A 71586-nucleotide genomic window follows, 5' to 3' on the forward strand; every position below is an offset into this window, starting at 1 on the left:
TGAGACAGAATACCTGGGCCATGTCATCGGCAAGGGGGTTATCAGGCCACAGGTCAGCAAAATCGAGGCCATGGAATCATCCCCCCTGCCCCAAACAAGGAAGCAGCTGAGATCCTTTTTGGGCATGGCAGGTTTCTATCGTCGTTTCATCCCTCAGTTCTCCAACAGGGCAGCTCTGCTCACAGACCTGACGGGATCACGCTCTCCCAATTACATCCAGTGGACAGAGGAGGCAGTGGCAGCATTTCATGACATCCAACAGTCACTAAGTAAGCAACCGGTTTTGTACAGTCCCAACTTTGATGAACCGTTCATATTACAGACTGATGCTTCAGATCGGGGCCTGGGAGCTGTCCTCCTTCAGGAAACCATGGAAGGCCGCCATCCAGTGGCTTACATCAGCCGGAAACTGTTTCCACGGGAAGTTCGGTATTCCACAGTAGAGAAGGAGACCTTAGCGATCAAGTGGGCCCTGGACTCCTTCCGCTACTATCTACTGGGAAGAGACTTCACCTTGGAAACTGATCACAAAGCACTCCAGTGGCTTGAGCAGATGAAGGACACAAATGGGCGAATTACCCGCTGGTACCTGGCCTTACAGCCATTCCGATTCACTGTCCACCACGTATCAGGCAAGGAGAACCTTACTGCTGACTATCTCTCTCGCTGTTCCAGCGAGAGCTCTGAAGAGGGGAGGTGTGTGATGGCATGCCACACATGGTAAGCTCCACACCTCACCACCAGTTGATTCACCTTAGTTTAATTTACAGTCACTACTTTAAAATATTCTATTTATTGTTCAATATCGTTTCTTTATTAAATGTATTTATTTTTCCATCACACCTTCCAATGTTTATATGGCGTGCACACATATTAACCTTGCAAGGTCAAAGTTCTGTTTTATGTTATATTAATACATCTATCTTTGTTTGAGTTACCTGGGGGTTGGCTTCTCCTGTCTGGCAAAAGGTGTGGCAAAGGGCTGCGAGACCTGAAGTACCACTGACAGCCTAATTGGATTGCACCACATGCTTCATTGCCTGGGGGGTGTTTCATGTTTGTTTCATTGTTTTGTATTAGTTGGTTATATGGCAGCCATCTTGTTTTCCCCCGTGTGTGTCATTTGGTTTAGCTAAACCAGTATTTAAGTTTCCCCCGTGTGTCATTTCAGCAGGTCAGTTTGTTATATGTTTGTTTGAGGTTTTGTTAATTATTATCTTGAGTTTAGTCTATTGAGTTGACCTCTTTTATTGGTCTGCCTGTTTAAGTTTTGGCTTTGTTAAATATATTTTTGGGTCAATAAAACTCCTTTTTTGAATTAAAACCACCTGTGTCCTTTATGCTTTACTGCTTGGTCCCTGACAGTTACAAATGATCTTCTTATGGCCTCTGACAGTGGACTCATCTCTGTGCTTGTCCTGCTAGACCTCAGTGCAGCATTCGATACTGTTGACCATAATATCCTATTAGAGCAATTAGAACATGCTGTAGGTATTACAGGTACTGCACTGCAGTGGTTTCTATCATATCTATCTAACAGACTCCAGTTTGTTCATGGAAATGGAGAGTCCTCTTCACACACTGAGGTTAATTATGGAGTTCCACAGGGTTCAGTGCTAGGACCAATTCTGTTTACATTATACATGCTTCCCTTAGGCAGCATCATTAGAAGACATAGCATACATTTACACTGCTATGCTGATGACACCCAGCTCTATCTGTCCATGAAGCCAGATAACACACACCAATGAGTTAAACTGCAGGAATGTCTTAAAGACATAATGTCACGGTCCTGGGTCTCCTGACCCAGCGTTTTTAGTTCTTTGTGATTTTCGTATTATTGTACTTGTGTGATTTATTCTATGGCTTCTAGTTTTGATCCCTTGCCCTTCATGTCTCCCTGTGTGCCCCTCTATGTATTTATGAGCCCTCGTCCCCTTTCGTGTTTATTCCATGTCTCCCCTGCCTGTTACGTTGGTGTTCTACTCGTGCTCTCTCTCCTCCTGTACTTCCTGTTTCTCCTCTCCCGTCAGTGTTCAGTTCACCCCGCCCTGTCTCGTTATGATTATCAGTGTCACCTGTGTTCCCCGTGTGTTCCCACTTCCCTCGTTAACCCTCTGTGTATTTCTGTCTGCGTCTCCCTCTGTTCAGCGTGACGTCGTCCCTCATGTTGTGTGGATCTCCCTGTGTCTCTTCGCGTATGTTAGTTTACTTTTCCCAGTTTAGTTTTGTATTTCTTATGTTCTGCCATTCCAGCATTAAAGCTGTGATTTTGAGTTCATCCCCGTGTCTGTGAGTTTTGCGTTTGGGTCCTCCTCCTGCCTGCCACACAGCCGAGCCTTGACAGTACGACGTCACCACAACATGGACCCAGCAGACTTACCCGGGGAGAGCGATCTGATACGTGTCCAACGCCTAGTCGAGTGGATAACCCACACTTCCAATACAAGGGCCAAGATTGTGGGGATAAATGCTATCGAAGCAATCCTCAAAGGAAATTCTCATCTCCGCCAGGTCAGTGGATGTTTGGACTTATTGGCCAATTTGAATGACGCCCGGGAGGCGGCGCGAACTCGGGAAATATCAGACTTGGCCCAGCAGCAACAGACAACAGCCACCCTGGAGCAGCCGCGTCAGTTTCACCGGCCGGATGTGGTTTTTCCCGGCCCTTTGGAGCCATCTGCGGGGAAAAAGAAACGGCATTCACGCCGCCGACGCGCCACCCCACAGCCGGACATTCAGCCTTCTAATTCACCTGTTGTGCTACCAGAAGCTCAGTCGGCTCCCTCGCAGCCCGTCCCAGCTCAGTTAGCTCCCTCGCAGCCCGTCCCAGCTCAGCCAGCTCCCTCGCAGCCCATCCCAGCTCAGCCAGCTCCCTCGCAGCCCATCCCAGCTCAGCCAGCTCCCTCGCAGCCCGTCCCAGCTCAGCCAGCTCCCTCGCAGCCCGTCCCAGCTCAGCCAGCTCCCTCGCAGCCCGTCCCAGCTCCGTTAGCTCCCTCGCAGCCCTTCACAGCTCCGTTAGCTCCCTCGCAGCCCTTCACAGCTCCGTTAGCTCCCTCGCAGCCCTTCACAGCTCCGTTAGCTCCCTCGCAGTCCTTCACAGCTCCGTTAGCTCCCTCGCAGTCCTTCACAGCTCCGTTAGCTCCCTCGCAGCCACCCTCAGTTCAGTCTCCTGTGTCCCCGTTAGCTCAGCCATTAACTCCACCACAAGCTCCATTTTCACCTCTACCATCGCTTCAGTCATCAGTTCGGTCTGCCACTCAGTCGCCCTTAGCTCCATCATCCACACTGCCACCTGTTTCTCTTCCACCACAACCGTCACTACACCCAGCCACTCAGGCTGCTACTCAGCCAGTCATTCAACCCATAGCCCTGCCGTTGCCATACCCTGTAGCTGAGCCACTAGCCGTCCGACCCACAGCCACTTCAGCCACTCCTTCACCCGTTACACCTCCACTACAACCATCAGTGCAGTCTCCAGTGTCCCCAGTGCAGTCTCCAGTGTCCCCAGTGCAGTCTCCAGTGTCCCCAGTGCAGTCTCCGGTGTCCCCAGTGCAGTCTCCGGTGTCCCCAGTGCAGCCTCCTTTAGCACAGTCACCCACTCAACCACCAGCACCACAACCGTCACTACCTCTAGTTCATTCCCCTGTGAAGTCATTAACTCCACCACCTACTCCACCCTCACCACCACCGTTACTACAGACATCAGTTCAGTCCCCTGTGCAGTCATTTACTTCTCCACCGTTAGCAGCTCAGGTCCCCGTGTGTCCAGTAGCTCAGGTCCCCGTGTGTCCAGCAGCTCAGGTCCCCGTGTGTCCAGCAGCTCAGGTCCCCGTGTGTCCAGCAGCTCAGCTCGCACCTGAACCTTTGGCCCAGTTCCCCGTAGCAGTGCGGTTTTCTAGCCAGCTTAACATTGAGCCCGGGGTCCCAATCCTCTCTGGCTCTACTTCAGCTCCTGCTGGAAGCTCGGATGAGCTCATCCAGGACTCCGTGGCTCCCACGCCGCCATCTACCTCGTCCGCTGGGGGTTCCAGTGAGCCCGGCCAGCACCTCCCTGTCTCCGCTGGAGGGTCCGAGAGGCCCGTTCAGCCTCCTGTCTCCGCTGGAGGGTCCGAGAGGCCCGTTCAGCCTCCTGTCTCCGCTGGAGGGTCCGAGAGGCCCGTTCAGCCTCCTGTCTCCGCTGGAGGGTCCGAGGGGCCCGTTCAGCCTCCTGTCTCCGCTGGAGGGTCCGAGGGGCCCGTTCAGCCTCCTGTCTCCGCTGGAGGGTCCGAGGGGCCCGTTCAGCCTCCTGTCTCCGCTGGAGGGTCCGAGGGGCCCGTTCAGCCTCACGCCGCATCAGCTGGAGGGCCCGAGGAGCCTGTCCAGCCGCCATCTGCGACCGCCTCGTCATCACCTGGCCCGGCTACATCCGCCTGTGCTTCTGCTACGCCTGGCCCGGCCTCAGCCTCTGCAACCTCGCCTGGCCCGGCCTCAGCCTCTGCAACCTCGCCTGGCCCGGCCTCCGAGTCTTCGTCTGCCGCAGCCTCCTCTTCAGAGTCTTCGTCTGCCGCAGCCTCCTCTTCAGAGCCTTCGTCTGCCGCAGCCTCCTCTTCAGAGCCTTCGTCTGCCGCAGCCTCCTCTTCAGAGCCTTCGTCTGCCGCAGCCTCCTCTTCAGAGCCTTCGTCTGCCGCAGCCTCCTCTTCAGCTGCTTCGTCTGGTCCAGCATCCTCATCAGCTGCTTCGTCTGGTCCAGCATCCTCATCAGCTGCTTCGTCTGGTCCAGCATCCTCATCAGCTGCCTCGTCTGGTCCAGCATCCTCATCAGCTGCCTCGTCTGGTCCAGCATCCTCATCAGCTGCCTCGTCTGGTCCAGCATCCTCATCAGCTGCCTCGTCTGGTCCAGCATCCTCATCAGCTGCCTCGTCTGGCCCTGCGCCCACCGGGCCATGGCCGGCACGCCTGGGACTGGAGGGCCGCCGCTGCCTTCCGCGCGGTCGGCCTCCTGAACTGCTCTGTCGTCTCCTTCGCCGCCGCCGCTGCCTTCCGCGCGGTCGGCCTCCTGAACTGCTCCGTCGTCTCCTTCGCCGCCGCCGCTGCCTTCCGCGCGGTCGGCCTCCTGAACTGCTCCGTCGTCTCCTTCGCCGCCGCCGTTGCCTTGCGCGCGGCCGGCCTCCTGAACTGTTTCCGCGTCGCCGCCGCCGTTGCCTTGCGCGCGGCCGGCCTCCTGAACTGTTTCCGCGTCGCCGCCGTTGCCTTGCGCGCGGCCGGCCTCCTGAACTGTTTCCGCGTCGCCGCCGTTGCCTTGCGCGCGGTCGGCCTCCTGAACTGTTTCCGCGTCTCCGCCGTTGCCTTCCGCACGGTCGGCCCCCTGAACTGCTCTGTGTTTTGGGTTGTTTTCTTGGGCTCCGGTGTTTTCTGTGCTCTTTGTTTTCTGTTCCGAGCCCTCCGTCCTGGGCCCCCGCCGCCCGCCCTGGGTTGTTTTCTGTTTGGTTTTGTTTTTCTGTGTTTGGGCTGTCTGGAGCCAGCCCTTGAGGGGGGGGGTACTGTCACGGTCCTGGGTCTCCTGACCCAGCGTTTTTAGTTCTTTGTGATTTTCGTATTATTGTACTTGTGTGATTTATTCTATGGCTTCTAGTTTTGATCCCTTGCCCTTCATGTCTCCCTGTGTGCCCCTCTATGTATTTATGAGCCCTCGTCCCCTTTCGTGTTTATTCCATGTCTCCCCTGCCTGTTACGTTGGTGTTCTACTCGTGCTCTCTCTCCTCCTGTACTTCCTGTTTCTCCTCTCCCGTCAGTGTTCAGTTCACCCCGCCCTGTCTCGTTATGATTATCAGTGTCACCTGTGTTCCCCGTGTGTTCCCACTTCCCTCGTTAACCCTCTGTGTATTTCTGTCTGCGTCTCCCTCTGTTCAGCGTGACGTCGTCCCTCATGTTGTGTGGATCTCCCTGTGTCTCTTCGCGTATGTTAGTTTACTTTTCCCAGTTTAGTTTTGTATTTCTTATGTTCTGCCATTCCAGCATTAAAGCTGTGATTTTGAGTTCATCCCCGTGTCTGTGAGTTTTGCGTTTGGGTCCTCCTCCTGCCTGCCACACAGCCGAGCCTTGACAGTACGACGTCACCACAACATGGACCCAGCAGACTTACCCGGGGAGAGCGATCTGATACGTGTCCAACGCCTAGTCGAGTGGATAACCCACACTTCCAATACAAGGGCCAAGATTGTGGGGATAAATGCTATCGAAGCAATCCTCAAAGGAAATTCTCATCTCCGCCAGGTCAGTGGATGTTTGGACTTATTGGCCAATTTGAATGACGCCCGGGAGGCGGCGCGAACTCGGGAAATATCAGACTTGGCCCAGCAGCAACAGACAACAGCCACCCTGGAGCAGCCGCGTCAGTTTCACCGGCCGGATGTGGTTTTTCCCGGCCCTTTGGAGCCATCTGCGGGGAAAAAGAAACGGCATTCACGCCGCCGACGCGCCACCCCACAGCCGGACATTCAGCCTTCTAATTCACCTGTTGTGCTACCAGAAGCTCAGTCGGCTCCCTCGCAGCCCGTTCCAGCTCAGTTAGCTCCCTCGCAGCCCGTCCCAGCTCAGCCAGCTCCCTCGCAGCCCATCCCAGCTCAGCCAGCTCCCTCGCAGCCCGTCCCAGCTCAGCCAGCTCCCTCGCAGCCCGTCCCAGCTCAGCCAGCTCCCTCGCAGCCCGTCCCAGCTCAGCCAGCTCCCTCGCAGCCCGTCACAGCTCCGTTAGCTCCCTCGCAGCCCTTCACAGCTCCGTTAGCTCCCTCGCAGCCCTTCACAGCTCCGTTAGCTCCCTCGCAGTCCTTCACAGCTCCGTTAGCTCCCTCGCAGCCACCCTCAGTTCAGTCTCCTGTGTCCCCGTTAGCTCAGCCATTAACTCCACCACAAGCTCCATTTTCACCTCTACCATCGCTTCAGTCATCAGTTCGGTCTGCCACTCAGTCGCCCTTAGCTCCATCATCCACACTGCCACCTGTTTCTCTTCCACCACAACCGTCACTACACCCAGCCACTCAGGCTGCTACTCAGCCAGTCATTCAACCCATAGCCCTGCCGTTGCCATACCCTGTAGCTGAGCCACTAGCCGTCCGACCCACAGCCACTTCAGCCACTCCTTCACCCGTTACACCTCCACTACAACCATCAGTGCAGTCTCCAGTGTCCCCAGTGCAGTCTCCAGTGTCCCCAGTGCAGTCTCCGGTGTCCCCAGTGCAGTCTCCGGTGTCCCCAGTGCAGTCTCCGGTGTCCCCAGTGCAGCCTCCTTTAGCACAGTCACCCACTCAACCACCAGCACCACAACCGTCACTACCTCTAGTTCATTCCCCTGTGAAGTCATTAACTCCACCACCTACTCCACCCTCACCACCACCGTTACTACAGACATCAGTTCAGTCCCCTGTGCAGTCATTTACTTCTCCACCGTTAGCAGCTCAGGTCCCCGTGTGTCCAGTAGCTCAGGTCCCCGTGTGTCCAGCAGCTCAGGTCCCCGTGTGTCCAGCAGCTCAGCTCGCACCTGAACCTTTGGCCCAGTTCCCCGTAGCAGTGCGGTTTTCTAGCCAGCTTAACATTGAGCCCGGGGTCCCAATCCTCTCTGGCTCTACTTCAGCTCCTGCTGGAAGCTCGGATGAGCTCATCCAGGACTCCGCGGCTCCCACGCCGCCATCTACCTCGTCCGCTGGGGGTTCCAGTGAGCCCGGCCAGCACCTCCCTGTCTCCGCTGGAGGGTCCGAGAGGCCCGTTCAGCCTCCTGTCTCCGCTGGAGGGTCCGAGAGGCCCGTTCAGCCTCCTGTCTCCGCTGGAGGGTCCGAGAGGCCCGTTCAGCCTCCTGTCTCCGCTGGAGGGTCCGAGGGGCCCGTTCAGCCTCCTGTCTCCGCTGGAGGGTCCGAGGGGCCCGTTCAGCCTCCTGTCTCCGCTGGAGGGTCCGAGGGGCCCGTTCAGCCTCCTGTCTCCGCTGGAGGGTCCGAGGGGCCCGTTCAGCCTCCTGTCTCCGCTGGAGGGTCCGAGGGGCCCGTTCAGCCTCCTGTCTCCGCTGGAGGGTCCGAGGGGCCCGTTCAGCCTCACGCCGCATCAGCTGGAGGGCCCGAGGAGCCTGTCCAGCCGCCATCTGCGACCGCCTCGTCATCACCTGGCCCGGCTACATCCGCCTGTGCTTCTGCTACGCCTGGCCCGGCCTCAGCCTCTGCAACCTCGCCTGGCCCGGCCTCCGAGTCTTCGTCTGCCGCAGCCTCCTCTTCAGAGCCTTCGTCTGCCGCAGCCTCCTCTTCAGAGCCTTCGTCTGCCGCAGCCTCCTCTTCAGAGCCTTCGTCTGCCGCAGCCTCCTCTTCAGCTGCTTCGTCTGGTCCAGCATCCTCATCAGCTGCTTCGTCTGGTCCAGCATCCTCATCAGCTGCTTCGTCTGGTCCAGCATCCTCATCAGCTGCTTCGTCTGGTCCAGCATCCTCATCAGCTGCCTCGTCTGGTCCAGCATCCTCATCAGCTGCCTCGTCTGGTCCAGCATCCTCATCAGCTGCCTCGTCTGGTCCAGCATCCTCATCAGCTGCCTCGTCTGGTCCAGCATCCTCATCAGCTGCCTCGTCTGGCCCTGCGCCCACCGGGCCATGGCCGGCACGCCTGGGACTGGAGGGCCGCCGCTGCCTTCCGCGCGGTCGGCCTCCTGAACTGCTCCGTCGTCTCCTTCGCCGCCGCCGCTGCCTTCCGCGCGGTCGGCCTCCTGAACTGCTCCGTCGTCTCCTTCGCCGCCGCCGCTGCCTTCCGCGCGGTCGGCCTCCTGAACTGCTCCGTCGTCTCCTTCGCCGCCGCCGTTGCCTTGCGCGCGGCCGGCCTCCTGAACTGTTTCCGCGTCGCCGCCGCCGTTGCCTTGCGTGCGGCCGGCCTCCTGAACTGTTTCCGCGTCGCCGCCGTTGCCTTGCGCGCGGCCGGCCTCCTGAACTGTTTCCGCGTCGCCGCCGTTGCCTTGCGCGCGGTCGGCCTCCTGAACTGTTTCCGCGTCTCCGCCGTTGCCTTCCGCACGGTCGGCCCCCTGAACTGCTCTGTGTTTTGGGTTGTTTTCTTGGGCTCCGGTGTTTTCTGTGCTCTTTGTTTTCTGTTCCGAGCCCTCCGTCCTGGGCCCCCGCCGCCCGCCCTGGGTTGTTTTCTGTTTGGTTTTGTTTTTCTGTGTTTGGGCTGTCTGGAGCCAGCCCTTGAGGGGGGGGTACTGTCACGGTCCTGGGTCTCCTGACCCAGCGTTTTTAGTTCTTTGTGATTTTCGTATTATTGTACTTGTGTGATTTATTCTATGGCTTCTAGTTTTGATCCCTTGCCCTTCATGTCTCCCTGTGTGCCCCTCTATGTATTTATGAGCCCTCGTCCCCTTTCGTGTTTATTCCATGTCTCCCCTGCCTGTTACGTTGGTGTTCTACTCGTGCTCTCTCTCCTCCTGTACTTCCTGTTTCTCCTCTCCCGTCAGTGTTCAGTTCACCCCGCCCTGTCTCGTTATGATTATCAGTGTCACCTGTGTTCCCCGTGTGTTCCCACTTCCCTCGTTAACCCTCTGTGTATTTCTGTCTGCGTCTCCCTCTGTTCAGCGTGACGTCGTCCCTCATGTTGTGTGGATCTCCCTGTGTCTCTTCGCGTATGTTAGTTTACTTTTCCCAGTTTAGTTTTGTATTTCTTATGTTCTGCCATTCCAGCATTAAAGCTGTGATTTTGAGTTCATCCCCGTGTCTGTGAGTTTTGCGTTTGGGTCCTCCTCCTGCCTGCCACACAGCCGAGCCTTGACACATAAAGACCTGGATGGCCGCTAACTTTCTGCTTCTTAATTCAGATAAAACTGAGGTTATTGTACTCGGCCCTGAAAATCTTAGAAATATGGTATCTAAGCAGATTCTTACTCTGGATGGCATTACCTTGGCCTCCAGTAACACTGTGAGGAACCTTGGAGTCATTTTTGACCAGGACATGTCCTTCAATGCACATATTAAACAAATATGTAAGACTCCTTTCTTCCATTTGCGCAACATCTCTAAAATTAGAAATATCCTGTCTCAGAGTGACGCTAAAAAACTAGTTCATGCATTTATTACTTCCAGGCTGGACGACTGTAATTCATTATTATCAGGATGTCCAAAAAACTCCCTGAAAAGCCTTCAGCTAATCCAAAATGCTGCAGCAAGAGTCCTGACAGGGACTAGAAAGAGAGAGCAGATTTCTCCTGTTTTGTATTCCCTTCATTGGCTTCCTGTTAAATCCAGAATTGAATTCAAAATCCTGCTCCTCACATACAAGGTCTTAAATAATCAGGCCCCATCTTATCTTAATGACCTTGTAGTACCATATCACCCTATTAGAGCACTTCGCTCTCGCTCTGCAGGCCTACTTGTTGTTCCTAGAGTATTTAAAAGTAGAATGGGAGGCAGAGCCTTCAGTTTTCAGGCCCCTCTTCTGTGGAACCAGCTTCCAGTTTGGATTCAGGAGACAGACACTATCTCTACTTTCAAGATTAGGCTTCAAACTTTCCTTTTTGCTAAAGCATATAGTTAGGGCTGGACCAGGTGATCCTGAATCCTCCCTTAGTTATGCTGCAATAGACGTAGGCTGCCGGGGGATTCCCATGATGCATTGAGTTTTTCCTTTCCAGTCACCTTTCTCACTCACTATGTATTAATAGACCTCTCTGCATTGAATCATATCTGTTATTAATCTCTGTCTCTCTTCCACAGCATGTCTTTATCCTGTCGTCCTTCTCTCACCCCAACCAGTCGCAGCAGATGGCCCCGCCCCTCCCTGAGCCTGGTTCTGCTGGAGGTTTCTTCCTGTTAAAAGGGAGTTTTTACTTCCCACTGTCGCCAAAGTGCTGCTCATAGGGGGTCATATGATTGTTGGGTTTTTCTCTGTATCTATGAAGCGCCTTGAGGCGACTTTTGTTGTGATTTGGCGCTATATAAATAAAATTGAATTGAATTGAATTGAACAAGTGAGGCTGAGGGAGATCACCTTTGAAACTCGGTCCCTCAGTATTGGTGCCCCTCAAGGATGTGTCCTCTCACCACTACTGTTCTCCCTCTACACTAACGACTGCACCTCCAAGAACTCGGCTGTTAAACTCCTAAAGTTTGCAGATGACACCACTGTCATTGGCCTCATTCAGGATGGTGATGAGTCTGCATACCGGCAGGAAGTTGAGCGGCTGGTACTCTGGTGCAGTCAGCACAATCTGGAGCTGAACACTCTTAAAACTGTAGAGATGACAGTGGACTTCAGGAGACATCCCTCAACTCTGCTCCCCCTCACCATATCAGACAGCCCTGTGTCGACTGTGAAGATCTTCAAGTTCCTGGGTACCACCATCTCCCAGGACCTGAAGTGGGAGACCAACATCAACTCCATCCTCACAAAGACCCAGCAGAGGATGTACTTCCTGAGACAACTGGGGAAGTACAGTCTTCCACAGGAGCTGCTGATCCAGTTCTACACTGCGGTCATTGAGTCTGTCCTGTGCTCCTCCATCACAGTCTGGTATGGTGCAGCCACTAAACAGGACGCGCAGACTGCAGTGGACTGTACGGGCAGCAGAAAGGATCATCGGCGCCCCCCTGCCCTCCATCCAGGACCTGTACCTCTCAAGAACCAGGAAACGGGCAGGGAAAATCATCACAGACCCCTCACACCCTGCACACAGACTTTTTGATCTGCTGCCCTCTGGCAGATGGTACAGAAGCCTGCAGACCAGGACCACCCGACACAGGAACAGTTTCTTTCCCCTCGCCATCTCCCTTCTAAACAGTTGACCTGTCACACTGCTCCCACTGCCAGACTGCAGCTGCACCTTATGTACATTCTGTAGTATTCATTCCACCTCATTCATTTCTGTATTTTATGTATATAAGTTTAGATTAGTTATTTATAGTTGGTTTACACAGCTTTGTGTATGTATGTATGTGTACGTATGTGTAATGTGTATATATAGACACGTGTGTGTGTGTGTGAGATTTACATTGCTGTGCTTGAGAGCCACTATCTACCGGTACCAAATTCCTTGTATGTGTCTGCAAATATACTTGGCCAATAAACACGATTCTGATTCTGAAAGGAAATTTCCTGTTATGTTGTGGAGTATATGCGAGAATTCAATAAAAAACACACGAGTGAAAGATGATGCCCTACGTGTGTTTGGGTACTGGTTTTTATTTGGTGGTTTTGCCTTGGGCTTGTTTATGTGTCCCTCGTTTCCATGTTTGTGTGAGTTGGTGGGTGTATTGGTATCCTGCAACTGATCAACCTCACCAGGGGAGCTACTTAGCAGAGTTGCTGAGCTCCCATCAACACTGGATTGTCGTGTGGGACTTCAGTTTCCCAGCACAACTGTGGCTAGAAGTGTGAGTTTATTGCTGTGGTGGATGTACCAATGGCTGCCTCTGTATTTTCCAAAAGGATTGCGGAAATGAGGGGCAGCGAGCACCGGGTACATGAACACTAGGAAGCAGAGATGAAGAGCACGGGAGTCGGGGACGCATGGGGATCAATTGTTGTGTACTATTTACCTCACTGTAATTAAACACACTGCATTCATCAGAGTCCTGTATTTGGGTCATACTTTCCCCGCAACCCCACGCTCTGCCACGGCAGACTGTGACAAAATGACAGATCTGATACTCTATATTGACATTTATTGCTGGTCTACAGTTTATTAGTGAGATACATACCAATGGAGACAAAATGTCACAAGTTCTGACTAAGGGACCATCGACGTTAGAACCTGAAAATGCTAAACCAAATTTGTCAATTGTGTTACACAATGGAAGTGACTGGGACACAATATTACATGTATGCAGGAAGTCAAAGAAATGGGGGCAAAGAGAAGTCTGCCCCACTTGTTGATTAGATGGGGATAGAACTGATGCAACAGGAGAATCTCATTCATTTCAGAGAAAACAAGTTAAAGAGTGTCAAACATTTCATGTATCTTAGGTACATTATTTCAAACTCTGAACTTACCTCATCCCCATGAACTGAAGGAATATTTGAGAAATGGAAGGAATTAAAACATTCAATTTTAGCTAACAGTGTATTAGCTGGAGCTTAAAGCTAGCTAATACACAACTACAGGAGATAACCAACCATTCCCAATTGATGACTTCTGTTATTTACAACATCTGAAATACAGTGGTCACATATGCTGACTGGAAAATAAAGCTATGGAATGCAGTGGAAAAACTGTTGAGCACTGATACGCAGCAGAAATGAAGGAATATGATGAATAGAGTCAAGTTTATGTAACTGCTGGATAATATATTCAATCATGAGCACAAGTACAAGTGAAATGTGTATAGAGTGAAAAGATCAAGATGATGATGCACATTTGTTGAAGGTACGATGATCTAAAGTCACATGAGAGAGTAGCAGCTGATCTTTGACCTGTGAGCTGCAGATTCAGACTCTTTTATAGTTTGTTTGAAGTGTTTAATGTTTAAATTGTTTAAGCTTGCAGACACACCCACATTCAGGCTGTACACTTTTGAAAATTATTAGCGAATTGCTATAAACAGTGTAGGTTATATATCAGAGTGTGGTAGCTGATCTTTGACCTGTGAGCCAGATCATAAGACTCTTTGATGGTGTGAAGTGTTTAATGTGATGCAGCCTGCAGACACAGAGGACTGGTGACGGAGAAGAAGCAGAGGAATTTCTCTGTTTCTACACAGACCTGGTCCAAACAGCTGAAAGTTGCAGATTGAAGAAGTTCATGGGAAAAAGCTGAGTAAGTGCAACTTTGATTCATTCCAGTCTCTGAGGTTTTTTAAGGAGATTGGAAAGAAAAGCGTCTGGACTTCTTTAGGTTGCTTGAAGACGTTTCACCTCTCATCCGAGAAGCTTCTTCAGTTCTAGGGTAAAATGGTGGAGAGTCCCAGATTTAAACCCCGTGGGAGTTTCCCCCCAAAGAGGGACAAAGGACCCCTGATGATCCTCTACCTAATCACATGAGCCAAGGTGTGAAAATGTGTGGGTCAAAATCAGCCAGGGTTTCGGGTGAGCTCATCATCTCTGAGGTTTCCTCTTTGTCACAGAGCAGCTGCTCTTTGTTTGTTAGCGTGTTTCTGCAGAGAACACACAAAGACTTGTTTTTTCTCTGACGTCTGGTGTTTGATAAAGACTCCAAAGCAACAACAAAGTCTCCAACATCCAGCTCAGAGCCTTTCAAACAGAGTGTGCAGGTTTGTTCTCCTCACATCATCACATCAGACTATCAGTCTGTGTGGGCGTCTTCATCAGACTGTGCTGAAGAAAATGTTCCTCACACATCTGCCACTGTTTGATCCTCTTTAACAGAGGAAGTGTGACTGTGCTGTGATGTTTAGTCACAGTCAGTGTTCATGTGGACTCTGAACAGGCTCGCAGTAAAACCATCAAACTGGAGTCCTGATATGAGAACCTGCTTCAAATGCTGGACTCCAGTTTGACTCTGAAGTTTTTTTTTATGAAGGATCAGAGTTCATGTTTGTCTGTTAAATATTCTCCCGAATTCATGGAGAATATTTAACAGGACTCAGCGCCCCCTGCTGGTTCCCTCTGAGTGCTGCTGTCAGTCTCCAATAATCCTGTAGGATGGATTTATGCAGTCCTGTTTTTGCTTGGTTTTTCACTTCCGGCTTCAAGTGTTGTCTGCAGCAACATTTCTTCATCAGATCTATTTGATCTTCTAGTTTCAGATCTTTTCAAATGGAAGACATCAGCAGTAAATATTGAACACAAATAGAATGGGTGGCAATGTTATGTGGTGGAACACATAATGGTTTACATTAAAATAACTTCCTGTTCCCTTAAATAAGCCTCTCACTGAGTCCTGACGGTGTGCAGTGATAACAAATAAAAAGTGCAAATAACAACAGTAGGAAGTTGTCACTGATGTGTTGTGTTAGTCAAAAAGCTGCTGAAATCTGGAACCTCATTGGCTCAAATCCTTCTAAACGGATGTCCAGTAGCATGGCAGACATTGTAGAACTCCTTTGGGTGCTTATTTGGGCATTTTTTATGAAGTATGATTAAACTGAAAGTGTGTATCACTTCCTGACATGATGTCTGACCAGCTGGAAGCTTTTTTTCATCCCACTCTAACTCCTCCCCTGCTGATGATCCTGAAGAGATTGTTACATAAATAAAGCTGCTCTCTGCAGCCATGTTTGACCTGCTGCTTTGTAGGACTACAGTAATGGAGGATTTGGAGGCTGAACGCGGCTCTGTGACACTTTTTGTAGTGAACTGATGAAAGCTGTGTCTCAGATGGATGTTAGTCCAACACATCAGACACGACCTCTGCAGCTCTCAGTTGATGTGCACATGAATGATTTGTGTTTTCTCTGCAGGTGAAGGTAGAAAGTGTGTGTGAGCTGATGTGAATTCAGCAGCATGGATCAGTGTGAGGACAGAGAGGAGGGAGCCCCTCCCTCTAAAACCACTCTGTGTGGGGAACATGAGAGCCAGACCAAAGCTCAGAGGTGAGATGACCATCTCTAACTGTCATCTCTAACTGTCCATGACTCTTCTCCATGTCACAGCTCAGCACTCACATCACTGCTCCATCTTAATTATCAGAAACCCACCTGGACCTCCACCCAGCTCTGTGTCCTTACAGAGTGATGCGTCTAAAGATGAGTTCATTGATTTTAAAGTCCAGCCACTGTCTGCTGCAGAGAGGTGAGCTGTTAGTAACATGAACTCTTTGATGTCAGTTTGGCGTCTGATTTAAATTAACTGTTTGATGTTGTTTCCTGGTCTGCAAATTCTTTTTTCTTCTTCTTTTTTTTGCTTATTCATCACACCTAAATGATTATGTCATTTATTCAGGTCCAAACCTACCAGGCACTGTGTGGAAAAGTAGCAATAACACCACTTCACAAATGACAGACCTTTTTCCATTCTGCCAGAAAAAAAACCCAAAATACTTTTTATCATCAGACCAGAAACATTCATAGACAAATAGAAACTTCTCTCTGACATGTATGGACTTAGAAAAAACTGATTAACAGAGAGGGAGTAGAAGAAACTACAAATTTCATGAACAATAAGAAATTCGTTGTTCTAATAGACAACAGTTAGTGAAGAAGGATGAGCATGAAGCTGAACTGTCTTGTATTATTAACAAGCATATCAGTGATGCAAAATGTAACTCACATCAGCACTAGTAAAATGAAAGGAAAAATGTGCAGCCAGAAACTAACCAGTTTAAAAAAAAAAGTATTTTCTGTAATAGAAAGTTATATTAGTTATATTAACTGTAAAGATCGGACTTTACAGCAGCTGAATTTATTCTGTATCCATGTTTTTAGTAAAATGTGGAATTGTTGAATTAAAACAAGTTCCAAATGAAACTCAGTTTACAAACAAATATAACATTTTTACAGGATTTAGAGGAGTTTAGATCACAGGGTGTATTGTACGATGGTGTCCTTCAATGTATCCTGTCTGCTTATGTGTTACATCGATGAACACTGATTTGTAAGTTAATAAATATCATTAAATTGGGAAGGATTGAATAAGTTTAAGCTTCATGCTGTAATGAGAAGTTGGTACAGTTCTCTCCTTCCTTTCTTCTCCATGGAGAACAAAACCAGAGCTTTAAGATGAGCGGTGTTGCTGAGGAAAATCTGAATCCTCTTCAGAGGAGAAAAGCACGTCTCAGGTTCAGCTGTTTCCTGCCATAGTGACGGGGATCTTAAAGACAGAGAGTCTCTGTCAGAGTGGTCTATAGCTTTGTTTCTGTGCGAGGTAAAAAAAAAAAAAAAAAAAAACGGAACAATTTAAGATTAAAATTCATGAAATTAACATTTTAAATTTACAATTTTAATATGAAGGACACTTTCTTGGTTTCAGCCCTGTTGTACTGCTAAGGAAACATTTTGAGGGACTTAATCAGAGTTTAATGGACACAGAAGTATCTGTTCAAACATTTGAACACAACCGCCGTTAGAGGAAAGCCTTACTACAGCTCTGTTTATTTTGTATGAATTCGTCGTCATCAGAGTGTAAAAAAAAACATCTTTTATTTATAATTTGGGACAACATCATCCAGCTTTGTGTTGGTGCTGATCCTGGTACTGAGTTAAATACCAGTTTTCAGTTATTAATAAGCAGTGTTGGGCAAGTAACTTTGAAAAAGTAATTAATTATAGTTACTAGTTACTTCTTTAAAAAGTATCTGAGTTAGTAACTGAGTTACAACATTCTAAAAGTAATTAATTACTTGAAAAGTAACTATTGCATCTGAAGATGAGTCCTCCAAAATCCCATCTGTTTTCACCTGCAGCTGGAAGGGAGAGGTAACTCACTGACATGTCTACAGTACAGATGATTCCTCAGAGTAACTCATACAGTATCTCTGAGAGCAGGAAAATGAATATTTGCAGTTCTGGCCCAGCTCTTGATCATTGAGGCAGTACGCTTAACCTACCCTGACAGAGCCTCAGTATCAGAGGAAGACCTTTATTCTTCTCTTCTCTGTCTAACAGGATCTTTGGGAGACGTGCTGAACCTGGACCTGAACCCAGCTGTGTGTCCTTAAAGAGTGATGAGTCTAAAGATGCAGACCTTCATTTTAAAGTCAAACAGGCGTCTGCTGCAGAGAGGTGAGCTGTTAAACTCCTTCATGAACTCTTTCAGAGCTGATTTAACTGCTCGATGTTGTTGGATTTAAACTGCAGTGCAAACACGTCATTCCCTCAATCCCATGTCTCTTAAAAACAAGCCTTTGGCTTCTAAACAATATGAACTGGTGGTTGTTCCCATTCTTAATTTACAGTGTTTAATATGATGTCAGCCCTCCTTTTGCATTGTGCTGTTACGGAATAAATAAATATTCTTAGTGCTTATTTTGTCTTTATATTGTTTTAGGTAGGCCAGCAGATTAAAGATGCTACTTTTCAGTTAAAAAGTGTTTGAAAGGTCACAAGTGGTGAGCAAGACTGAAATACTGGGCAAAAATAGGAAACTGTGCAGAGAGAAAAACATAACTAAGTAACACACACACAAATCAAGTCAGGCCAGAAGAAGTTGTTTTGTTCACAAACTATGTGTGACGTTTCAGTACCAAAAACAGCAGACTATATTATATATATCCGGCCTGTAAGGCTTCAGATCTGCAGAGGGTTTAGCCTTGTGCACATCCCTTTCCAGAAAGTAATGATTGAATAAAATAATTATAAATAATTGACCACACTGAGTCGTGTTTTCTCTGTCAAGTAAAAGAATAAAAGATAAAAGAACAGAATTTAATACTTGGTGCTGTGAACCCGGATTCTTTTATGGCTGAGAGGACAAATTTGGCCCAAGGTGGAATCATGAAATAAGGCAAACAGAGGACCAGTCTAATAGAATTTAAAGGTAAGCACCACCTGTCAGGATGCAAGTCTTGGAGTCAGCTAGTTGCCATGGAAACACATTCCATCAAACTCTCCACGCTCTGTTCTTGAGTTAATCTGAAGGCCACTTGACATTCGGAGGTCTGTAGTGATTGGCTCTACAGAAAGTTGCACATCAGCATCCACAGACCACTTCACGGCTAAGCTGTTGTCTTTCACAATCACTTCAGAATCAGAATCAGAATACTTTATTGATCCCTGGGGGAAATAATTTTTTTGTTACAGTGCTCCATTATAGACCAACATAAACCAACATTAACAAGACAGACAATACACTAACTAAGAATAGTACAATATATACATACATACATACATACATACATACATACATACATACATACATACATAAGTCACTCATAAATAAATAGCTGGAAAAGAAACATGTGTAGTTGTAGCAGTAACCAGTGTGTTAAGTGGATGCGTTGTACAGGGAGCCACAGGCAGGAATGATTTCCTGTGTCGTTCAGTGGTGCTTTTCGGTAATCTCAGTCTTTCACTGAACGTGCTCCTGTGACTGACCAGCATGTCATGGAGTGGGTGGGAGGTGTTATCCAACATTGTCTTTATCTTGGACAGCATCTGCCTCTCCGACACCACCTTGAGGGAGTCCAGCTCCATCCCCACAACATTGCTGGCCTTACCGATTCGTTTATTAAGTCTGTTGGCATCTGCGACCCTCAGCCTGCTCCCCCAGCATGCAACAGCATAGAGGATCGCACTGGCCACAACAGACTCGTAGAAAATCCTCAGCATTTTCTGGCAGATGTTGAAGGACCTCAGTCGCCTCAAAAAATAGAGACCACTCTGGCCCTTCCTGTAAAGTGCTGTGGTGTTTTTAGCCCAGTCCAGTTTATTGTCAATGTGTACTCCAAGGTATTTATAGTCCTCCACAATGTCAACACTGACCCCCTGGATTGAAACAGGGGTCAAGTGTTTCCTGGTCTTCCTGAAGTCCACGATCAGTTCCTTGGTCTTTGCCACGTTGAGCTGCAGATGATTCTGCTCACACCACGTGACAAAGGAGTCGACCACAGCCCGGTACTCTGTCTCATCATCCCTGCTGATACATCCAACCACCGCAGAGTCATCAGAAAACTTCTGAAGATGGAGGTCTCTGTGCAGTGGCTGAAGTCTGTGGTGTAGAGGGTGAAGAGGAAGGGGGAGAGGACAGTCCCCTGTGGTGCCCCTATGTTGCTGATTACCTTGTCAGACACACACTGTGGGAGACGTACATATTGTGGTCTTCCTGTCAGGTAATCAACAATCCAGGACACCAGAGGAGCATCCACCTGCATCGCTGCTAACTTATCACCCAGGAGCGTCGGCCTGATGGTGTTGAAAGCACTGGAAAAGTAAAAAAACATGACTCTCACAGTGCTCGCCGGCTGGTCCAGATGGGTGTAGACATGATTGAGCAGGTAGATGATGGCGTTCTCAGTTCCGAGACGAGGTCTGATAAGCGAACTGAAGGGGATCCAGATGTGGTCTTACTATGGGTCGCAGCTGGTCCAGGATGAGCCTTTCCAGGGTCTTCATGATGTGGGAGGTCAGTGCCACGGGCCTGTAATCCTGGGGGCCACTGGGACGTGGCGTCTTTGGTACAGGGACGAGGCATGATGTCTTCCACATCACCGGGACCCTCTGCAGACTCAGACTCAGCATAAACAGTTTATGAAAGACTCCACACAGCTGGGGGGCACAGGTCTTGAGGACGAGGGGACTCACTCCGTCTGGTCCAGCAGACTTGCCTGAGTGAAGTCTCCTCATTTGCATCTCAACCTGGTATTGAGTGAAGGTGATGGGTGGGGGAGGGGTGTCAGGAATCTCACAGGAGGCAACAGCGCCATGTGAAGAGAGAGGCTGGCACAGTGGTGTGGCTCTGGGTTCCAGGCTGACTACAGGTGAGGTTGTGGGGGTGGGAGCAGACACTGTGGTGTCGAATCTATTGAAAAACAGATTCAACTCGTCGGCTCTGTTCTCACCTCCCTCAGCTCCCCTGCTGTTGGTTGGCCTGAATCCAGTGATGGTCTTCATGCCCCTCCACACCTCTCTCACGCTGTTCTGCTGGAGTTTCCACTCCAGCTTCCTCCTGTAATTGTCCTTAGCCTCTCTGATCTTGTCCTTTAGTAACACCTGGATCTTCCTCACCTCCTCTTTGTTGCCCCCTCTGAAAGCCCTCTTCTTGTTGTTGAGGAGGGCTTTGATGTCCTTAGTCACCCACGGCTTGTTATTGGGGTAACAATGAAAAGTCTGAGCTGGAACAATGGAGTCGGTGCAGAAAGTTATGTAGTCTGTGATACACTCAGTAAGCCCATTGATGTCCTCGGCGTGAGGCTCACAGAGTGTTTCCCAGTTGGTCACCTCGAAACAGCCCTGTAGTTCCGCTAAGGCCTCCTCTGACCACCTCCTAACAGTCCTGGTGGTCACAGGTTCCCTCCTCACAATGGGCACATAGCGGGGGGTGAGGTGAATCAGGTTATGATCTGACCTACCAAGTGGGGGGAGGGAGGAGGAGCTGTATGCATCCTTGACGTTAGCATACAGTAAGTAAATGGTAAATGGTAAATGGCCTGTATTTATATAGCGCTTTACTAGTCCCTAAGGACCCCAAAGCGCTTTACATATCCAGTCATCCACCCATTCACGCACACATTCACACACTGGTGATGGCAAGCTACATTGTAGCCACAGCCACCCTGGGGCGCACTGACAGAGGCGAGGCTGCCGGACACTGGCGCCACCGGGCCCTCTGACCACCACCAGTAGGCAACGGGTGAAGTGTCTTGCCCAAGGACACAACGACCGAGACTGTCCAAGCCGGGGCTCGAACCGGCAACCTTCCGATTACAAGGCGACCTCCCAACTCTTGAGCCACGATTGCCCCATAAGTCTAAAATTTTCTCTCCCCTGGTGGGACAGTCCACATATTGTCTGAATGTTGTTAGTGTATTGTCCAGTGATACATGGTTGAAGTCACCCGAGATCACAATAAAGGCACTCGGGTGCTGAGTCTGTAGCCAAGCTATGGCAGAGTGGATAGTGTCACATGCAGCTGTGGGGTTAGCAGAGGGAGGAACATAAACAGCCACCAAGATGACGTGAGAGAATTCCCTGGGTAAATAATATGGCCTGAGTCCAACAGCACACAGTTCAGTGTCCGGGCAACAAATCCTTTCTTTTATTGTTATGTTGGCAGGGTTACACCACCGGTTGTTAACTAAAACAGCAAGCCCACCTCCTTTCCGCTTACCGCTAGCGATGCTGTCCCTGTTGCCCGAAAAGTGTGGAAGCCTTCCACAGAAGCATTCTCATCGGGAATGTCCTGGTGCATCCATGATTCGGTGAAACACATCAGGCTACACTCTCGGTATTCCCTCTGACTCCGTACCAGTGCTGAGAGCTCGTCGATTTTATTCGATAACGATCGCACATTTCCCATCACGATAGACGGCAGACACGGTTTATACCTCCTCCTCCTCCTCGCTTCGAGCCTCCGCTGTCTCACTGTCTCCTTCTTTCTTCTCTTCTGTCCTTGACCTCTGCATCCCCGATGTGTTTTCCTCCAAATTTCAGCTGGTACTTCTGCGGGCCTGGCCAGCGAGCCGGCCGGCATCAGGGCGATCAGCTGATCTCTGGAGTAAACAGTCCGTGAGTGTAGGAGATGTGCCGCGGTCCCGTTCCTTGATAAAAGTAACAGTTCCACGGCCACCAGAAGAACAAAAACTCTCTCAATCCACATGATTGAGTAAAAGATAATAAACGGATGAAAATACAAGTCAGAAAAAAAAGAATACCTAGGAAAAAAGAGCTAAACTAAGAGAAAAAGCAGGAGCGACTATAACAGGCTGCACGCTGGTTGGCGCATGCGCACTCTATTATAATCCCACTAACCCTGACTGTGCAATAGTTAGCAATGTGGACATGTCACACCTGAACTCAATGCGCAGGTAACATCCTGTCACGGCACCACACTGGAGTTCACTGAATGAGCGGCTTGAGAGCAAGCCACTCATTCACAGCTGTTTGAAGAAGCAGTCTGCATGTGATGGCTGTCTACACTTTATGTCATTAGGGCTGCAACTAAGGGTTACTTTGGTTGTTAACTGATTTACCAACTTTTCTCTGATTAGTTAACAATTATTTCAACAACTCTTATCTGTGCTTCCTGTGGGCAAATCTCCTCTTCAGGCTCCAGTACCTCACCTGCTCAAGTCAAAACCAAATCTATTTTTAATATTACTCAGTAGAACTGTCAGAATAAAACTGAAATCAATCAAAAATATTAGTTCATATAAGTGCTAATAGTATTTAAAATATAAATGTTGTCAAGGAAACAAGAATGGTTGTAATGATTTCCTATTGCATTATATCATTAGCTAACAAACTGAAATGGTGTTTGTTTAGCAAGCATCATTCTGAGAAGTTTCCAGCAGGTAAACTAACATAAAGATTACTGTACAAACATTAACAAGTGCATCTATAATTGAGAATTTGTGTGTGTGTGTTTTTGTAAAAAAATATTTATACAAGTTACACATTTTTTTGTTAAGGTCTGGTTACAGATACAAAGAAAAAAAACTGCGTAAAACTCTGCGCTCAAGTTTCCTGGCTGTGTGTGCGTTTCAAATTGCAAGTATGAATTTTGATCCAATTTTTCTTCCTTTGTCAATGTCATGTGTTATGTGCGTGTGTTGGTGGGTTATTTGTTTCTTAATGCGTGTATGCAAATTCACCTGTGCAGTCGCTGTGATTGGTGGCCCTAAGGAACGGCCTGATGTAACTGGTTCCTGCTGTGGACGTGAACTATAAAAGGGCGACTGAAGAGCTGCGGTGCGGGGGGTGTGGCAGACTTCCCTGCACTTGCCTCAGGTCCAGACGGAGTGGCCGTAGCCATAGTATTTAGTTAAAAGGTCGGGCATGTGTGTGAAGTGCGGAGCAAGTAGGGGTGAGCTGCCAATTATTTTGGGAAGCCTTCTTTTCTCCTGTGTTTTTAGACCAGGGAGGTCAGACTGTGTTATTTCTTTCTTTTCTTTTCCTTGAACAGGTCAGAGGGTAACCAAAGCCTAGGTTGAGTTTTGTTTGTTGTGTTGGCCTTAGCTGACCCCGAAATTATACACTCCCACTACCTTGAGTGCCATTGTTGTGAATAAACCATTGTTAAAAGTCCGATGCTGTGGCTGTGTCTGTTTGGGCGTGGGAAGTCACGGGACACCCCGCTCTTGTTACGGTCATTTTGAGCCGGGTTGTAACATGATTTGGGGGCTCATCCGTTTTGTCTCGTTTTTGTGATCTGTGGTTTGTTCGGTCGGCTTTTCTTTTGTGTGTGGGGAGGAGTGAGGTGTGTGGGGGAGGATGGGGTTTTCTTTAGATGACTTTGTTACCTCGCCTTCCTGGGATAAGATAGAGTTGTGTAGAAAGGCGGATTTGCTTATTATAGCAAGTTTTTTGATATTAAAGTGTCCTACAATGCCCGTAAAGCGGAGGTGAAGGTTGCTTTGTGTGCAGGTTTGGTGGAGCGGGGCATTCTCCCTTCCCCGCAGGCAGCTGTAAAGCGGCCTGGTAGGGGCGGCGTGGAGGTGGCTCTGGAGGCTGAGCCGGAGCCAGATGCCAAAGGACCCGTTAGCGTGTCTCCAGCTGAGGTGGAGCCCGATGCGGATGAGGCGGGGTCGGATGTGGCCGAGGTGGGGTCTGGGGCGGCTGAGGAGCCTCAGGCAGTAGGGTCTACGGAGGACCTCCGTTTGACCCTCCGTATTAGGGAGATAGAGGTTTGCGCTAAAGAGCTTGAGGTGCAAGCTATGCACCTCCGGGTCACAGCGTTGGAGTTGGAACGTAAGCCCGCCGCTGTCTCGACACCTGTTTCCGCTGCCTCCACACCTGTCTCGAGTCGCCCTGACACATCCACAGTTACTTCACCAAGTTTTGACATCACCAAACATGTTAAACTAGTACCTCCGTTTCGGGAGGCTGAGGTTGATTCCTATTTTGATGCTTTTGAGCGTATAGCAGCTGCATTGAGTTGGCCTAAGGAGTTTTGGGCACTGCTACTCCAATGTAAGTTAATCGGCAAGGCTCAGGAAGTATGTACTAGCCTTTCCGTTAATGACAGCCTCCAATATGATATTGTAAAAAAATCAATTCTGCACGCGTATGAATTAGTTCCTGAGGCTTACTGTCAGAAATTTCGTAAAAGTGAAAAGACCGCTGAACAAACCTTTGTGGAGTTTGCCCTTGAGAAACATCGCTTGTTTGAACGCTGGATGCAAGCCAGCAAAGTGAAGGATATTGAGGGATTGAAGGAGTTGGTTCTTTTAGAAGAATTTAAAAAGTGTCTCCCGGATCAGTTGGTAGTTTATTTAAATGAGCAGAAGGTGATGTCCCTGGCAAAAGCAGCAGTTTTAGCAGATGAATTCACCCTCACACATAAAGTCATTTTTCCAACCGGGGCAGCACGAGAACAGACCCGAAGGGCGAGACAGGAGGAAACTGAAAGGCGGGAATGTTTTTATTGCCGGGAGTCTGGTCACCTGATTGCCAGTTGTCCTGCGCTGTGGAAGAAAGAGGCGCAGAGGGTCTAAGGGACCCGTGGGGCTCATTAAAGTAGTTTCCCCACCTATCTGTCCTGACCAGATGCAGGGGTGTGACCCAGAAATGGAGGTAGAGTCACATTTTAATCCCTTCCTTTCCCAAGGCTTCGTTTCGGTGGCAGGAGAAGAGAAGGACAGGGTTACTATCACCATTCTCCGAGACACCGGGGCACATCAATCTTTTATGTTAGATGATGTGTTGCCACTGTCGGATAAAACCGCCTGCCACACGGATGTGTTGGTGTGGGGAATTGAAATGAGTGTTCTTCGGGTGCCCCTTCACAGAGTATATCTACACTACCTATCACAACTGGACCTGTGAAGGTTGCCATAAGACGACAGTTGCCGTTTAAAGGTGTGTCGTTTATCTTGGGCAACGATTTGGCCAGGGGGAAAGTGCTTCCACCGCCTGAAGTGATGGATACACCTGTTGCTGCTGATCCAAAAGCGACAGTTTTTCCCGTTTGCGCTGTTACGCGGGCGCAAGCGCGCAAATTTGCTGATGTGGTTAGTATCGCAGATACGTTTGCGGCTGGGGAGCAAAAATCTTCTGTACGGGAGAAAGACAGTGTGGGGGATAAATGCAGTGTGCTAAAATTAATACTGGCATTGAGCGGCGATGTGAATAAAGAAGCTTTGGTAAGCACTCAGGAAAATGACAAGTCTTTGAGTTCCTGTTTTGCAGCCGTTGTCACGGCTGGGGAAAGCACCCTTCCCTGTTTTTTCCTGCAGGATGGCGTGTTAATGAAGCGGTGGTCTTCTGATCAGAGTGGAACATCAAGTGTTGCACAGGTGGTGGTACCATCTCAGCATCGTGATCTGGTGCTAAGCTTAGCACATGATGCCGGCATGGCTGGGCACCTCGGAATAAATAAAACTTATTACAGAGTGCTGGGCAATTTCTTTTGGCCTGGCTTAAAAAAACACGTAGCTGATTACTGTCGGTCTTGTGCCACCTGCCAGTTGGTGGGCAAACCCAATAAGCCCAATCCACCTGCGCAGTTATCTCCTATTCCATTAATGAGTGAACCTTTCGAAAAGGTAATACTAGACTGTGTGGGACCGTTGCCGAGAACAAAAGCCGGTCATCAGTATATTCTTACTGTAATGTGCTCAGCAATGAGATTTCCGGAAGCCATTCCGCTGCGTACGGTGAAAGCCAAAGCAGTAATTAAAGCTTTGATCAAATTCTTTTCTGTGTTTGGGTTGCCGAAAATCATTCAAACGGACCAAGGCGCCAACTTCATGTCCAGAGTCTTTGCACAGGTTGTTAAAGAACTACATGCTAAGCATGTTACATCCAGTCCATATCACCCCGAAAGTCAAGGTGCTTTGGAAAGGTTCCACCAAACTCTCAAAGTTATGTTACGTAAGTTCTGTTTGGAGTCTGGTAAAGAGTGGGATGAGGGGTTGCCCCTATTGTTGTTTGCCATTAGAGAGACTAAACAGGAGTCGCTGGGATTTAGCCCTGCGGAGTTGGTTTTCGGACATGTGGTCCGAGGCCCTCTCCGACTTTTGAGGGAAAAATGGCTGTCGGAGGCCCCGGAGGAGCCATGTAGTGTACCTGACTATGTGAGTCAGCTTCGAGACAGGCTTCGCCTAGCGTGGAAAATAGCCGGGGAAAACCTAAAGCCAGTGCAAACTAAAATGAAGGCTCGTTTTGACAAAAAAGCTGTGGATAGAAGTTTTCAACCAGGGGAGAAGGTGTTGATGTTATTGCCTGTAGTAGGGTCCAGTTTACTAACGCAGTTTGCTGGTCCTTACAGTGTTGAATGTAAACTCGACAATAACCATTATGTGATTCGCACTCCAGATCGGCGGCAAAAAACCAGGGTTTGTCATGTGAATACGTTGAAACTGTTCTATCCCCGTGTGCGCTGTTGCCATCCTCCCCGCCTATAAACTGTCGGATGACGGATTATCTGGGAGGGATGATGCATTAGGTAGTGGGCTGAAAAATTCAGTAATTTTAAATGATCTTGAATCATTTGTTGCCGATTTACCTGAAACTGCTCAAACTGACACCATTACTCTGATAAAAAATAACGTGTCGCTTTTCTCTGATCACCCGCGCCAAACGACTGTCTTAAGTCATGACGTTGATGTGGAGGGCCAAAAGCCAATTAAACAACATGTGTACCGGGTGAATCCAGTAAAAAGGGAAATAATGCAGAGAGAAGTCAATTACCTCCTTGAGCATGGCTTAGCCGTTCCAAGTGCTAGCGCATGGAGCTCCCCATGTGTGTTAGTGCCCAAATCTGACAATACTCCTCGATTCTGCACAGATTATCGAAAGGTGAATGTGGCCACTAAAGCAGACTCTTTCCCATTACCTAGGATGGATGACTGTGTTGATCGGGTGGGATCCGCTACTTATGTGACCAAATTGGATTTATTAAAGGGATATTGGCAGGTTCCTTTAACTGCAAGAGCGTCTGAGATCTCTGCATTCGTTACCCCCGATCACTTCCTTCAGTATACCGTGATGCCCTTTGGCTTGCGTAATGCTCCAGCGACATTTCAGCGCCTGATGGCTAAGGTTTTGGCCGGGGTCCCTAACTGTGATGCCTACTTAGATGATGTGGTCATTTATTCTGCTTCCTGGAGCAGTCATCTCCAAACCCTCTTAACTGTTTTTAAGCGTTTCGAGGAAGCATCGCTAACTGTAAATCTGACCAAATGTGAGTTTGGAAAAGCCACCATCACCTACCTCGGAAAGCAGGTGGGTCACGGGCGAGTGTGCCCTGTAACCGCTAAGGTGGAGGCTATTATTGAGTTTCCGATTCCACAAACAAGGAGGGCGTTATGCCGCTTCTTGGGAATGTGTGGTTACTATCACGGTTTCTGTAAAAACTTTGCCTCCGTAGTCGCTCCCCTGACTGACCTAGTCAGCCCAACCAAACCCTTCACATGGACTGCGGCGTGCCAAACTGCTTTTGAGTCAGTGAAAACTTTACTGTGCAGTGCCTCAGTTTTAGCAGCACCTAACTTTTAATCTCCTTTTAAGTTGGTGGTGGATGCCAGCACAACTGCAGCGGGTGCGGTTCTGCTGCAGGCAGCTCATCACGGAGTGGACCGTCCGATCTGCTATTTCTCGAAGAAGTTCAATAAACACCAAGTGAACTATAGCACCATCAAAAAGGAAGCGCTTGCATTATTGCTAGCCTTACAACACTTTGAGGTCTACGTCGGGTCTAGCTCCGTGCCAGTTCAAGTGTTCACAGACCATAATCTGCTTGTGTTTCTTTTCCGAATGCAAAACTCCAACCAGCGACTCGTGTGCTGGTCCCTCCTTTTACAAGACTTCAACTTACAAATTAGCCATAAAAAGGGCCTCGATAATGTCCTCGCTGATGCCCTATCTAGAGCAGTGTAAACAGGTAGGAATTAAACATGCAGTGGTTGTTTAATTCTTATGGTGGGGGGTGTTACGTGCGTGTGTTGGTGGGTTATTTGTTTCTTAATGTATGTATGCAAATTCACCTGTGCAGTCGCTGTGATTGGTGGACCTAAGGAACGGCCTGATGTAACTGGTTCCTGCTGTGGACGTGAACTATAAAAGGGCGACTGAAGAGCTGCGGTGCGGGGGGTGTGGCAGACTTCCCGTGCACTTGCCTCAGGTCCAGACGGAGCGGCCGTAGCCATAGTATTTAGTTAAAAGGTCGGACATGTGTGTGAAGTGCGGAGCAAGTAGGGGTGAGCTGCCAATTATTTTGGGAAGCCTTCTTTTCTCCTGTGTTTTTAGACCAGGGAGGTCTTTCTTTTCTTTTCTTTTCCTTGAACAGGTCAGAGGGGAACCGAAGCCTAGGTTGAGTTTTGTTTGTTGTGTTGGCCGGTACGCCGGTACCGGGAATGTGTGGAGTCCCGCTTCCACCAGGGCGACACACGGAGTATGTGGCACGGACTACGCACCATTACGGACTACAAAGCCAGGGACACTGCGCCGATCAACGCCGACTCTGCATTCACCAATGAGCTGAAGCAGTTCTACGCCCGTTTCGAGGTTAGCCGGGCGGCTAATGCTATCTACCCCCTGACTACCGAGGACAGTGACGTCATCAGCGAGAGACCGGTGACCAGCATCGCGGAGCATGACGTCCGTGCGGCATTGAGGAGAGTGAACACAAGGAAAGCGGCGGGGCCAGACGGCATCACCGGCCGTCTGCTGCGCTGCTGTGCTGACCAGCTAGCAGGTGTGTTCACTTACATTTTCAACGAGTCCCTGGCGAAGTCTGTGGTCCCCACATGCTTCAAAAGATCCACCATCATCCCTGTGCCCAAGAACAGCAAACCCTCATCCCTGAATGATTACCGGCCAGTTGCACTGACCTCGGTAGTAATGAAGGTGTTTGAGAGGCTGCTGAAGAACATCATCTCCTCCTCCATCCCAGACACCACAGATCCGCTGCAGTTCGCCTACAGATCCAACAGATCCACAGAGGATGCCATCGCCCACGTCCTACACACCACTCTCAGCCACGTGGACAAGAAACAGGGTAACTATGTGTGAATACTGTTTGTTGATTACAGTTCACCGTTTAACACAATAGTGCCCTGCAGACTGTTCACAAAGCTGAGGGACCTGGGACTTAACAGCCGTCTGTGTGCATGGGTGTTGGACTTCCTCACTGGCAGAACTCAGGTGGTGAGGGTGGGCAGGTGCTTCTCCAACAGCATCACCATCAACACAGGAGCACCTCAGGGATGTGTCCTCTCGCCACTGCTCTACTCCCTCTACACTTCAGACTGTGTGGCCACCCATGGCTCCAACACCATTGTGAAGTTTGCTGACGACACAGTGGTGTTGGGTGCCATCTCCAACAACGATGAGGCGGCCTACATGGATGAAGTGAAGAATCTGGCATCGTGGTGCCAGGACAACCACCTCCAGCTGAACGTCAGCAAGACCAAGGAGCTGGTGGTGGACTTCAGAAGGGGTCAGCACAGAGACTACAAGCCCATTATCATCAATGGAGCTCCAGTGGAGAGGGTGCAGTCCTTCAAGTATCTTGGTGTCCACATCTCCTCAGACCTGACATGGGCTGCCCACATTCAGGTCCAGACCAAAAAGGCTAGGCAGCGCCTGTATCACCTACGACAACTGAGGAAGTTCAGGGTCTCTCCAAAGATCCTCAGGATTTTCTATACAGGCGCTGTGGAGAGCATCCTCACACAGAACATGACATCGTGGTTTGGGAACAGCTGTGTGAAGGACCAAAAAGCTCTCCAGAGAGTGATCCGTACAGCAGAACGCTGCTGCAGGATTGCTCTCCCCCCGCTTCAGGACACCTACACCAGGAGATGCCGGACTAGAGCAGCGCAGATACTGAAGGACCCGTCCCATCCTGGCAACAAACTGTTCCAACTTCTGCAATCTGGTAGAAGGTTCCGCATCATCCGGGCAAGGACAGAGAGACTCAAGAGGAGCTTCTATCCCCAAGCCATCCGTGCCCTAAACACACACACCCGCCCTCTCACATCATCTATAATTGACTGAGACAGGACTCTTCCAGACACTCTAAACCAAGGCACAATGTACATTCCAAATTCCTTTAATTTTAAATATGTTTATATTGTCTATCCTGTAAAATAGTCAGATGTCTATTCATATTAATGTACAGAATTCACCTGCTTGCTGCTACTACTGCACATTCACCCAATGCATATACTATATATATATATAATGTAGTGTGTCAGGCTACATTTCACTGTGTGTTATACTTGTATAACTATGCATGTGACAAATAAAGAACCTTGAACCTTGAACCTTGAACTTAGCTCACCCCGAAATTATACACTCCCACTACCTTAAGTGCCATTGTTGTGAATAAACCATTGTTAAAAGTCCGATGCTGTGGCTGTGTCTGTTTGGGCGTGGGAAGTCACGGGACACCCCGCTCTTGTTATGGTCATTTCGAGCCGGGTCGTAACCTGATTATGTTATGAAATCACAAATTTAACAATCCAACCAGAGAACAGATGGGTTTGGCTGTCGGAGGGGTGCTTTACTGAGCTTCAGATCCTGGTTGGGTAAATGCCATTTCACGTGCCACTGTTTTCCTTCATCACCACGAAGGAAAACCTGTTCGTGTCCAAGTTTGGTGAATTTTTTTTGTCACAGGTTTACGTGCTTATACATGGACCTCCAGAGCCTTTTCAACAACTCTGTGGATCTCGGGGGGAAAGCAGTGTTGTGGAAATGACAAGCGCTTTACTAGTCGGGATAGTTATAAAGCTTTCTTCGTTGTGAATGAGCGATACATGTTTTTATTGAAGATTTGAATATAATACAACACAAACTTTTGTAGAGGATATAAAGTCAGAGAGATACATGCTTTATAATGACAAGGAGCAGGTGCATCTAGTAAACGTAGAGCTGGTGCAAAAAACGAGAGAGCTCAGCGACTAACACCACAAATTTTTGGATCCTTTGCTCTTAGTTAGCGGTCAGCACAGTGGATGCCACCTCCATTGTGAAAAGACCTATATACTGCAAAGTGTGACTCACAGTAATGGTCCTGGGTCAGCCCTGACTTTGTGTGAAGGTAATACTAAAGTAATGGTATTTCTGACCACAGGGTCAAGATGGCGCCTGTGTTTGGCTGTGCTGCTGCCTTCGTCCGTGTGTTTGTTTATTTTATATGCTATGCAAGTGTTTTTGTTGCAGTTTTTTCTGGTGTCACCTCCCTTCGGATTTATGATCGTCATGCGTTGCTAGTGATCAAATCTGCAATGGATAGCTTTCAGAGTCAACGAAATGAGGCTGTTTTCCTACCGCCGTTAGAGTGCAACGCAGCACCCGGTTTACCTCCACTCTTGCCGGTTAGCTCATTTTTGCTTTAGAGGCCTTGTTGGAGAAAGCAGAGTAAGCGAGCTGGCCTTCATGTCCTACTCCGTCGTCTTCGGAAAGAGATGGACCTTCGGGGACTCTATTCCTGGGTTGCTACCGGTGAGATTCGCCTGAGACTTGTCGGAACTTGATTAATCCCCACAACCCACTATGTTTACCACCCAGGCTGCCATCTGAAAGCATGGAAAGCCAAGCCTGATCGCGGCAGGAACCCTGTTTTGCTGCGCGGCTTACCGCATAGCGCGGACTCTGTCTACCCTTGTCCCAGTGAGTCGCAGCCTTAAATGGATGTTAATTAATGCCTGCTCAATCGCCAATAAGTCTTATATTTTAAGAATGAAGTCTCACATCTGTGAGCTTTGTCCTGCTGACTGTTCATTTATCTGTGCACCTCGGCTATCTGGACGAGGAGGTGGAACAGCTGTAATTTTTAAAAAGACATTTTTATGCCAGATGGTTTCTTCAAGCTGCTACAACTCTTTTGAGATGCTTAAATAATAAAAATAAAATAAATAAAATAAAAATAAAAATTGGAAGAGAAAAGCCCATATACGGCACTTTAATTTATCGTCCACCTGGGTCTGCTGCGTCTTTTTTGTCAGACCTACAAGAATTTTTAACTTCCACTATTAAAATGGGCATGGTTATCATTGTTGGAGATTTCAACATTCATGTGGATGACTCAACAAACAGTAACACTAAGGAGTTCCTGACCATTATGGACTCTTTCAACTTTGTTCAGCATGTAGCAGGGGCTACTCATACGGCTGGGCACACTCTGGTCTTCACCTATGGTGTTTTCCTTGACCACTTGAATTTAAATGAAGTTGTCTCTTTTACTGTATCTGTTAATTCAGAGTACCATCCTCAAGGTTCTATTAGGCACAGGTGCTTTATTGACGACTCTATAATTTCTGAGTTTTCCTCTTTTTAATTTTAAAAGTTCTTCTAACGAGGTTGAGCTTTTAACTAATTCTTTTAATGAACACTGTCTTGCCATTCTAAATCAGGTTACTCCTTTTAAAACCAGTTATTGCTCTGTTAGTTCCCGCAAACCACGGTTAAATAATCAGACTCGTGGTCTTCGACGCTCCTATCGATAAGCAGAGCGTCTGTGGAAGTCCACTGGTCTGATTGTCCATCGTGAGGACTTTAAAGAACTACTTTACCTATATAATGAGTCAGTCAAAGAGGCCAGATCCTCTTACTTCAATAATATTATAAATCGTCATAAAAATAATTCCAGAGTTCTATTTGATACCATCAACAGTATTGTTTCTCCTCCAACCCAGCATGCTCTGTTGCTTTCTGATGAAGATTGTAATACTTTCCTTAATTACTTCTGTGTTACACATTTCGATGTTTTTTTCCTCGCTACCTAGCCTGACCTGTCTCCACAATGTGATGTTTGTGTATTGTATGTACGGTCGGCAAGGTCTGTCATCTCGGTTGTGGGCAAAAGACCTGCAAGTGACAAATAAAGGCTATCTCATCTCATCATCTCACCATGATCATAGCTCCTCCTGAGCTACATTCTAAAATTAGTCAGGTTCTTGCCTCTTTCTGTCCATCTGTCAAGTCAAATATTTGAAATCTTGGCAATACAAAACGCAGCAGCCAGACTACTAACTTGTTCTACCAAATGTGTTCACATTACTCCCATCTTATATTCTTTACATTGGCTCCCAATAGAGTTTAGAATTCGCTTTAAAATTCTTGTTTTAACATACAGAGCACTAAATGGCCAGGCTCCAGATTATTTATCCAAGCTTCTTATAAAATACACTGCTGCTCGTCATCTCCGCTCACAGACTCAGAGTCTGTTGTAATACTGTTGTACGTACGTAACATAAAAATAAAGCCCTGTACACGACTGAAGACAAAAGGGGACAGAGCCTTGTAGTCTGTGGCACCAAGGCTGTGGAACAGTTTACCACTACAATTACGTTTGCTTGACTCTGTGGATTCTTTTTCAAAGCAGTTAAAAACTTTTCTGTTCAAACAAGCCTTTTGTTGATCTACATATTTTATATTTTTTACATTATTTACATTTGATCTTTTACATTGTGTATAATGTCTATTGATTGTATTGTTTATTTTAATATTTGTGCACAGCGCTTTGTGACTGTCTGTGAAAAGTGCTTAATAAATAAATTTTACTTACTTACTTACTTACTTACACTGATACACCACAACTTTATCCTTTCAACAGCTACTGAAAGTTAGGGGACCTAGCTTGTAAGAGTCTTATGGGATATTCACATAGAGATCCTCCAGCTTCAAACTGTATTACCCTTTTAGGACCTGAAGCTCAGTACAGCGCCACTCTGACAGCCAAACCCATATGTTCTCTGATTGGATTGTTAAATATGTGATTGACATGACATTGACCAATCGGATGAAAGGAAGAAAAATTTGGTCAAAATTCGTACTCGAAAGTTGAAACGTCCGCGAATCGCTACCTTATCGTGGTGGAGGGGTTTGTGTGTCCCTGGGATCCCAGAGGCTATGTTGTCCAGGGGCTTTTGCCCCCTGGTAGGGTCTCCCATGGCAAATTGGTCCTGGGTGAGGAACCAGATAAAGAGCGATTCAGAAGACCCTTATGAAGAAAACATCGAGGGAACAGTTTACCCTGCCCGGGGTAGGGTTACCGGGACCCCACCCTGGAGCCAGGCCCAGGGAGGGTGCCCAAGGGCGAGCGTGTGGTGGCCAGGCCTTAGTCCATGGGGCCCTGCCGGGCACAGCCTGAAAAGGGGACATGGGCCCATCCTCCCGCAGGCCCACCACCCGCAGGAGGTACCATAGGGGTCGGGTGCATTGTGTGCCGGGCAGCGGCCAGGAGCGGAGGCCCTGGCAGACTGATCCCCGGCTACCAAGACTGGCAATCGGCATTATAAAGTTGATAAGTTGAAACTCACACACAGCCAGGGAAGTTGAGCTGAGAGTTTACGTAGTTTTTTGCTTTGTATCCGTAACTAGACCTTAACAAAAAAAATGTGTAACTTGTATAATTTTTTTTACACGCACAATTTCTCATCTATGCAAAAACATAACACTTTCAGATATTTTGGTTTACATGGTCAAAAAACTCAAAACTACGCAATCTGATTTACAAAATATTTATGACCACATTTTGAGCCCATACAATTCATACCCTAGAATAAATGATTATCATGTAAGCTCAACAAGAGTGCCATTCATTACAATGATTAGTTTTTCTGGTCATACAATATTCATGCATTTTGAAACATACATTTTGAATGAATGTATGTTTCATGATAGTGATGCTAAGATTTGATCACAGAGAAAACTGAAAAGAAAGAGATATTGCCTTTCAATTCGATTCAATTTTATTTATATAGCGCCAAATCACAACAAAAGTTGCCTCAAGGTGCTTTATATTGTACAGTAGATACAGAGAAAACCCCAACAGTCATATGACCTCCTATGAGCAAGCACTTTGGCAACAGTGGGAAGGAAAAACTCCCTTTTAACAGGAAGAAACCTCTGGCAAAACCAGGCTCAGGGATGGGCGGTCATCTGCGAGTTTTTTGGACTTCCTGATAATAATGAATTACAGTCGTCCAGCCTGGAAGTAATAAATGCATGAACTAGTTTTTCAGCGTCACTCTGAGACAGGATATTTCTAACTTTAGAGATGTTGCGCAAATGGAAGAAAGCAGTCTTACATATTTGTTTAATATGTGCGTTGAAGGACATGTCCTGGTCAAAAATGACTCCAAGGTTCCTCACAGTGTTACTGGAGGCCAAGGTAATGCCATCCAAAGTAAGAATCTGGTTAGATACCATATTTCTAAGCTTTTCAGGGCCGAGTACAATAACCTCAGTTTTATCTGAATTAAGAAGCAGAAAGTTAGCGGCCATCCAGGTCTTTATGTCTTTAAGACATTCCTGCAGTTTAACTAATTGGTGTGTGTTATCTGGCTTCATGGACAGATAGAGCTGCGTGTCATCTGCATAGCAGTGAAAATGTATGCTATGTCTTCTAATGATGCTGCCTAAGGGAAGCATGTATAATGTAAACAGAATTGGTCCTAGCACTGAACCCTGTGGAACTCCATAATTAACCTCAGTGTGTGAAGAGGACTCTCCATTTATATGCACAAACTGGAGTCTATTAGATAGATATGATACAAACCACTGCACCGCAGTACCTGTAATACCTACAGCATGTTCTAATCGCTCTAATAGGATATTATGGTCAACAGTATCGAACGCTGCACTGAGGTCTAGCAGGACAAGCACAGAGATGAGTCCACTGTCAGAGGCCATAAGAAGATCATTTGTAACCTTCACTAAAGCTGTTTCTGTGCTGTGATGAGCTCTGAAACCTGACTGAAGCTCTTCAAATAAGCCATTCCTCTGCAGATGATCTGTTAGCTGTTTGACAACTACTCTTTCAAGGATGTTTGATATGAAAGGAAGGTTGGAGATTGGCCTATAATTAGCTAAGACTGCTGGGTCTAGAGATGCTTTTTGAGTAAAGGCTTAAGTACAGCCAGCTTGAAGGCCTGTGGTACATAGCTGATTATTAGAGATAGGTTGATCATATTTAAGATTGATTGATTGTGTCATGGTCCTGGGTCGTTGACCCAGCGTTTTGTGTTTTGTGATTATTTCCCTCTGTTCTAGTTATTCTGTGTCCTCCCCCCTTGTGTCCGGTTTGGGTTCTAGATTTCCTGTTTTGTTCTGAAAGTCTGTGTCTGTTGTCATTGTGTTCAGCTTGTGTCCTCCAGTCATCATGTGTATTCAGATCAGCTGTTCTTCCCTCCTGTGTGCGATTACCCGATTACCTTGTGTGTGTGTGTATATATAGTGGGTGTCGGTCTGTGTTCGTTGTCGGCTCGTCTGTGTTTCTTGGTATCCTGGTCCTTGGTCTGCGTCTCTCTGCTCCGCTCTCCGTTTTGTAAGATTTCAGGTTTGCTCTTTAGTTTCTCCCAGTTTAGGTTTCCGTTTGTAATTACTCGTGCTTCATTGCCTGTTTTTGCCACTACCACCCTGTAAATAAAACGTCATTCGTATCATCAGTTTGCTGCATTTTGGGTCCTCCTTTTCCTCCACACCACACGGCTCCCTCCCCCAGCCGTGACAGTACGAGCCGACCAAACATGGACCCAGCGGCATCCGCACCTCCCGAGGAGCTTCGGGAGGAACTAATTGACTCTGTTTCCAGGTTGGTTAACCTATGGCTCGAGCATGAGGGGGAAGAGTGTCTCCGTGCTGTAGAAGCCAGGCTACAGCAGCTCATCTCTGCTCACTCCTGGCTGCTGGACTCTCTTCACCCGCTCGCACAGGACTTCATACTCAACGAACTGCACCTTCACCCACCAGCCGCTACCGCTTCCCAACTCAGCCCGGCGGCGAAGATTTTGCCCGGCCCGCCGGAGGTTTTGCCCGGCCCGCCGGAGGTTTTGCCCGGCCCGCCGGAGGTTTTGCCCGGGAGGAAGCGACGATCACGCCGTCGGCGCATCACCCCACAGCCGAAGACTAGGACTTTGGAACTGCCAGCTGTGGTGAGTGAAAAGGACCCTTTTTCTGTTTTGGACTGTGTGTCTGTTTATTCCGGGGCTGTGTTTTTTGAGTCGGCTGCCCTGCCGGTAGCTCAGTTAGCTGCCCAGCAGCCACTAGCTCAGTTAGCCACTCAACCGTCACCCCCATTACAGTCACAGCCAGACCTATTAGACACTTGGTTACAATCCATAGCTCAGTCAATAGCTCAGTTGACAAGAGACTCATCCGCCTTATTATCACCTATTCAGCCATCGTTGTCACCAACTCCTCCTGCACAACAAGTTAAGTCCATCCAACCCGGAAAGAACTATTTTTCACCTGTTCATGTCAAGCAGAGAGACACACCACATAATATTGTAATCAGTCCTCAAAAGCTGGCCAGCCCAGAGACTGTGACACACTCCAGGGCCTCCCCAGAGGCTGGGTCCCAGCCCCCGGCCGACTCTGGACCCCTGGAGATTAAGAAGCCAGCTGAGGACTGTATCCGGCTGTCGCTGCCCGAGCTGGGTCAATGCTCTGTGCAGCTGCAGTCTGCCTTGTGTTTGCCAGAGGCCCGTGTGCCTGCTGGTTCTGACCCGTACCTGCCAGAGGCCCGTGTGCCTGCTGGTTCTGAACTGTGCCTGCCAGAGGCCCGTGTGCCTGCTGGTTCTGACCCGTACCTGCCAGAGGCCCGTGTGCCTGCTGGTTCTGAACTGTGCCTGCCAGAGGCCCGTGCGCCTACTGGTTCTGAACTGTGCCTGCCAGAGGCCCGTGCGCCTACTGGTTCTGACCTGTGTGTTCCAGGGGCCCCGGTGCCCACTGGTCCAGAGACTGTTTTCGCTGGGGGGGCCGAGGAGCCCGTCCAGCCTCCTGCTTCGCCTGCTGGGGGGCCCGAGGAGCCCGTCCAGCCTCAAGACTCGTCAGCTGGGGGGCCCGAGGAGCCCGTCCAGCCTCAAGACTCGTCAGCTGGAGGTTCAGGAGAACCTAGCCAGCCTCCTGCCTCGTCAGCTGGAGGGCCCGAGGAGCCCGTCCAGCTGCCAACTGCAGCCTCATCATCCTCGCCAGCTGCAGCTTCATCCACGCCACGGGCAGCAGCAGCTTCTTCCACGCCTGCAGCGCTACAGTCTCCGGCTTCCACGCCGTCGCCTGCTGCAGCCTCATGATCCTCGCCAGCTGCAGCCTCCGAGCCTTCATCCTCGCCCGGTGCAGCATCGTCATCTGCCTCGCCTGGCCCGGCTGCAGCATCGTCATCTGCCTCGCCTGGCCCGGCTGCAGCCTCGTCATCTGCCTCGCCTGGTCCGGCCTCTGCTTCAGCCTCGTCATCTGCCTCGCCTGGTCCGGCCTCTGCTTCAGCCGCGCCTGGTCCGGCCTCTGCTTCAGCCGCGCCTGGTCCGGCCTCTGCTTCAGCCGCGCCTGGTCCGGCCTCTGCTTCAGCCTCGTCTGGTCCGGCCTCCGCTTCAGCTTCAGCCGCCCCTGGTCCGGCCTCCGCTTCAGCTTCAGCTGCGCCTGGACCAGCCGCTGCTTCGGTCTCGTCTGGTGCTGCGACGGCCACGCCACCTTCGGGTCCCGAACTGCCGCCTCGACATCGGCGGTCATCTACCAGGCCGCTGGTGGAGCGTCATCGTCAATATGGACGACCTCCTAGACGCCGCCGCTGCCTTCCGCGCGGTCGGCCTCCAGACTTGTGTCATCGTCGCCATTGCTGTCCGCACGGTCGGCCGCCTGAACGGTTTCCTCGTCGCCGCCGCTGCCGTGTGCACGGTCGGCCCCCTGAACTGCCTCCACTCCGCCACCGCTGCCTTCTGCTCGGTCGGCTTATGGATCTACGTCGCCGACGTGGCCGGCCTCAGAAGATGAACTGTCCTGGACTTCTGAGTTGTCAGCCTCCGGGCCGGCCTCCTGAACTGTGTTTTGTTCTCGTGCTCCAGCATGTGTGTTTTTGTTTTGGACAATTCTCTCAGTTCGCTGGAGCTTGTGTTGGTCCCTCCGTCCTGGGCCCCCGCCGCCCGCCCTGGGTTGGTCGTCTGTTTTTGTTTTGGGCTGTCTGGAGCCAGCCCTTGGAGGGGGGGTACTGTCATGGTCCTGGGTCGTTGACCCAGCGTTTTGTGTTTTGTGATTATTTCCCTCTGTTCTAGTTATTCTGTGTCCTCCCCCCTTGTGTCCGGTTTGGGTTCTAGATTTCCTGTTTTGTTCTGAAAGTCTGTGTCTGTTGTCATTGTGTTCAGCTTGTGTCCTCCAGTCATCATGTGTATTCAGATCAGCTGTTCTTCCCTCCTGTGTGCGATTACCCGATTACCTTGTGTGTGTGTATATATAGTGGGTGTCGGTCTGTGTTCGTTGTCGGCTCGTCTGTGTTTCTTGGTATCCTGGTCCTTGGTCTGCGTCTCTCTGCTCCGCTCTCCGTTTTGTAAGATTTCAGGTTTGCTCTTTAGTTTCTCCCAGTTTAGGTTTCCGTTTGTAATTACTCGTGCTTCATTGCCTGTTTTTGCCACTACCACCCTGTAAATAAAACGTCATTCGTATCATCAGTTTGCTGCATTTTGGGTCCTCCTTTTCCTCCACACCACACGGCTCCCTCCCCCAGCCGTGACAGATTGATTGATTGGTAATTTATTTCAACATGTTAAAAATATACAATATACAAGTACATTTACATACTATACAAATTACATACAAAAAAAACCGTTCTGATTAATTTAATTTACATGTTGAAAGGATTGAAGATTGAAGAATTAATTAATGGCAGGACTTCTTTGAGCAGTTTTGTAGGAATGGGGTCTAAAAGCAGTGTTGGGAAGGTTACTTTTAAAATGTATTCCACTACAGATTACAGAATACATGCCCCAAAATGTATTTTGTAATGTATTTCATTACGTTACTCAATGAGAGTAAAGTATTCTGAATACTTTGAATTACTTAATATATTATCATGCTTTTTACAACCACATGAATGTACTATTGCTTTGATATTTATTACTATTACTGAAGGTCCGCGGCTCCGAACCGTAGTAAAGGGACCTCTGGCTAATACGTCGGGTTCGTGTCGGGCTCATAGCCGAAAACTAGCTTTACTTTGTTGTCTGGGTCAACTTTGCTTTCAAGAGACAGAGAGAGGCGTTGAAAGGCTGCTCCAACGGAACTTATTGTTTCGGAGGAAAACACGAACACAGGGTACAGTCGAGTCTTAATAGCTTACTTACAGCTGGGCTCGTCAGGCACTCTTCTTGGCTGCAGTGGTTATTATTATATTTACATGCTTCCATCTCCCGTTTCTGCTCGATGACAACTCGTACTTTTCCACTCTCCTTTTTCTCTCTCCTCGTGCAGACACATAAAGGGTATGACAGTCCATTCTCCCTGCAGCACGGACTACACTGCCCATAAGGCTACATTCTTTAGGGCTGTGCCTGTAACACTCTGCCTATTGCCTTCATATTAAATCATTTTTAAAAATATTTCTTCATGTCATTATGAGACGTGAGATTGAGACACGGGTATTAGGGTTTCTTAATGCGTGTTTTCTTTGGGTTTCCACCGGCGTGGAATGACCAAAAATAGAGGGTATAGCCAAACATATTGTGGTGAGCTCAGACAAGGATGAGACAGAGGTGTCGTTTGGTCTTGCTTCCCCGAGTTTCCAGGGAGCACAGCCATTTATTTTCCAACAGAAACACACCGCCGCTAACCCAACTGCTCGGCATAGCTTAGCACAACAACAACAACAAAAAGGCGCTCTCTCACCCAGGAAATACACAGTCGCAGACAGAGCGCGTCGCCTTGTAACCATGGCAACCGTAACACTGCCGCCTGGAACAACAGAACATAGCAGTCAAACAAAACCAGACCTGACCTGCCACAATATGAAACAGGAAAAGACCACCGTGTAATCCATTTATTTCAGCAAAGTAACAGTATTCTAAATTCCACCTTTTTAAACGGTAACTGTAACGGAATACAGTTACTCATATTTTGTATTTTAAATACGTAATGGCGGTAGATGTATTCCGTTACTCCCCAACACTGTCTAAAAGACATGTTGATGGTTTGGAGGAAGTAATTATGGAAGTTAACTCAGAAAGATCAATTGGAGAAAAAGAGTCTAACTTAACGTCAATGGTACTAAAAGTAGCTGTAGATAATATTACATCTGTGGGATGATTATTGGTAATTTTTTATATAATGATAAAAATTTTATTTGTGGAGAAGTTCACGAAGTCATTACTAGTTAACGTTAAAGGGATGGTTTGCTCAATAGAGCCTTTGTGCTGTGATGTTTGGGGAAAAAATAATTTACTGAACTTATGAATTTATGTTGCTGGAAAAAAATGCTAATTTGTCACAAAATATATTTTCAGACGTTCACTAAATATGCTCATTTTTTTTTACAGAAAAGTCAGCGGGATCAGATTGGATGACCAGGAGAGCTCAGAGGTTCCCAGTGGTCAGTCTGCCCAGCAGCATCAAACACACCTCGACTCCGTATTTATGGTCTGTACATGTACAACAGCTACTTTTACATCTATTCTGTTCAAAGACATCTCCATGCTGCTCTTTGTAGACCAGTGGATCGTCAGTGTGTCCAACATGGATCTGATGTTTGGCTCCTTGATTTCAGTCTGATTGGCTCATTCATAAAGTATTCCGTTCCAGCTGCTGGAGGACAACATCATCACTTTTGTGAAGAACAAGCTGAAGAAGATCCAGAAGACTCTGAGTCCAGATTACCCAGAATGCTTAGAGAGTCAGAGGGAGGATGATGAGCAGAGGAGCAGCAGAGAGGCATTTGTGAAGATCACACTTGACTTCATGAGGAGAATGAAGCAGGAGGAGCTGGCTGACTGTCTGCAGAGCAGTAAGAAGATTTTGCTAAAGATGAGCTGCTGGCTGAATAAAATGTTTATATAAGAGATAAATGTTGCTTTCAAGAGATGGGACAACATGGTTATAGTCATTTCTCAGTGGGGCAGAAACTGTCATGAAAACATGAAGTGATTGTTAATGTTGTGTTTTTGCGATTGTTCTTTAGAACATCCAGCTGGAGATTGTTACTGCAAACATAAATCTGTCTTGAAAAAGAAGTTCCAGTGTGTTTTTGAGGGGATCACTAAAGCAGGAAACCCAACCCTTCTGAATCAAATGTACACAGAGCTCTACATCACAGAGAGAGGGACTTCAGAGGTCACTGATGAACATGAGGTCAGACAGATTGAAACAGCATCCAGAAAACCAGACAGACGAGAAACAACAATCAGACAAGAAGAGATCTTTAAAGTCTCACCTGGAAGAGATGAACCAATCAGAACAGTGCTGACAAAGGGAGTGGCTGGCATTGGGAAAACTGTCTTAACACAGAAATATACCCTGGACTGGGCTGAAGACAAAGCCAACCAGGACATCCAGTTCATATTTCCATTCACTTTCAGAGAGCTGAATGTGCTGAAAGAGGAAAAGTTCAGCTTGGTGGAACTTGTTCATCACTTCTTTACTGAAACCAAAGAAGCAGGAATCTGCAGCTTTGAAGACTTCCAGGTTGTGTTCATCTTTGATGGTCTGGATGAATGTCGACTTCCTCTGGACTTCCACAAAACTACAATCCTAACTGACCCTAGAAAGTCCACCTCAGTGGATGTGCTGCTGATAAACCTCATCAGGGGGAAACTGCTTCCCTCTGCTCGCCTCTGGATAACCACACGACCTGCAGCAGCCAATCAGATCCCTCCTGACTGTGTTTCCATGGTGACAGAGGTCAGAGGATTCACTGACCCACAGAAGGAGAAGTACTTCAGGAAGAGATTCAGAGATGAGGAGCAGGCCAGCAGGATCATCTCCCACATCAAGACATCACGAAGCCTCCACATCATGTGCCACATCCCAGTCTTCTGCTGGATCACTGCTACAGTTCTGGAGGATGTGCTGAAAACCAGAGAGGGAGGAGAGCTGCCCAAGACCCTAACTGAGATGTACATCCACTTCCTGGTGGTTCAGGCCAAAGTGAAGAAGGTCAAGTATGATGGAGGAGCTGAGACAGCTCAACATTGGAGTCCAGAGAGCAGGAAGATGATTGAGTCTCTGGGAAAACTGGCTTTTGATCAGCTGCACAAAGGAAACCTGATCTTCTATGAATCAGACCTGACAGAATGTGGCATCGATATCAGAGCAGCCTCAGTGTACTCAGGAGTGTTCACACAGATCTTTAAAGAGGAGAGAGGACTGTACCAGGACAAGGTGTTCTGCTTCATCCATCTGAGTGTTCAGGAGTTTCTGGCTGCTCTTCATGTCCATCTGACCTTCATCAACTCTGGACTCAATCTGCTGGAAGTGAAACAACCAGCCGTCTGGTTGTTGAAATTATTTAACACACCAAAACTACAATCTCTCCACCAAAGTGCTGTGAAAATGGCCTTACAGAGTCCAAATGGACACCTGGACTTGTTCCTCCGCTTCCTCCTGGGTCTTTCACTGGAGACCAATCAGACTCTCCTACGAGGTCTGCTGACACAGACAGGAATTAGCTCACAGACCTATAAGAAAACTGTTCACTATATCAAGGAGAGGCTCAGTGTGATTCTGTCTGCAGAGAAAAGCATCAATCTGTTCCACTGTCTAAATGAACTGAATGATCGTTCTCTAGTGGAGGAGATCCAACAGTCCTTGAGATCAGGAAGTCTCTCCACAGATAAACTGTCTCCTGCTCAGTGGTCAGCTCTGGTCTTCATCTTACTGTCATCAGAAGAAGATCTGGATGAGTTTGACCTGAAGAAATACTCTTCTTCAGAGGAGGCTCTTCTGAGGCTGCTGCCAGTGGTCAAAGCCTCCAACAAAGCTCTGTAAGGAAATATGTGGTGATCCCTTTAGTTTTTAAATATTGTTTTGAATAGAAGAATAGGCTACCACAGATTTAAAAATATTTTAAAATTTTTAAAATCTGGTTATAGAAAGAGATTTCATTAAAGTTTTGGTTTGTGTCTCACCTTCAGTGCAATCCCTCTCTCTCTCTCTATTGTTTTTCTTTTTAACACAAATCTCTGATACAACTGTCCTGATTGTATCCAGTATGGATGGAAAAACGTGGACTTCATAAATGAAATTGCCTCTAAGGTCCTGTTTCTTGTCAGTAACCATATCTAACTGTAAGGCTGCCATCACCAGCCTGTGTATATATTGCATTAGGTTTCCTGGTGATCTAAACTTTATGCAGGTGTGAGTTTGAATGGTTGTCTGTGTCTCTGTGAACTAAGGGGAAGAGACTGGTTAAAGAATTTACAGTAAGTTAGATTTAAGAAAGAGACCAACAGCACTTTACTAACTGTAGCACACTTTGTTTGTTTTTTGTTTTGTTTTTTTTAGGCTGAGCAGCTGTAACCTGTCAGAGAGCGGCTGTAAAGATTTGTTGTCAGTCGTCAGCTCCCAGTCCTGTAATCTGAGAGAGCTGGACCTGAGTACCAACAGCCTGAATGATTCAGCAGTAAAGTTTCTGTCTGCTTCAGTGAAGAGTCCACACGCCAAACTGAATGTTCTGAGGTCAGATCAATTTGTATTCTGTATTTGGTTTGTTTGTTTTTATCAACTGACAAAATTAAACAACTTTTATTCATTGTTCTTTCTTAGCATTTTTAGTCATTTCTGTGTTAAAGTGGAGTTTTACTAACCTGATCAGAAGAAGACAATAAGGATTCTTTAAAATACAGGATTAGTTATTGCACGCTGATTACACTTTAACAACAGTCTTTGTTCATGTTTTTATTTTCAGACTCAATGTCTGTCAACTCTCAGAGGAAAACTGTGAAGCTCTGTCCTTAGTTCTCAGCTCTCAGTCCTCTAGTATGAGAGAGCTGGACCTGAGTATAAAAAACCTACAGGTTTCAGGATTGAAGATTCTGTTTACTGGACTACAAAGTTTAAACTGTGAACTCAATACTTTGAGGTCAGATCAAAAGATAATTTGTTTTTTCAGAATTAACCAATTAAATGCATTTTATCCAAGTTCATCCATAAAATGTTGTTGATTAGTATCTTAAGTTTTCCCTTAAGAAAAATTATCAAGACGGGATTTAATATTACACAATCTATTAACACACCTTACAGTATTGTTTCATTGATTGTCTTTTATTTCTCAGACTGAGTGGCTGTAACCTCTCAGATAGAAGCTTTGAAGTTCTGTCCTCAGTTCTCAGCTCCCAGTCCTCTAGTCTGAGAGAGTTGGACCTGAGTAACTCTGACCTGCTGGATTCAGGAGTGAAGCTTCTGTCTACTGGACTAAAGCGTTCACAGTGTATAGTGGAAACTCTCAGGTTAGGATTCAAACTTTTCCACAGATTATCATTTAAAATATTAATTATATTACTGCATTAACAGGTTATCTTTTTGAAGTGAACTTTAATTTACATCTGAGTGGATTATGTCTGTGAAGGTTCTTAGTCATCCAGGTCATCGTAGTCCAAGGAGCTTGAAAAGAAAAGTGTCTGGACTTCTTTAGGTTGCTTGAAGACGTTTCACCTCTCATCCGAGAAGCTTCTTCAGTTCCAGGGTAAAATAGTGGAGAGTCCCAGATTTAAACCTCGTGGAAGTATCCCCACAAGGAGGGACAAAGGACCCCCTGATGATCCTCTACCTAATCACATGAGCAAAGGTGTGAAAATGGGTGTGGGTCACAATCAGCCAAGGTTTCGGATGAGCTCATTGTGAAACCTAGCCCCACCCTATCATGTGATTTGCTGAGGTCAGATCGCCCAGGGTGTGATTGGGCGTTAAGGCGTCTGGGAAGGGATCACAGAACTGGATTATAGATGGCAGACAGTTGTTGTCGTAACCCACCACCTCTGTTCAAAGATGGTTGCTCACAGTGGACATATCCACTGTGAGCAACCCGTTTTCACACATTGGCTCTCGTGATTAGGTAGAGGATCATTAGGGGGTCTATTGTCCCTCTTGGGGGGACACTCCCACAGGGTTTAAATCTGGGACTCTCCTCCATTGGACCCTAGAACTGAAGAAGCTTCTCGGATGAGAGGTGAAACGTCTTCGAGCAACTTAAAGAAGTCAAGACGATTACAGCACCTCAGTCAGAAAATGGGGACACAACATCATCAAAGACCGCACCCACTCACAGCACATACTGTTCACACTCCTAGAGGAATGTGAAAGCAAGGACAACCAGATGAAAAAACAATTTCTATCCAAAAGCCATCAGGGTAGTGAATCACTGACTCATTGCTGAACTGTGAAGATCTTAGACCTTTAAATTTGCGATTTTGAACATTTATATACAATATAATACAACTTCATACAATAAAAAAAATTTTAATATCACATATCCTGAATATCTACTAATGGGACAGTGTTGCCTAACTACTTGCACTGCAAATGCTACATAAGTTTGTTTATTATTTTCTATGCTCAGAGTTAAGTTTATTCTGTATATTAGTTAGTTGAATATCTAGTCGTGAAGGGAACTTGATTAGTAAGACTTTTATTGCTCTGCATAACCACTTGTGTTTTGCGGTGTATATAACAATAAAATTCTTAAATCCTGAATCTTAACATATGTGTAGGTTCAAGTTTTAGAGCTCTAAAGTGCAGCTATCATGTTAGGAACATGTTAGGAATTGACAGTAACACTGAGCACGCAGTTCAAATCTTTATTTTTTACCACTCGCTGCATTCTTGATATTCATGAATTCAGCAGGTTAATGACTGTCTGCAGCATTAATCTCATATTTCCATCTAATGTGTTGAATTTGACTGTTTTATTTGATGTTCTTTATGATCTCTAGCACCAGTTCATCTGTAGGCCATGCTCAGTCCATCCATTTAGTGAAATGAGTGAATGATGTTTAAAGGTTTCAGGTTTCAGAGCTCATCACAGCACAGAAACAGCTTTAGTGAAGGTTACAAATGATCTTCTTATGGCCTCTGACAGTGGACTCATTTCTGTGCTTGTCCTGCTAGACCTTAGTGCAGCATTCGATACTGTTGACCATAATATCCTATTAGAGCGATTAGAACATGCTGTAGGTATTACAGGTACTGCACTGCAGTGGTTTGTATCATATCTATCTAATAGACTCCAATTTGTGCATGTAAATGGAGAGTCCTCTTCACACACTGAGGTTAATTATGGAGTTCCACAGGGTTCAGTGCTAGGACCAATTCTGTTTACATTATACATGCTTCCCTTAGGCAGCATCATTAGAAGACATAGCATAAATTTTCACTGCTATGCCGATGACACCCAGCTCTATCTGTCCATGAAGCCAGATAACACACACCAATGAGTTAAACTGCAGGAATGTCTTAAAGACATAAAGACCTGGATGGCCGCTAACTTTCTGCTTCTTAATTCAGATAAAACTGAGGTTATTGTACTCGGCCCTGAAAATCTTAGAAATATGGTATCTAAGCAGATTCTTACTCTGGATGGCATTACCTTGGCCTCCAGTAACGCTGTGAAGAACCTTGGAGTCATTTTTGACCAGGACATGTCCTTCAATGCACATATTAAACAAATATGTAAGACTGCTTTCTTCCATTTGCGCAACATCTCTAAAATTAGAAATATCCTGTCTCAGAGTGACGCTAAAAAACTAGTTCATGCATTTATTACTTCCAGGCTGGACGACTGTAATTCATTATTATCAGGATGTCCAAAAAACTCCCTGAAAAGCCTTCAGCTAATCCAAAATGCTGCAGCAAGAGTCCTGACAGGGACTAGAAAGAGAGAGCATATTTCTCCTGTTTTGTATTCCCTTCATTGGCTTCCTGTTAAATCCAGAATTGAATTCAAAATCCTGCTCCTCACATACAAGGTCTTAAATAATCAGGCCCCATCTTATCTTAATGACCTTGTAGTACCATATCACCCTATTAGAGCACTTCGCTCTCGCTCTGCAGGCCTTCTTGTTGTTCCTAGAGTATTTAAAAGTAGAATGGGAGGCAGAGCCTTCAGTTTTCAGGCCCCTCTTCTGTGGAACCAGCTTCCAGTTTGGATTCGGGAGACAGACACTATCTCTACTTTCAAGATTAGGCTTCAAACTTTCCTTTTTGCTAAAGCATATAGTTAGGGCTGGACCAGGTGATCCTGAATCCTCCCTTGCTTATGCTGCAATAGACGTAGGCTGCCGGGGGATTCCCATGATGCATTGAGTTTTTCCTTTCCAGTCACCTTTCTCACTCAATATCTATTAATAGACCTCTCTGCATTGAATCATATCTGTTATTAACCTCTGTCTCTCTTCCACAGCATGTCTTTTATCCTGTCTTCCTTCTCTCACCCCAACCGGTCGCAGCAGATGGCCCCGCCCCTCCCTGAGCCTGGTTCTGCTGGAGGTTTCTTCCTGTTAAAAGGGAGTTTTTCCTTCCCACTGTCACCAAAGTGCTTGCTCATAGGGGGTCATATAATTGTTGGGTTTTTCTCTGTATCTATGAAGCGCCTTGAGGCGACTTTTGTTGTGATTTGGCGCTATATAAATAAAATTGAATTGAATTGAATTGAAAGGTCTCCTTGTTATGTGAGCGTGCACAGATCATGAAGCAGAAAGCCTGAGTTAACAGATAAATGATCTGTTAACCCAGGCTTGGGGCTTTCTCTCTAATATTGTTGGCTGTTACCATACATTGTTAAACAACATGAGATGACTTTAGTTGTGTGTACAGTATTGTCAGTTGTAAAGTTAAATTAAACTGAATTGATGTAAATGGATAGGTGTTATTGTATATGACAAAGAGAAAATGATTGTTGACAGATGGATTGTTGTTTTGTGTGTCTGCAGTCTGTCAGGCTGTCTGATCACAGAGGAAGGCTGTACTTCTCTGGCCTCAGCTCTGAGCTCCAACCCCTCCCATCTGAGAGAGCTGGACCTAAGCTACAATCATCCAGGAGACTCAGGATTGAAGCTGCTGTCGGCTGGACTGAAGGAACCAGGCTGGAGACTGGACACTCTCAGGTATGGAGAGAGTGTCTGATAGAGGAGGAAAAGCTGGAAACATTTCCTGTGTCCTTCACTCACTTCTTGTTTGTTCATAACACATGAACTGATCAATAAGAGATATTCCTGTAGGAGATGTCCAGGGAGCACTTCTCCGGGAACAACTTGTAGATATCTCAGTACATTTAGTATTCATCTTTCTATAGAAAGGGTATTAAAATAAGCACTGAATAAAAATAAACAGTGAAAACTGTCAGCTTAGCTTAATCAAAATAAAAATAAAGAAAAAATCATTATTTTACAATCAGAGCTGTGGAAGAAGCTGACAAATAGAGGGAGATGCTTCTCTGCACTTAAACCATACCATACCATAATTTATTTATATAGCACATGGCTGACCAAAGTGCTGTACAGCAGAAATATAATAAATACAATAAGAATAATAAATACAATAAATAAATAACAATAAAATAACAGTGTCAGTGACCCACTAAATCAAAGGCCAGGCAATAAAGTTGAGTTTTTAATCTGGATTTAAAAACCACCACTGATGTAGACTGCCTAATGTGAAGAGGAGGATCGTTCCAAAGATTCGGGGTCCACAATAGAGAAAGCTTGGTCTCCTCTAAGGTTTAGCCATGAGAGCAACAGCTTCTAAGCCATAGGTGTCAAACTCTGGCCCGCGGGCCAAGTTTGGCCCGCAGCCTAATTACATTTGGCCCGCGAAGCCATACCTAATTACTATTAGAGCTGGCCTACTGGTATTTTACAGCTAATATATATATTGTTTAGTATTAAGCTTTGCTTGTTCCATATTCAGTTTTTCAGCATCAGAGTCCATAAGAAGAGATTCATTCTTATATCTAGAGGAATATATTTCAATAAATATTAACGTTAGCCCGCGACTTTGTTCCAGTTTTGAATTTTGGCCCACTGTGTATTTGAGTTTGACACCCCTGTTCTAAGCTGACCGGAGTGAGCGAGGTGGGATATAGGGCGTCAGCAGATCGCACAAATATACAGGTGCCAGACAATTTACGGATTTAAAAAACAGGAAAAGAATTTTAAAATAGATCCTAAATTCAATTGGAAGCCAGTGTAAGGAGGCCAGAAGTGGAGTATTAAGCTCAAATTTTCTTTACCAGTTTACCACTTTTACCAATTTTCTTTTAAAAACCGTGCCGCAACAGTTGCAGGTGTGACCGAGTGCCCTGGCCAACCCCCATTAAAAGGAGTTGCAGTAATCCAAGCGTAAGGTTATCAAAGCATTGTTGACAGTTTCGAAGTCACGCCTGTAAAGAAAAGACTCAACCTTCGACAGATGTCTGAGGTGATAGAATGAAGATATCACCACCCCGTGGCCATCAAATCATAGAGCAGTGTAAATTGGGACTGAATAAATCCATGATTTAACATCAGACAATCAAGCAGGAGTCCAATCGAATAAAATGACAGTAAACAGCATCCTCGACATGCAAGTTACAGAAAGAGAATCCATATGATATCACCAAGTCCAATGTGTGACCTTGTTCTTGAGTGGTGCCCTTAACAGACTGAACAAGATTAAAAGAGTTCACTAAGTCCATGAAGTCCTTACCAGGGGCTTCTCTGGGCAAACGACGTGAATATTAAAATCACAAAATAAAAGGAGATGGTCATACCGTGATGCACAGTCAGCAAGAAAGTCCAAAAAAAAAAAAAAAAAACTCAGATAAAAAAATCCTGATATGTTATATATCACTGAGTTACAGAAGAATCAGAAAGAAAGGAGGCAGTTATGACTGTTGGCTTGGATACAATGATCAGTCCTGGTGTCTAAACTGCTCCTCCTTTCAGGGTGGAGCCTGCTGGAGTCCGATGGTTGAGACCAGGTCTGAGGAAGTGTAAGTGTGCTTTTAACGTGATTCATGAAAACAAAGCAGCACACATTCAACCATCTTCATCATTCTGATGTCAGGAGCCATCATCAAAGTGTCAATCAATGAACAGATGATGGATCAATAACTGCAGCTGGATTGTGTTTGCTCTCTCCATCAGATTCCTGTCAACTCACAATCGACACAAACACAGTGAACACAAAGCTCCAACTGTCTGACAACAACAGGAATGTGACATGTGTGGAGGAGGTTCAGTCATATCCTGATCATCCAGACAGATTTGATAGTTGGGAACAGCTACTGTGTAGAAATGGTCTGACTGGTCGCTGTTACTGGGAGGTCGAGTGGAGAGGAAGGGTTGATATATCAGTGAGTTACAGAACAATCAGAAGGAAAGGAGGCAGTTATGACTGTGTGTTTGGATACAATAATCAGTCCTGGTGTCTAAACTGCTCTGGGGATGGTCCACAATTTGCCAGGCATAATAGTATGAAAGGACGCATCTCCTCCATCTCCTCCTCCTCTGTCTCTAACAGAGCAGCAGTGTATGTGGACTGTCCTGCTGGCACTCTGTCCTTCTACAGAGTCTCCTCTGACACTCTGATCCACCTCCACACCTTCAACACCACATTCACTCAAACTCTTTATCCTGGGTTTTGGTTCTATCCTGGTTCCTCAGTGACTCTGTGCTGAGTGGAGTGTAAAGAGTGTCCTCCTGTTAGAGAAACACTCTGACTGTTGAACAGATAGTTCAGTCTGTACATGTCTGTCTCTTTCACTCACAAACACGTTTTCAGATTCATGGATTCAATCAGTTGATGTTTGAAACTGTTCTAAATGATTCCTTGTAAACTTCTTCCTCTTCAGTCCTTTAAAGATGGAAGCTCCCATTATTCCAGGATCCACATGTTGTTTTTCTGAAAATATTGGCTCAATAGTTTTGAATGCAGTTCTAAGCAGAATCTGATTGTATTGAGGGAATGCATGTAGCTTATCTAATAAACAGCAAAGGCTTCAATCCTCATTTGAAAGTAGTCTTGTGTTTTTCCCATGTTGATCAAGAACATGGTGCAGGATGTTGGTAAGAGCTTGGTTCTCAATCTCTTAGAAACATGTAAATATGTGTGTATAGCACTGCATATGTTGGGTATCACTTTAGTTTGTATGAAACTATTAGAAGCTGATTCATTGTCTCTGTGAAGGTTCTCAGTCATCCAGGTCATCGTAGTCTAGGATGCGTGGAAAGAAAAGAGTCTGGACTATTTAAGTTGCTTGAAGGCGTTTCACCTCTCATCCGAGAAGCTTCTTCAGTTCGAGGTTAAATGGTGGAGAGTCCCAGATTTAAACCCTGTGGGAGTGTCCCCCCCAAGAGGGACAATAGACATTAATCACACTAATCACATGAGCCAAGGTGTGAAAACAGGTTGCTCACAGTGGATATGTCCACTGTGAGCCACCATCTTTGAACAGAGGTGGTGGGTTACGACAACAACTGTCTGCCATCTATAATCCAGTTCTGTGATCCCTTCCTAGATGCCTTAACGCCTACTCACACCCTGGGCGATCTGACCTCAGCAAATCACATGATAGGGTGGGGCCAGGTTTCACAATGAGCTCACCCGAAACCTTGGCTGATTGTGACCCACACCCATTTTCACGCCTTGGCTCGTGTGATTGTGATTGATTGATTATTAGTTGAAGTTCATAATGGAGTAAAAAGTTGCAGTTAAAAGTTACTCAATGTATTATTTAATTTCTTTCAAATATGTAAATGTATAAACAAGGGTAAAAGAAGTCCCATTAAGACACAGGTGTCAAACTCTGGCCCACGGGCCAAATTTGGCCCGCAGCTTAATTACATTTGGCCCGCGAAGCCATACCAAATTACTATTAGAGCTGGCCTACTGGTATTATACAGCAAATATATATATCGTTTAGTATTAAGCTTTGCTTGTTCCATATTCAGTTTTTTAGCAAAACTTGTTTGAGTCCATAAGAAAAGATTCATTCTTATATTTGGAGGAAGATTTTTTTTCCAATAAATATTAATGTTAGACCGCGACTTTGTTCCAGTTGTGAATTTTGGCCCACTGTGTATTTGAGTTTGACACCCCTGCATTAAGAGATGTAATGTAACACAGGCTAAAACAGTTAAAAGAGTTCATGACTATGTTCAACCGGATAACAATCCTTAATGTGACTACAACCTGTGTAAAATTCAATCTGTGATCTACTTGTCGAGCCTGGGGAATAATCCTTGTGATTCAGTGATCATGATTGATTCGTTATGCCTGACGTTGCGGGAGGGGGAGCTCTGGCCACGATGCCTCATTTGCAATGAAGCTGCTGAAAGAGAAGCATCATGTCTGAGCGTCATCATTGACTTATCCCCTTTTCAGGTCAGAATTGAGCAATTCTGCTTTTGAACTTTACAAATATGTATGTTGAGCTGTACTGACCGTGTTTCCAAATGTACCAAGAGGGTACTAGGAATATTTAGATGATTTGTGTTAACTGTGTTGTCAGGATAAGCTATAAGCAGCAAGCTAAGCTAAGCCCTCTGTTGGTGGCTAGTATGGAGCACTATTGTGCCAGACTGTGTATGAAACATACAGCATTGTGTGCATTTTGCATTTGATCTGGACAAAGAACATGTTTATTTTGTGTGAAGGGACAAATCAACATCAAACTCAACACAACATCAAACTTTATTTATAGAGCACATTTAAAAACCAGCGGTATACCAAAGTGCTTAACATAAAAGACAGAAAAGTAACATGAGTATTATAAGGCCTCAGCAAAGTATCAAATATACTCAGAGGTCATTGCCACTAATACACAGTATTAGTATAAAATGCATATTAGTATTTTTATATGAATACTTTGTTTATTTTCTATACATTTAAGTTTAATGATCTAAGTTTGCTTATTGATTCATAAGCTGTTTTTGTAAATTCTTACATTCAATTTATTCTGTAACTTAAAGGAAAGGAAAGAAGACGGTCTTGAGATATATTGTCTTACAACTAACAGAGACTGTACATCGTTGTTAAGATTTTAATACTTTTGTATGTATGTTTATATTTCTGAGTCATTCGCAATGAAGCTGCTGAAAGAGAAGCATCATGTCTGAGTGTCATCATTGACTTATCCCCTTTTCAGGGTGTAACATGATTAGGTAGGGGGTCATCAGGGGGTCGTTTTGTCCCTCTTTGGGGGTATACTCCACCATTTGACCTTAGAACTGAAGAAGAGGTGAAACGTCTTCAAGCAACTTAGAGAGGTCCAGACGCTTTTCTTTCCAAGCTCCTTAGACAAGGTTGAAAATGGTTTATCTTTTCATTCTTTCCTAACCTGGAAGCAACATGAGGCAGCTCGTGTATCAATGTTACCAAACGAAGGCGTCTAGCCTGGATATCAGCTGTGAAATGAGCTGATATCCAGTTCTCTTCCATCTCCAGATATCTGTTGGTGCTCCAGACATTTTCATTCCGGTAAGTTCTAAATATGTTCATATCACTCTTTATAGCCTAATAGTTTTATTTTCGATGCGCTCTGAGGTCATAGCAAATTAGAACAAACATCCTAATGAGTGATTTTGCAGAACTACCTTCTATTTATAAAGTTGCTAATTATTTGGCATTATTGCAGCAAACCAGCCTATGGAATGGATGAAACACACCGTGACTGGGTTCCAGCGCTACACAAGCTCCTTAGACCAAGCTGATTCTGTCACGGTCTGGGTGGCAGACCGTGGGGGATGTTGGAGAAAAGGACCCAAACGCTGGACTTAGTGGAATGAGCAGTGGGTTTATTTACAGTGAGGTAAATGTACACCACACAATAAATCTCCAAAGTGCTCCCTCGACTCCCGTGACGTGTCTTCTCCTAAGTGCTGGTATTTCGTGCTCTCTGCCCCTGTGCCTTCGCACACCCCGTGTGTCTTGCAGTCCTGTGTTCCGCTGTCCTCCTGAGGAAAAACAACAGACACAGCCGTTATGGCACCAACTCCAGCAGGCATACACTGAACCACACTTTAAACACTGACATGGAGTCTAACTCAACGATCCTGCGCCGGAGGAAGCTCCATCGCTCTGTTAAGTAGCTCCCTCGACGAGCCTGATCAGAAGCAGGTGTGTGAGAACCTAGGTGTGACCGGCAGCCGGCAGGGCCACGCCCATCAGGCCTGCAGGTGGCTGTCCTTCGTCCTTCAGCCACACCCGCAGACACCCACACCTACACACACACCAGCATGGAACACAAGAGCACAGTGCAGCAAACATACATCCAATACAATAATAACAATAATAATAACAATAACAATAATAATAATGGTCCACACTGTTCACGGACCCCGAGTCCCCGGAACCAGGTCCGTGACAGATTCATTGTTTTTCATGCAGCTCTAATTTGATAAAACACTGCATCAAAAACAAAGAGAAAGTGATGTCACATCCGTTTATGTCCACACAATTAGAAGAATAATTTGGACATGTGTGAAGAACTCTAACCAAGAGAGCAAACCAAAACAAGAAAGCAATGTCAAACAGATCCTTCCAACAGACAATTTCCATGACTGGAACTGTTCAATCTAAAAATCCTACATTTGTATGGGTCACAAGCACATCAGCAGCAGTCATTATTTGAATCCCTTTAAATGTGTTGTTTGATTGAATAAGTCATATTAAACAGTGATTTAGATCAATAATATAATACTTTAGTGTTGTTAGCTTCATTGGAAACTTGCACACAGCTGTGAATGTGGGAGTGAGTGTGAATGGTTGTCTGTGTCTACGTGTCAGCCCTGCCACAGACTGGCCACCTGTCCAGGGTGGACCCCGCCTCTCGCCCTAACACAGCCTGGATAGGCTCCACCCCCCACGACCCTGATAAGGATAAGCAGAAGTGACTGGATGGATGGATATAACAAGGTTATAAGAAACATGGAACATGACAAGGTGCTGTAGTCCAGTCTATGTTGTGTGTTCTCCCTGTGCCAAAAACCCACTACAGTATAAAACTATGTCAAGCAGTGTGAATGAGCATATTTAATGTGTGGAGGATACGATCATGAGAATAATATTAATGCCACTTAAATCCTACACCCAAGCTTCTTATGGCACTTGCAGAGGTAGAAATGTTGGATGATGGGGGGCTTCAGTTGGTGGAGCTGAGCCCTGTTGACCCCTGGATGGCTGATCCTCGAGAGCCTCTGGAGCTCCAGGAAGGAGAAGTGAAAGGACCTGTTTTGATTTTACACTTTAAATAACAAATATTTAAGCACAGTTTTCAGACAATACTGTGGATTGTGTTACTCTTAAAGAACTGTTTATCACAATGATCTCAAACTTCAATTATCTAACTAATAATAATAATAATCTCACATTTTCTCCATACTGAATGAACTAAGAGTCCATCAGTGGTCCCCCAAATGTAAATGTTCTTTGAGCTTCCTGTCAGGTGACATGCTTCAGCCACGCCTGCATGGAGCTACAACTTGGTGAGAGAAGGTTCATGTTCGACCCCTGGTTGAAGGGTCCCGCGTTTGCCAGGGGCTGGTGGCTTCTCCATGAGCCTCCAGCAGACACACTTTGTGCTGCAGATCTCATCTACATCAGCCATATGCACTCAAACCACCTCAGGCAAGCTCTGCTGATGTTGTTAAATACAGCAGTTCCTCGTTAATCGCAGGAGTTACGTTCTAAAAATAACCCGCGATAGGTGAAATCTGCGAAGTAGCCAGCTTTATTTTTTACAATTATTATAGATGTTTGAAGGCTGTAAAATCCCTCACTACACACTTTATACACTTTTCTCAGACAGACATGAACGTTTTCACACTTTTCTCTCTTGTTTAAACACAAAGTTCAAACCTTGGTAGAAAAATAAGTCCAATATTATAGAATAAAACCAACCTCAGAGTCACCCTGCTGGGGATCGAAGATTTATGTACATTTGACAAGCTGAACACATTCTGTACTGGACAGGAGAAAAGAAATCCACGAAAGGTAAGTGCGTTAAAGTGAGGGACCACTGTATACATAAAAATATACATTACATATTACTGCTGATTTTATTTGAAGCAGCTCAGTGACTGAGAGCAAACACAGCACAGTATCTACAGACTGTTCTTGCTTCAGCTGTTCATCTGGATCACACAGCATTTGATTGATTTCTTATGGCTCACATACATTCCAATATTTAAACCATGACCAGCTGCAATCAACATCAACAAAGGAAAATAACCCATGCTGCACACAGTCACAGTAAAGACAAGCTATAACATTCTTAAATTAAAGGCTGGAAAACAACTTTTACATCCTTTCATTATGAATCGATTGTAATTAATTATAAATCACTACAAAGTCATGTAGAGCACTCTGCATTTGTGCCCCAGTCAATACTTACAGTCTACTTACCATATAAGATGGACAAAAAGTTTTTCCACCAAAAATTACTGACACTGTACTTCAAACTATTTACACACGAGTGAAATTGACTTAAAGAATAATTATTTTTAGTTTCATATAAATATTTAACTTGGTATTCCCTTATTCTATTGGAGCCAAATTTAACCACAAACCATATTATAAAGTGTTTCTAGAAGCTATTGACTAATGGTGTGTATTTAGTTTTTTTCTACACTGTATTTTTGTTTCTTTGTTGTTAAATAAATAATAACACAGTGCCATATGTTTGAGTTCAAGATGTCATAAGTCCAGGTTACTTTCTATATGATGTCCTCATATGTAAAATCTTAGAATTCATAGTGAAGGAAACTGTTTCCAGGGCCTACTCCGTGGATCGGCTTCCTCCGAGGCGTGGACGTCTATCAGCAGAGAATGTACCTTCACCTATCAGCAGAGAATGTCCCTTAGTCTGTAACACAGTCAAATATATTCTCAAGTAATATTCAAGCATGCCATTCAGCGTGTTAGTACGAGCAGCTCGGGAGCAGCTTGGGAGAACAAGAAAACAGAGACTGCTTTAGATTGTCTTCCCAAAGTGACTCAACTTTATTCACAAGTACAACAGTTTATATAGAGGGTAAAATTCATGAGACAGCAGATTATCAGTTTAAACCAGTACAGACCAAGATAAGGCAGCGTCTTCCTGCCCTTGGGTGAAGAAGCATCCTTTGTGTAGTGTATCAGTTCAGCTACAATTGTGATTATCTCAGCGACATATTTTCAAGGCACAAAACGAAGAGTTCTTTCATTAGTGAAATCTGAAACAAACCATTTGGCCTCAACAGGCGTCTCCTAAAAGATTAAGAAACTAATGTAGCTGAGGGAGTGATCTCTGTGGTATTTCAACCTTGTACCAGCCTGTGATTCTCACACATCAATTCTTGGGTCAAAGAGAAAAATAACTAAAACAAAGGGGCCTTATTGAATGACAGAGTTTTCCTGCATAATGTCACTATAAAACAATATCCAGTAAATGCTCCCATGGTACTAAAATACCTAACAGTTCCCCTCTTTTATTATTTTTAAAAATAATAACTCAAATAGAAAGGAAAAATCACAAATGTAATAACATAATATAAAAAGCAAATCATAAAATGTAATAGTTCACAACCTAATGTTCAATATACACATCAGGAACATCATTGGTAACATCTGGCACATCCTCAGGATCAATTTGTGCTAATTGCAAATACATTGAAGTAGCTGTACTAGTAGCTATATGGGTTATCATTGAAAATGTGGCTTTGCAGAAATGTGAACAGGGTTGCACTTTACAATACGAAATAGTAAATAAAAATCCTAAGGTTAATGCAGTAGATATGATTAATAACCTAAATATATAAAAAAAACAGTTCTTTAGTCGTCTCCTGGCCTGGTCCCAGGTTCGAGAGACACCGTATAAGCGTCGTGTGATGACAATGGGCATTTCATTTTCTCCATTATCAGGATGAAACGAGTCTATCTTTATCAGGTTAGACATTGTGTGGTACTCTAGGCTTTCTGTTCCTGCTGGATGTTCGAGTACCTTGTTGTTGTTCAGGTGGGGGATCAAAGGGCTTTCTGAGTCTTGGCTCTTTCCGGCGTTGTGTGTTAATCAGTGATTGTGTGTGTGTAGGTGTATTGAATCCGGGCGCTGGCTCGCCTGAGTCGTCATCTGTAGGTGTATTGAATCCGGGCGCTGGCTCGCCGGAGACGTCATCTACTTGATCCGACGCCTTAGGTGGTTTGGTGGGGCTGGTCTTAACCCTGCTGGCATGAATCCACTGAGGTTGTCCGTCTGTTAGGATGCTGGTTCTCGTCACTGCAAGTACAGTCTGGGGGCTGGAACACGCGGCCTCCCCGAGTGCCCTTGGTTTTAGCAACTTTACCAATACCGCATCTCCTGGTTTCCACGGATGGGTTGGATCTATGGAAGGGAGAGGCTGAGAGAGACAAACTTTCTGATAGTTATTATTCAGTGTTCCTACCAGGTTATGAACATAGTCAGACAATGCAGTGTCTATGTCCCCTTCCAATAGCGGTGCCCCTCTGGAGGCTGACCATGGTGTTGGAAACGGTCTTCCCATGATTATTTCAAATGGAGATAATTTGGTTGCTGCGGATGGAGTCATTCTAATCTCACAGAGGATTTGAGGAAGTAATTTGATCCAGGTCATTCCTGTTTCTATCATTGCTTTAGTCAGGCGGTTTTTTATGGTCCTATTCATTCTTTCTACAACTCCTGAACTCTGAGGATGGTATGGCACATGATATTTCCAGTCTATTGCTAGAGTTTTAGCACACTTTTGAATTACTTCTGATGTAAATGAAGGTCCTCTATCACTGTTAATTTGGTGAGGTATTCCAAATCTGGGTATTATTTCATTGCACAACTTTTGACAGACTACTTCTGCAGTTTCTTTTGATGTTGGGTAAGCTTCTACCCATTTACTAAATTGGTCCACTATTACCAGTAAGTACTTGATGCTTCCTTGTGCTGGCATGTGTGTAAAATCAATTTGTAATGTATGAAATGGGAAATCTGGTTGTGGTAAATGCTGATGTTTTGCTTTTGGTTTTCCTACATTAGTTCGTGCACATGTTAGACAGGTTGCTAATATGCGTTTTACTGCGTGTGATGTTTTCTCGATTACAAATCTTGATTTTATTGCTCCTATTACCCCTCTTTGTCCGACATGACTCACACCGTGAAAATGGCGGACAAGGATTGGCAGTAGTGAAGATGGGAGGGCAATCAAACCCTCAAGGTTTTTGTATAAGCCGTCTCTGTTATCTAAGGTACAATCATTACTTTCCCAGTAAGTGTAATCTAAGGCAGAGGCTTGCTCTTGTATGAATTTTAGGTCAACATTTGTTTCTAAATAGTCTGGGAGCGTGACAAGTGGCAGCTGTAAAGGCAAAGATAATACTTCCTTTCTGGGTGGTTGCTGTGAGGCAGCAGCTGCTTTCGCGGTTACGTCTGCAAGAGCATTTCCCACTGCTTCGTCTGTGTCAGCCGTGCTGTGCCCCTTCGTTTTAACAACTGCAATTGCCGATGGCAGCTGTATAGCCTGCAAAAGTCTTTGAACAAGGTCAGAATTAGCGATCGATTTTCCATCAGCAGATCTAAATCCTCTTTGTCTCCACAATGTGCCAAAGTCATGCACCACACCGAATGCATAACGGCTATCAGTGTAAATTGTTACCCGCTTATCCACATGGAGCTCACAGGCGCGTATTAAAGCCATGAGCTCTGCTTTTTGTGCTGAGTGAAATGGTAATGAGTGAGCCTCTAGTATGATGTCAGGCAATGTCACCACCGAATAGCCACAAAGAAATAAGTTGTCATTTGGTTTTGAACAGGACCCGTCCACATAAACAATGACTGAGTCTGGGATTGGTGTCTGCTCTAAGTCTGGGCGTGGTGCTGTGGATTCCTGTATACGTGTCATACAATCATGATCGTCAGGGTCGTCTGAACCATCCTGTCGGTCAGAGGAACACAGCATACGAATGAGTAAGTGTGCTGGCGAATTGGGTGTGCTGCTTGCTTTTATAGTGAGATTTGCTGTTGAAGTCAGTGTAGCTTCATAACCTGAGCGACGTTGTGCGGTCATGTGTTGTGTAGTTATGTTTGCTAGAATGGTCGTGACCTGGTGATTGGTGTGTAGAATAGTGTCATGTGAGAGTGTGAGCTTCTCGCAGTCCCTTATCATGATAGAGCAAGCTGCTACTGCTCTCAGGCAGGCCGGCATCCCCTGAACTACTGCTGGCAGCACCTTTGAGTAGAAGGCTACTGGACGGTAGCCACAGCCATGCTCTTGGGCCAATACACCTGCACAGGTTGTGCCGTTCTCTGTGACGTACAGGTGGAACGGTAAGTGGTAGTCAGGCAGACCCAAACAAGGGGCGGAGGTCAGCGCTCCCTGTAATGCATTGAAAGAGGCAGTCATTTCTGTGGACCACAGTATTCGAGGAGGCTTGTCTTTTTTGCAGCATTCACGCAGAATGTGGTCATGAAAAGAACAGTCTGGTATCCACTGTCTGCAATAGTTCACCATGCCTAGGAAGGACAGCATTTCCTTCTGTGTAGTGGGCTTAGGGACAGAGGTCACAGCTTTGACCCTGTCTGTAGTCATAGAACGTTGTCCGTGAGACAGTGTAAATCCCAAATATTGAACAGAAGTCTGACAGTACTGCATTTTCTTTGCTGATGCTTTGTGGCCAGTCTGTTGGAGGTGCTGGAGTAGCATGTGTGTGGCAGTTTGACATAGTTTTTCACTTTCAGCACAGAGGAGGAGATCATCTACATACTGGATCAGAGTACAGCCCTCTGGAGGAGTGAAGCCGTCCAGGGTAGCACGTACCACCATTGAGAAAGCCGCAGGGCTGTCTACCATGCCTTGGGGTAAGCGAGTCCATGTGTACTGCTTATCTCTATGTGTAAAAGCAAATATCGGCTGTGTGTCTTCATGCACAGGTACTGAGAAAAAGGCGGAGCACAAATCCACCACAGTAAAATGTGTAGCTGTTGCTGGAATAGATGTCAGTATGCTGGGAACATCTGGGACAATAGGTGGCAGAGGCATAATGACTGCATTAACTTGCCTTAAGTCTTGTGTGAAACGCCATACGCCAGGTTTGTTAGGCTTTGGCACAGGATTGACAGGAGTGTTATATGGAGATACTGTGGGCTTTATTACTCCAGCTGTCAATAAATCTCCTATGATGATGTCTAAGGCTGCGGCTTTTTCAGCGGAAATGGGATATTGCTTGACATATACCGGCTTGTTGTTTTTCAGCTGAGCATGATAAGGTGTACAGTCAATAAATCCTACATCATTCTCACCTCTTGACCATAATGTCATGTTTTGATATTCAGCTGGCAATGTGACAGCAGAGATAGTACAGTGTATGGGGTAGGTTAGATCTATGTGTCGACATGGTGCAGTAATGTCATAGCCTATGTCCGAGTTATGTGACAAAACCACTGTTTGGCCTTCACTGGTGTGAGCAGTTATCATGTTGTTGAACAGTGTGAGAGAAACAAATATGTGGCTTCCAGGCATGGGGCTACCTGGTAACGGTGTTTGCACATGTTTTTGACACAGAGTGTGACGTGGGATACCAGTCAGATGGATATTGAGTTCATTCTCCGCTGAGGCGTCCAGCTGACACAGAGGCTGTTCCTTCTCCATGGTGTCGGTGCATAGGGCAGAGAAAACATAGCTGTTATCAGTATCTGCAAACATTTCACCCTTTGTGTTAAATGAAATACACAAGTTCATTTTTGCCATTAAATCTCTGCCTAATAGATTCACAGGCGAGTTTGGAATAATTATGAATGGATGATATGTAATTTCGTCTGGTTTTGGGCCCCAGCGTGTTTTTAGAGAATGAGTTTTGGGGCATTGCACTAGAGTTCCGTTTATTCCCATGGTGTTGATGCACACAGAGGAAACAGGCCCACTATAGAATTTTCCAGACAGTGAACTTTTAGTGGCTCCACTGTCAACTAAAAAGGAATAAGTCTTTTCACCTATCTCTATATCTAACATGGGCAAGCTTTCTGTGTTACGGGACAATTGCAAATGCAGCATCGTGTGTAGTGCTTCACACTGTCCCTCATCATCACCTGGGCCTCCCTATGGTTGGTCCAGTCTTTCGTTATCATATGGGTGGGGATTAAAATGTGGATTATAAGGTTGCTGCCTAAGTGCAAAGGGGCCATTATTTTGATGTGATTCCTGTCTGCGTTGCCAGTTACCTTGTCTGTAAGAGCTCTGCTGACGCCTAGTGGCAGGAGCTGGTCCTGTGTTTTGTGGTTGAGACCTATGTGCTGCTGATTTGCATTCCCTCCTCCAGTGTCCTATTTGTCCACAATAAAAACATACGTCTCCACTCCTATCTCTCCTTCTAAAATCTCCCTGCTGCGCTTGTTGAGGGGACGGGGCCCCTGCATACATCATTTTTTCACTTTCCTCTGAGCCTTCAACATCAAAATTCAACATCATCTTAACAGTTTTAGCCTTCGTGCTGTTGGGGAAAAGATCTGCACCAGCTTTTGTTTTGACAAGTGTGATAAAGTTCTTTATTTTCATGTCATAGAGATTATCAGTGGCAGTCAGCTTCAATAGTTGTGAACATTCTGGATGAATATTGTTTAAGAATGTTGTTATGAAAATCTGATCATTTCCTCCTTCAGGCATGCATGCCTCATTAGTCCAGCAGTGTGTGAAACGTTTCATAAACACTAGAATGGATTCATCTGGCTTTTGCTTACACATGGTTACTGCATTTAAATCAATTTTATCTCTAGACATTGTGAGCAGAAATTTCTTTAGATTTTGAAAAAAGGCTGTGATTTTGTCATCGTTTATCCACAAAAACGAGGTGGTGTTGGCTGCTTGGTCATTTTTAGGGTCTAGTTCCTCTACTTCTTCAATAAGCTGAGATTCAGTCACACCTGGAATTCGTTGACATAATATATATCTATAGTCAGGCCCACCCAAGTGGTGGTATCTGGTACTTCTCTGTAATGCAGAAACAAAGGCTGTAGGATTTTGTAGAGGATCGGGAAGTTCTTTAATGGTTGCTGCTAACTCTGAAATTTTAGGGGGTTGAATGCAACACATGTCCCCTATTATCATGAACGGGAGGGAGGTGCTGACGTCATTAAATTGTGATCCCTGCTTTTCTTTATAACGGGTGTTTTTGTGGGGGCCCTCTTGAGTTTTTTCCTCTTTTTTCTGCTTTAAGTAGTTCCTTATTAAATTTCTGGTGTTAGTTATTGCTTTTGGCACAGTCAAACCATTCGCTACTCTAGTGTGGCGCTGAACATGATTATCTATGACGGAAACGGCTTGCTGCAGTTCAGCTTCCGTACGTTCAGTTAAAGGATCTTTCATGATTTCCTCACACTCTGTCATTAACTGTTTTGTTTGCTTTTTATGTTCCTGTAACTCTCTTTCTCGTTCAGTGTATTCTCGTTCCTGTCTTTGATCTAGGTTAAACCAGTCATCTTCTTCTGATTTAGGTGTCATTTCAGTGCCTTCCTCACTCCTTTGGGATTTTGCTGTTATATCAGGATATACGCGCTGGTGACGTGCAGCCGCCGCAGCAGCTATTAATTCTGTTTTTTCATCATAAGGCGGCGGAGCCGTAGGTTGAACGGATGGGCATATAAGGCTAGTTTTTTCTGCAGTGGATTTACTAGAGCCTACACTGGCTTGATTTAAAGCATTTACGTCTGGCTCGGGTCCTTTTTTCCATAGTGGTAGCATGCGATTGGTCACATCACGACATTCTATCATATATTTTTTACAGGACTTTTTAATCAGCCTACTTTCCTTATCACAAATAGTATTTAACATTTCTACTGACCTGTTTTCTGGCGATAATCGTTCGGGATAGGGCTCCGGAAATACATTAGGATGCATTAAAGTTATAGTTCTTAAGTTCGAGACGAAATCAGTCACGTAAGCACTTCCGCATGTTCTGGATACGTAATCATGGAAGTCTTCATTGATTCGCGAGCGTGGGTTAAACGTAACTGGAAGTGGGAGTCGTACTGAGCCGCTATTTGTGATTTTATATTTTATTTTTTTCGGTTTTACAGTTAATTTTGATTTTTTATCGGACCCGTCTAAGGTCTTTGAATTATTCTGACCCATGGTCAGTGATTTCCAGAGGGGTTTAGACGCTTTGAAGGATTTAAGTTAGTTTTTATTTTTGCTGTGGCACACCTGAGGTTACTTGATTTTTTTGCTAGCAATTTTATCTTTTTAGTGAGCAACTTCTCACTTTTTAACGAGCAACTTCTCGTTTTATGACCCCAGGCAACTTCCTGTGTCCTTTCTGCTGGTGAGCAACTTCTTAGTTTATGACAGCAGGCAACTTCCTGTGTCCTTTCTGCTTTTATTTACAAAACAACAGGCAACTTCCTGTGTTTCTATGTGGGCCACTAAAGAAGGCTCCTCAGTGTATCCCACTTGTTACTATGTGGGCCACTGAAGAAGGCCTCGTCAGCGTATCCCGTTTCTATGTGGATCACTGAGAAAGGCATAACACAGTCTTATAAAATAAAAGACGAGTGCCTACCTTCGTCAGGATCCCACTTCTGACACCAAAATTGAAGGAAACTGTTTCCAGGGCCTACTCCGTGGATCGGCTTCCTCCGAGGCGTGGACGTCTATCAGCAGAGAATGTACCTTCACCTATCAGCAGAGAATGTCCCTTAGTCTGTAACACAGTCAAATATATTCTCAAGTAATATTCAAGCATGCCATTCAGCGTGTTAGTACGAGCAGCTCGGGAGCAGCTTGGGAGAACAAGAAAACAGAGACTGCTTTAGATTGTCTTCCCAAAGTGACTCAACTTTATTCACAAGTACAACAGTTTATATAGAGGGTAAAATTCATGAGACAGCAGATTATCAGTTTAAACCAGTACAGACCAAGATAAGGCAGCGTCTTCCTGCCCTTGGGTGAAGAAGCATCCTTTGTGTAGTGTATCAGTTCAGCTACAATTGTGATTATCTCAGCGACATATTTTCAAGGCACAAAACGAAGAGTTCTTTCATTAGTGAAATCTGAAACAAACCATTTGGCCTCAACAGGCGTCTCCTAAAAGATTAAGAAACTAATGTAGCTGAGGGAGTGATCTCTGTGGTATTTCAACCTTGTACCAGCCTGTGATTCTCACACATCAATTCTTGGGTCAAAGAGAAAAATAACTAAAACAAAGGGGCCTTATTGAATGACAGAGTTTTCCTGCATAATGTCACTATAAAACAATATCCAGTAAATGCTCCCATGGTACTAAAATACCTAACACATAGTGTATACTTTGGCTTGATGACTGTACATGTCAAAGAATATTATTAGCTAATTGGCTCTTGGGAGAAACAAAAACATGTTTTGGAACTTTAAATCGTTTTATTCTCACTGGTTTGAAACTACAAATCCAAAATCTACGAAAAGAACAGTTTCCAGTAATGAAGGCTGTTTCTATTTACAGTGCAGGGCAGGGACGTGCAGAGGGGGGGGCTAGAGGGGCTTGAGCACCCGCCCCTTTCCTGATGAGTGCCCAAAGTGCCCTTTTGTTGAGGCAACTTTTAAATTTTTTTTATTTATTTATTTATTTATTTTTTATGTGTGTGTGCGTGCGGAGTCCTGTCTGTGCCCCTCAACAATAATATTTAACTATTAATCATAGTTTTGCTAAATAAAAGGATCTGGCTTGCATCAGTCACATGATCACATTTAACCAATGATCGCCCTTGACGGCAGAACGCGCTGGTTACGAGCCGGGAACGAGCTCACAAAGAGCACGCGCATTTTTTGCGGTCCGGAGCTGTAGGAGAAACACACATTAACTCAGAGACACAGACTGATGCGACAAACCCAGTAAGTAGGTGTACAGCGCACACTGTAGTGTGTAGCACACAGGAGTATTAACTTATTACGTACACGTTGGTAAGCTGTCTTGTTGCAACTGACGAACTGAAACAAACGAGCGTGCTGTGTGTGCAACAGCGTGACACACATTACCTGTCCTTTTATTAACTGCACAAGTAGTGCTGGTCATAGCTGCTGGCTACCTGTGTAAGGCTGTCATGGGTCTGTAGCTCTGTCACCGTTTTAGGGAACATATTTAGTTTTAAAGTAAGTTTCTGGGCATTTCCTGCCTTTCTGGAGGGATTATATTTCACTAAAAAACGATCTAATATGCATGTCCACATAATAATTATTATAATTATAATATATTAAAAAACACACGCTGTATTTTAAAGAACATACATTAAGAAGCAGATTATATTAGATTTATATTTTAAATAAGACAAAATTTGGATTTTACAGCAGTAAAATGATTGTATCTCTACAGTTTAAACATGTAATAAGCTTTGCCCTGCACAGAGTGGATAGTGAAACAAATGGAATCATCATAAATACATTATTTCATATTTATTACTTCCCCCTCCTCATTGCTTTATTATTGTAGCTCTAGTAATAAATAATAATGTAAGGATGCCCATAGTATATACAGTATTCTGAAGAAGGTCTAAAATGTCACTGTGTGTGCATGTGTGTGTTTTATTTAGCTGGATTTAAAAAAATATTACTCATGATATAACATTGTGCAGACATGGCTGGTAAGGACATGAGGAGGAAACAGTAGGAGCTGTATGAGGCTACTAAAGGCAGGGCTATAACATTTTTCTGTCATCATTTTATTATAGATTAAGTGCAGGAGTTGTTAGGTGTGGATAATTATATAGTTTATTGCAATAGCAAGTTGTGCCTTGTTCTCAGATAGACAGCAAGTGGAGAGTGATATATGAAATGATGGGAAGGAAGGAAGAAGAGAAGCAAAGAGTCATTCACAGGCAGAGCCTAAATTATTTCTCACAGTTTTTCGTTGCCTTATGGTTCCAAGCGCTGTCACCAATCTTTGCATTTTGTTATTATCTCATGACACTTGTTTAATCAGCTACCATCTCTCCTGTGGACTTTTTAATGTCTACAGTCTCAGATCAACACAGCCCTGCCCTTCCCATATTAGATTCTTGATGAATGTGTGTTGTTGTTATTCAGCATGGTTCAATGTGCCCCTTTTTAACTTTGAGCACCCGCCCCTTTAAACCTCTCTGCACGTCCCTGGTGCAGGGCACTGCCTTGTTCTGTTTCCTTTATAGCTATCCCACACTCAAAGTCTCCATATATGTGGCTGACACCAGTGTTTTGGTTAGTAATGAAGTGGAGCTGAATGTTCCCCTTAAATTACAGAGGAAATAAATGAGATCCAATGTCATTCACATCTGGTTATCTCTGCTGTGACGGGTATCTGAAGGAAAGCAAACATTAAAGTCCTTCCCTTTGGTGTTTGGCAAAATGTAAGTCAGCGCCTCTGTCATTTGTTTAAGAGGAATTACAACAAACATATTCAAACATATTAAAAACATATGATTACCATAATGAAGTCAAAGTCTTACTGTCTCACTGCATCATTGTTGATTACAAAGATGTCATTTTGAATCATATCATTACTGATGCTGTGAAAATAAGTCTGATTATAATATAAAATGTTGTTTTGATTGCAGATCACATGATCCTCAACACTGTGGACTGCACCAGACCAAACGGAGGCACCTACCATAAAATACGGACGTGATGATGACCGACTTTGCTTCTGGATTCCCAGTGACCTTCTATAGAGGGAAATACAGCGGTGAGCCTGAGCTAGGTTAGCTTAGTTAGCTTTTAGCTCCACCTGCACACAGCAGTGTCTAAGTTAGAGTTAGGGCAGGACCTCCTCCGAGTTTAGACTCTGTGGATTGCATGAAGACGTCTGGAAGGGAAAAACGACAGATGAGATTTAAACTACGCTGAGCGGAGGCTGATTGAACTACTTCCGGCGCCCCCGTGTGCAGCAGCCTGTTACAGCAGCTCTGCTCATTCTGAGTTTCTTTCTTTCTCATCTTTTTCCTTCCCGTAATTTTCAGAACTAACGTATTAGTAATTAGACTCTGCAACCATGTTCTACCGTTTTGTGCTAGTTCTGGTCATTTTTCTTAGTTTTTTTCTACTTTATTCACCCGTGTCTGGTGAACCAGAGCAGGGATCCTTTGTTTACAGTAGGGATCAGCTGCCAGCGCTGCGTCCCGCAGCGGTGCTGCCGGCAGACAGACTCGACATTCCCAGTGAGCTGAGGAAGAAAAGACGGGGGTGTCGTGCTGGGAAGGAGCGCTGTCGCCCGAGAAGGAGACGTTATCGACCATCTCTTCCCTCTGTAATTATTGGAAACGTAAGATCTTTGCCCAATAAGATGGATGAGCTCACGTCGCTAACCTGGTCACAGAGGGAGTACTGGCAATGTAGCATCATGTTGCTAATGCTAATGGAGTCGTGGCTAACACCCCTAACTCCGGACACAAGCGTGACACTACCGGGATTCCAGATGTTGCGAGCGGACAGGACGAGAGACAGCGGTAAGACGAAAGGAGGGGGACTGGCAGTGTTTGTGAATGACAGATGGTGTAACCCCGGGCACATCACTGTGAAAGAACAACTCTGCAGAGACATTGAGCTGTTAGCCGTTAGCATGCGTCCGTACTACCTGCCCTGGGAATCCTTGCATGTTATCGCGATAACAGCGTATGTCCCCCCCCCCTCAGCCAACGCGGATGCAGCCTGTGACACTCTCCACTCTGTGGTCAGCAGACTGCAAACACAATCTCCGAGAGCCCTTCTCGTAATATCAGGGGACTTTAATCATGCCTCATTGGACTCCACACTGCCCAGCTTCACCCAGTATGTGACCTGCCCAACCAGAGACAATAAAACACTGGACTTACTGTATGCCAATGCAGAAGAGGCATACAGTTCATCACCTCTCCCTCCCCTGGGCAGATCTGACCACAACCTGGTGCACCTTGTCCCTGTGTATGAGCCCTTAGTGCGCAGGGAGCCACCAGCCACCCGCACAGTGCAGAGATGGTCAGAGGAGAGCGAGGAGGCTCTTAAGGATTGTTTTGAGTCGACTGTGTGGGAGGTGATTTGTGATGACCACGGTGAGGACATCGACAGCCTTACTACATGCATTACTGACTATATTAATTTCTGTGTGGATAACACCGTACCTACCAGAACTGTACGGTGTTTCTCCAACAACAAACCTTGGATTACCCCAGAAATTAAAGCTGTTCTCAAGAAGAAGAGGAGGGCCTTCAAATCCAAAGACAAAGAGGTGAAAAGAAAAGGGTGCAGAGAGAGCTGAGGGGACTGATAAGGAATGGGAAGGAGAGCTACAGGCAGAAGATGGAGAACCAGCTCCAGCAAAACAACGTTGGTGAAGTCTGGCAAGGCTCCAGCCTGTCTCTCTCAACCACCCAGGTTAGGAGGGAACGGAGGAGGATTAATGGCAAGAAGGCAGCGGGCCCAGATGGCATCAGCTCGAGGGTCTTCAGGTCCTGCGCAGACCAACTGTGTGGGGTGATGTAGCACCTCTTCAACCTGAGCCTGAGGCTGGGGAGAGTCCCACAGCTCTGGAAAACCTCCTGTGTCGTACCAGTGCCAAAGACTTCACGCCCCAAGGACCTCAACAGCTACAGGCCGGTGGCTCTGACATCCCACCTGATGAAGACCCTGGAGCGGCTGGTCCTGACTCAGCTTCGGCAGCTGGTGAGCTCATCATTGGACCCACTTCGGTTTGGCTACCAGCCTGGCATTGGAGCGGATGATGCCGTCATTCACCTCCTACATCGTTCCCTCGCTCACCTGGAGACCGCTGGAAGCACTGTGAGAATCATGTTCTTTGATTTCTCCAGTGCCTTCAACACCATTCTTCCCACGGCCCTGAAGGACAAGCTGGAGAACTCAGGAGTGGACCATTACCTCACTACCTGGATTCTGGACTACCTCACCGACCAACCACAGTATGTGAGAACTCAGGGCTGTGTGTCGGACAGGGTCGTCTGCAGTACGGGGGCCCCAAAGGGAACGTTCTGGCTCCGTTCCTCTTCACCATCTACACTGCAGACTTCTCCCACAACTCCACCCAGTGCTTCCTGCAGAAGTTCTCTGCCCCTCTATTGGTCTTCCTTGGTCTCTTGTGTTCTGGGGGCCTCTGGATGTCTGAAGTTTTGATCTCCTCCATACCAGCTTCATCCCCTGGAGGACGGGGCTGTGGCCCCCCCACACCCTCTAGCAGATCATTACATGAAGGAACCTTTTAAAAAAACAAGCGCGTCCATGCTCACAGATGTACACACGGGTGCTCACACACACAAACTACACCCTTTTTGGCTCCTACCTCAAAGCTCACTGTGTGCTGTCGATCTTACGTGCTGCACAATAATGTTTAATATTTAGTATTTACTGTTATATTCACATAGATCATCGTGATGTTGTTTATTCTATTGCTCTCTTTTTCTTCTGCTTGTTTTCTTTTTTCTTTCTCAACAGGTGATCCAGGTGATTGATATATGTATTTTTTTTCT

General features: G+C 45.9%; 2 protein-coding genes across 4 annotated transcripts; both read left to right on the plus strand.

The window, feature by feature from the left end:
- Positions 1-1788: 1788 nt before the first annotated feature.
- LOC309704247 (uncharacterized protein) lies at positions 1789-13738 on the plus strand (the record flags this gene model as incomplete). Its single annotated transcript, XM_082529295.1, has 3 exons — positions 1789-3756; positions 3805-4187; positions 13621-13738. The coding sequence occupies exons 1-3, from the start codon at positions 2365-2367 to the stop codon at positions 13736-13738; spliced, it is 1893 nt and encodes a 630-aa protein (XP_082385421.1). The 5' UTR covers positions 1789-2364.
- On the plus strand, positions 13589-52262 carry LOC309704924 (NLR family CARD domain-containing protein 3-like). 3 transcript variants are annotated; one of them, XM_082530434.1, is made up of 13 exons: positions 13589-13738; positions 15342-15473; positions 15571-15672; positions 17484-17600; positions 41726-41825; positions 41988-42189; positions 42364-44164; positions 44685-44858; positions 45088-45261; positions 45455-45628; positions 49106-49279; positions 51098-51144; positions 51299-52262. In XM_082530434.1, the coding sequence occupies exons 2-13, from the start codon at positions 15385-15387 to the stop codon at positions 51829-51831; spliced, it is 3687 nt and encodes a 1228-aa protein (XP_082386560.1). In that variant the 5' UTR covers positions 13589-13738; positions 15342-15384; the 3' UTR covers positions 51832-52262. The 3 variants fall into 3 exon arrangements, with proteins under 3 accessions (XP_082386560.1, XP_082386561.1, XP_082386562.1); XM_082530435.1 differs by lacking the exons at positions 44685-44858; positions 45088-45261; XM_082530436.1 differs by lacking the exons at positions 13589-13738; positions 15342-15473; positions 15571-15672; positions 17484-17600 and adding an exon at positions 37285-37360.
- Positions 52263-71586: the final 19324 nt, after the last annotated feature.

Source organism: Aulonocara stuartgranti (assembly GCF_965226115.1).
Source record: "Aulonocara stuartgranti genome assembly, chromosome: 4".
Lineage (NCBI taxonomy): Eukaryota > Metazoa > Chordata > Actinopteri > Cichliformes > Cichlidae > Aulonocara > Aulonocara stuartgranti.

Coding starts and splice junctions, on each gene's coding strand:
- LOC309704924 (XM_082530434.1), top strand. CDS start 15,385: ATGGATCAGTGTGAGGACAGAGAGGAGGGAGCCCCTCCCTCTAAAACC. Junction 15,474..15,570: donor AGCCAGACCAAAGCTCAGAG/GTGAGATGACCA, acceptor CTTAATTATCAG/AAACCCACCTGGACCTCCAC. Junction 45,629..49,105: donor TGTATAGTGGAAACTCTCAG/GTTAGGATTCAA, acceptor GTGTGTCTGCAG/TCTGTCAGGCTGTCTGATCA.